General features: G+C 37.8%; 3 protein-coding genes and 1 long non-coding RNA gene across 4 annotated transcripts; 3 read left to right on the top strand and 1 right to left on the bottom strand.

The window, feature by feature from the left end:
• Window positions 1-21,983: 21,983 nt before the first annotated feature.
• LOC121413021 lies at window positions 21,984-24,384 on the bottom strand. The gene is made up of 3 exons (XM_041605786.1): window positions 24,080-24,384; window positions 23,383-23,563; window positions 21,984-22,057 (listed from the first exon to the last, which is right to left on the bottom strand). The coding sequence occupies exons 1-3, from the start codon at window positions 24,191-24,193 to the stop codon at window positions 21,984-21,986; spliced, it is 369 nt and encodes a 122-aa protein (XP_041461720.1). The 5' UTR covers window positions 24,194-24,384.
• Window positions 24,385-32,221: 7,837 nt separating this feature from the next.
• LOC121413020 lies at window positions 32,222-55,625 on the top strand (the record flags this gene model as incomplete). The annotated part of the gene is made up of 4 exons (XM_041605785.1): window positions 32,222-32,236; window positions 46,639-46,803; window positions 53,710-53,859; window positions 55,431-55,625. Coding segments are annotated over exons 1-4 (525 nt in total), but the record flags the coding sequence as incomplete, so codon positions are not given.
• Window positions 55,626-55,638: 13 nt separating this feature from the next.
• On the top strand, window positions 55,639-60,587 carry LOC121414166. The gene is made up of 3 exons (XR_005969810.1): window positions 55,639-55,816; window positions 57,489-57,590; window positions 60,365-60,587. It is a non-coding gene; the product is annotated as an uncharacterized LOC121414166 (long non-coding RNA).
• Window positions 60,588-66,023: 5,436 nt separating this feature from the next.
• LOC121413019 lies at window positions 66,024-71,494 on the top strand. Its single transcript, XM_041605784.1, has 2 exons — window positions 66,024-67,905; window positions 71,283-71,494. The coding sequence occupies exons 1-2, from the start codon at window positions 66,024-66,026 to the stop codon at window positions 71,492-71,494; spliced, it is 2,094 nt and encodes a 697-aa protein (XP_041461718.1).
• Window positions 71,495-72,089: the final 595 nt, after the last annotated feature.

The raw sequence follows: 72,089 nt of genomic DNA, 5'->3' as shown, positions 1-72,089 counted from the left end.
TCCTGAATTTTCCGGAATTGGGCATTAAAAATGCCGTAATGTGTAGCATCACTATGGAAACCAGCCTTGAACAAGCCACGCCCATTTTAGATACTTATTTAATATTTATCACGAATATTGAATTTTTACTTATTAATTTAAATTATCAGATATTTTTTCTTATTTTCAAAGGATAGATCTACTATATATTGTAAGAAGAATTACTGAAAAACAACTTAGCATGAATTTTATGAACATTTTCTCAGAAATTGTTGCCTAGCAACATAACTTTCCTTAGCAACCATTTAGCTCCTTAAGTTAACCACTTATTTTTCCATTTCAAACCAAACTTTTAATTTTTAACTAGGTTGAATTAAACCAAGTAAGTTACACCAATGAAATTACATAAATTATTATTTAAAAATAATACAAAGAACTGAAAACCCCCATTTAAGCTATTGAGAACCTCAAATTAATTTGCTATGCTCAACCGGACACACCCCTTCACATCGTACAAATCGCCATTTTATTGTTCATTTTGACTACATTGTTACATATACATGTACGTACAAGTCACATACTTTATACTATTTTGTGGTGAAAAAGTTGATTGAGTGAATAATTCCTGATCAATTATCTTGTCTTCAATAGAACAACAACAAAATGACCATTTCACATTATCCATGGATACCAATTTGTTGCCTAGCAACGACTATTTTCCATAGCAACGACTATATTAACACTCTTTTCCCTGGACAAATCTGTGGAAAATAGTCCATTATGAGCAATAATACTGAAACAATTATCATTATAGATGTCTACAAACTCGTTTTCAGTAATCATTCAACAAACTGTCTATTTTATAGCTTCCATGGAGTCAAATGTGTTGCCCAGAAACAATATTCCCTAGCAACGGCTATGTTACCACTCTTCATCTCGGCTAAATGTGTTGATGAAGTTGTGCCTTAGAGTAAAAATATTGAGAGAATTAACATGTCATAGTTTGTTATCGATAGGCAAAAAAATATTCCGGATTTTACCATTATGTACTGACACAATTTCATTGCCTAGCAACACTATTTACCTTAGCAACGATATGTTTCCCCCTAACGAATTTGGGGGAAAATAATCAACTTTTAAGTGTACAGTACCATTTGTACAATAATATACCTACATGCATACTGGCAATGGTAAATTGAAGGACACCCCTTCATTTCTCTTATTTCTAAAAAAAAAAATCATCTATCCTTGTATGTATATTGCTTGTCTACCTATTCTAAACATGAGCATGGTATTTAAACTTTATCGTTTAAAAAGAGCAGCTTCAAAGAGAAATTTCAATGTTTTTGCAGATAAAAATAGAATAATATGGTTTGGATGATTCATGAAACTGAAATAGTTGCTGGGTACATAGCATTTTTCTTTCTTTTTTAGTTTGCTACAGTAGGTATAGCATTGATGAAATGATAAAATGGACAACACTACTATTTAGGCACAGTCCCTGATTAAAACTTTGATCATAAAGTGGGCCTCCACCTAAGGCTTGTACAGATATTTTTTTTCAATTTCAGGGCCCTCCTATACTAGTACTCAATTAGGTCATTGGCAAAGGCTTTTGGCTGCATATTTACATGTAGATTACTTTCTTCGAGTGAATATGGAATGGTTAACAAATGGATCTCTCTTTCAAATAGTACCTAATCACCCATGCATATCCATCTTCCAAAGTTGTATCTGTGTTGAGGTTGTAGCCCAAAGATGCCAAAGCTGTGAGTTCGACAAGTTTCTGATGAAACTTTAATACCATTAATAGGTGTCAGAAGTTTAATCACAGGGAATTTATTATGTCACTTTCAATCTGATAACTGTCAAGAAATCAGAAGGATGAAAGTATGAAAACTTGGGATCTTAAGCCTTAATATGGTGTTTTTTACCCGATTGCTAAGAAAGCATGAATGCTTGTAAGCAAACAACCAGAGGACCGACGGCTTAATGTCCTCTCCCTCTCCAAGACCTGGTAATAAGGGTGTAATGAGGATGTGCCTTAAAAAAGAGCACTAATACACCAAGTGAGAATCAAATCCAGGTCACCAGAATCCGAAACCCCCGCTCTATCATGTCTATCGACTGAGCTATCCTTTCCGATCAGGCCAAGAAAAGGACAATAAAACCATTAAGGATAGAAAGGCTTACTAAAGTGGGAGATGTTTTCTATGTCTAACTGTCATTATGTAATATGTCATGAGGTTTGCACACATCTGCTGAATAGAGACAACCAGGGTGGGGCATACAACAAAAGTCCCAGAATATAGAGAGGAGGCATATCAGCTTATGTAATCTTTGATGTTGTCTTTCGGGTATTTTCTGCTACAGCGATAGTGTCAGTGACTGCGATGGTTAAAAACTGATGCCTTGAATACTCAGTTTAAAAAAGATGTCTGAAAGAATAGACAAGGATTCCTCTCAACATGCATACATGTAAAGGACGTTGACATGGGTAAAGCTTCAGAAAACAGGTGCAGATGCCTCTATTGTCATGATTGTTGGGCTTAAACTAACGCTACTGTTCGTTCCATGGAGATTTAGATCAATGTAAATCTTCAAACACATCCATGGTATAAGAAATATTTCTGAGAAAATATCTGAAACTGAAAATTGGGATGATACCCCTACAGTATTGGTAAAACATGCTGATACTAATAATACAAATGCATCTGCATTTGTAATGATGATTTGTTCAAATGATAAGGATGGAACATTTAAATTACAGCCATAATTCTGTATCACTACTTGAATGGAGTAGAAAAACATTGAATTGAACAATAATCTCTATAGTAATAATCACTCCTCAGTGTGCCAAAACGGACTCAGTGATGATCTGGCAAGTTTAATTCCTTACTGTGCTATAAATCATCTCTGTTCCGATCCAGAAAGACTCAAACTTGTGTATTCCACCTTAAGAACAGAGAGCAGATCAAAAACTGAGGGTCAGGTGGTAACAAGCCAACCTACCTTGGCGTCATTGTAGACCTTTCTTTTTTCATACAAAGAACATGCTGCCAAAACAAATGCAAAATTTCGAGCAAAGGAATAACATTCTGAAGAAGCTGGGAAACATATGGGGAATTGATAGATGCCAAATCTCTCTGTACCACAGCTCTGACTTTATGCTTCTGCACTGCTGAGTACGCAGTCCTTGGTGCTAAATATTGACCCCAAATCTTGAATGGAGCTTGCAGAGCCATCACTGACTGCCTGTGACTTACCTACTATGTATTATTGCCCCCACCGTACGTCAGAAGAGAAGTCATCAGCACAGATGAAAGAAAAAAAACAATCAAGAACATAGTTTTCCACTCGTCAATCATGAGCCTGCAACGAGACTCAAATCTAGACACAGTTTTCTCTGCTCAATAGAATCCCTTGATGACTCTGCTCGCATAAAAGCGTCACCCACTGGTCTAACAATCTCCAGTCTGTGATGCACAATCTCACCTATGGACTTAGTACGTTACTCTCCAGGTCCAAGTGAAGAATGGCCTACCTGATCTTGTTGAACCGCCTATGGGGCTACAATAGGATTGAAGAAACTTCCTGCAACTGTAAGGATGATCACAGGATACAACACTTTTTTGGCATACCCCTCCTACCAGAGCTTTGAACTGCCACTGCCTTTGCCACTGCACTCGATTCTTTCCACAGGAAAACTACATGTAGATCTTGTACCATTATCAGGACATGACATCTTTAATGAGCCAAGAAGTATGTCATTAATTATCTGACTGGTAGAATACACCTATTCATGGTAATCTGACATTTGGGGAAAAAATGATTATTTGGTCATGGGTTGTTGGATGGGGGAGGGGACAGGGACTTAATTGGTTCCTGATGGGGTTGTCGGTTAGGCCATGGACCTAGGTCCATGGTGAGGCTAAAACTTTGCTGAAAACGGTGCCTATATTCTGAATGTTAGTGTTTTAAGGGGAAATTTACAATTTGTCAGTGAAAGAGCAAAGATATTCGATGCTAACAATCTTACCCAATATCTACATACCCCCTAAAAAAGCCACCTATTGGAGAGACAAACTCCTGCACACCTTTGCTTTCATTTGGTCATAGTGTACTGAATGATTTTAAAGGGCAATATTTGCGCTGTGCCCATCTTCTCGGGTAACGACACAAGTCCTTTGTAGTAGAGGGTTCAAGCAAGATCTGGCTTTTGGGTTGAGTGACTCCAGATCTTTGGCAGCGCACGGCTCTGGTAGGAGGGGGGGGCAGACCAAAAGGTGATGCACTGTCTGATCCTCTCCTCAGTCGTAGATAGTGTCTGCATCCCTGCTGTAGCCCCGAACTGCATATTAAGGACTTTGCACCTTTTTGTTCCAGACCATATGTAAGACATAGCCATGTAAGACATAGCCAGGATGGCCAATTGTCATTTGAACCTGGGGCGTGATTCGTAGGTCACATGGAAAGCTTTTGCGTCACAGACTGGAGGTGGTTTGTCCCTAGGGCGATCCTTTGACTGTGTGCATAGCTATCAAGGGATTCAGTCAAGTGAAGGAAATTGTCTTGATTCCAGTCTCTTTGTGTCAGGTTCATAGTTAGAGAGTGGAAGAAGGACATCTTTTTTGCTCTTTTTTCCACCCGTGCTGATACCTCTATATCTGGGGGACTGTGCCACACAATAGGTAAAGATCATCTACTCTTTATGGTAGCATACAGACGGATTACTTGGTCGTCTGTGTAGATGTTAAAGAGGAGTTGGGCAAGGACACTTCTTTGTGGGAGACCTTTTTTCTGCCTCCACCATTTGCCACAACCGGTTTCAGCATTTTTTGAATTAGCCTTGTCAACTTGACTTCCTTTGTCACCACAATGACTTTCCTCGTAAGAAGGCCTACCCCACGATTAACTGTTTCATAAGCTGCAGTTAAGTTAACAAAGGCAGCTCTAGTTTTCAGACCTTCCTCAAACCATCTGATGTACCGAGTCAGATTCAGTACTTGATAAGTGAAGGACTTTACTGGCCTGAATCTACTGGAATGAAGAACTCAGTCACAAAGGGAACAATGCGGTTAAGCAGGAGCTTTTCAAAGGGCTTGTATGTGTGACAGAGTAGAGAGATTTTTCTGTAACCCTGATTGGGTCTTTGCCTGGCTCGACTTTGGCAACTATCCTAAATTTCCTCTTGCCATTGTTTTTTTTTCTTCATGCAAATAGTGGTTTAACATGTCAGCAGCCATTGGTCCAAGAAGGGTGATCTGCTCACAGAGGACATCATCTAATCCAGGTACCTTGTTGCTCTTAATTATTCCCTTTGATAGCCTAGCACAAGCAGACAAGACGTTCAGGCTGAATGGTCTTGTGAATTTAAATGACTCTTAGTTGGGAGACTGTCACTGCACTTTTATTTAAGGGAGGTTGGCCCTTCGTGGGCAATAAATAGGGTTACCTTGACTGTACACACGAAGGTAGTGGACCACTTGAACGGTGGTCACTATGGGTATATATTGAATCGTTTTTCAAGGATCCGAATCGTTTTCCCCGGCTTTTCTGCTGTTGTGAGTCATGTCCATTGATTTATCAAATTACTGTCACTTTCTTTTTTATTATCCATAATGGCAGTTGTCAATTTCCCCCACATTCAAGTGTATCGGCACCAAAGGGGCCATTCTCAAAGCTCCTGAAATATTTACTGTACAGCAGCCTCATCATTCGTCAAGCCCGGAGAATAGTTTGTACAGCATCCTCGTGGAATATTCTTCTCTGATGATTTCTTCAATAGCTTTCCAAATGTGTCGTAATGAGTAGGGAGTGCTGGAAGATCCTGTGGATGGTTACTGTGTCCATATCTAACTGCTCTCAGAGTGCTTTCTTCAGGGTGAAACATCTGTGAAAGGGAAGTGTGCGTAGAGTGATGGCTTCATTCACCTTCAGCCCAATAGGTTGATGTTGAGTGTGCGGGAGAGGGTCAAGCACAACTTTGTCACATTTTGTTGGGTGATGCAATCTCATTTGCATCTGACCAGTTCTCAACAAGTTCTCCATCTCGTTGGGTATGGTTCATCCATACCCCCAGATAATGCTGTGACTGTTGAAATCCCCAATAATTACATTATCTCGATCGGAGGTGGCTTCTCGAGAAATGGAGAGAGATTGGTTTGGAGTTATAGAAAGAACTTAAAAGGGAATACTCATAAGTTCTATGGTTAGGACTTTGCCATTTATCTTGATGAGACAATAACAGGGCTTACACCTAATTAATTCTACTTAAACAGATATTTGACCTGCTAATGAACTGCTGGAATCAGTAATGTAATGCCCACTAATGTACAGAGACTAATCGGTTCTAGTGAGCAACAGGCACAGATTAGAGTAATTTTTGTTGTCTAGTTGGTACATTCGACATACTGAGGATCTCTTGATCTGTGTTTAAATCATGGCAGGTGATCATTGAAAAGGTTTTTTTCATCAAGTTGTGCAGATAAACCAGCAATCATGTTTGAAGGTCTGCAAGTATACTACTGTGTTAAACTGCCCTATTGCCCATCCATTGGTATGATAACAAAAAAAAAAACTTCCAACAACACAGGAAAATTGCCAGAATTGCAGATAGAAACTTTGATAGTTCATTGTGATTTACATATTTTAGTAGGAACCTCATAAAGTAATTAGTTTTTGAGTTCACAATGTACAGAGTTGCCAGAATTGCAGATAGAAACTTTGATAGATCATTGTGATTTACATATTTTAGTAGAAACCTCATAAAGTACAAGTTTAGCTTTCGAGTTCACAATCACTATATTTCCACAAGATAGATAATTCCGTTTTCTCATGGCAGGCACTCTAAGACTTATTGGCTGGTCTTGGATACACTTTAAGACTTATTGGTTGGTCTTGGATATATATATTACTTTTCCTAAAATGTATAATAAAATGTTCCAAATAACAAACTAAATGATACTGTTAATAATACTCATTTCCTCTACCATGGCCGTACGCAGCGAAAAGATGCATTTTTAAACTGAAAATTTTCACAAAATTCACCAAAAGTGTGCATTATATCCTTCCATTTACTATGAATAAGCGTCCATTGCCAAACTCGGTCGCTGTGCTTCCTCGCTTTGTTAATCAGAGACTTTTAGTCGGCTTGCCACTCCAAAGAAAAGTTTTCTGTATACACCCATGACCTCTCTTAATATACTGACTGAAATTAATTGTCATCACCACAATCAATGCTAAGAATAGTATAAGATGCATTTTGAGGACCAAGAAAGGGAATTTGGGGAGGTTGCAGGCTTGAAATATCGCCAAAAAGTGATGGTTGCTAGGTAAAATGCTGTTGCTAGGCAACGTAATGGTTTCCATAGGTAACAGAAAATTATATGAATACTGAATTATTTAGATTATAATAGATAACTTGACACAGGGCATCTAACTGAAAATTTTCACAAAATTCACCAAAAGTGTGCATGATATCCTTCCATTTACTATGAAAAAGCATCCCTTGCCAAACTCAGTCGCTTTGCTTCCTCGCTTTGTTTCTTGGAGACTTTCTTGCCACCCCAAAGGAAAAGTTTTCTGTATACAGCCATGCCCTCTCTCAATATGCTGACTGCCTGGCCAGATGACTGAAATTAATTGTCATCACCACAATAAATGCTTAGAATAGTACAAGATGCATTTTGAGGACCAAAAACAGGAATTTTGTGGAGGTTACAGGCTTGAAATATCGCGAAAAAGTGATGGTTGCTAGGGAAAATACTGTTGCTAGGCAACGTAATGGTTTCCATAGGTAACAGAAAATTCTATTAATACTGAATTATTAAGATTGTACAAATAACTTGACACAGGGTATCTAACTGAAAATTTTCACAATTTTCACTAAGTGTGCATGATATCCTTCCATTTACTATGAAAAAGCATTTCTTGCCAAACTCAGTCGCTTTGCTTCCTCGCTTTGTTTCTTGGAGACTTTCTTGCCACCCCCAAGGAAAAGTTTTCTGTATACAGCCATGCCCTCTCTCAATATGCTGACTTCCTGGCCAGATGGCTGAAATTAATTGTCATCACCACAATAAATGCTTAGAATAGTATAAGATACATTTTGAGGCCCCAAAACAGGAATTTTGTGGAGGTTACAGGCTTGAAATATCGCCAAAAAGTGATGGTTGCTAGGGAAAATACTGTTGCTAGGCAACATAAAATGGTTTCCATAGGTAACAGAAAAATCTGTGAATACTCAAGTATTTAGATTAGGACAGATAACATGACACACTAGGGTATCTATTTGATTTATAACAATATTACAATATCCAATAAATGATTCATATAGTCGTAAATACACACAAACATATATATTTAGTGATATCCGTCACATGCAGGGGTTAATCAAACACGGCAATAAGGTAACTTTTCATGATCATATATGCATTATACATCCTAGTCTTCCTCTTTTATCACTTTTTCATCAAAATTTACCTTTTTCATTAGTTTTTACAAATTAAAAACTTAAAAAAATTATAAAATGAATTAATCTGGTAAAAAAATTTAAAAATATTGAAAAGTGAATATGGTTGCTAGGGAAAATAATGTTGCTAGGCAACGATTTTGAAATCAAATATGTATGAAATATATATTTGGTTGCTAGGCATTATCATATTATTCAATCTGTAGTGATTTTATCCTTGAAAATTCTATACTTATATATAAATTAGTATAATTAATTAACAAATCTAAATAATAAGTTGCTGCTTTGCATTTATCGCAAAAATGGGCGTGGCCTATTCAAGGCTGGTTTCCATGGTGAAGCTACACTCTGCGACACTTTTAACTCTCAGTTCTGAAAAATTCAGAAAATTTCCTTCAAAATGATGCATGTTTTTGCTTTGATCCAGTCGGGGGATTAAAGTCCCAAATTTTGGCCTCTCGCCGCTCGCCTAATACTGGACTCTTCTCCTCCAAAGTGTTTTTGTTGGAAAGGCTGCAAAAGTCTATTCTTCGCTCTCTGAAACGCAATCATGTGACTATGCTACAGTAAAAGAAACAATTCTCAATGCATATGAGTTAGTACCAGAAGCGTACAGACATAAATTTAGGAACATGCAAAGACAATCAGGCCAGACGTATGTTGAATTTGCTAGGGAACAAGAAATGATGTTCGATAAGTGGTACAGATCACTGAAAGTTGACAAAGACTTTGTTCACCTTAGGGAAGTTGTCCTCCTAGAAGAATTCAAAAAGAGTCTTCCTTTTGGCATTAAATCTCACTTAGATGACCATAGAGTTACTGAAGTCAGTAAAGCAGCCATAGGAGCTGATGAATTTGAGGTCACACATAAAGGTAGTGGAGATAGGCCTCCTTTCAAGAATTATTGGAAAAAGAAAGGTAAAGGGTCATTTGAATCCCACAATAAACCTAGTGAGGGAAAATATGCAAGCAAGGACAAAGACGCTAATAAGAATCAGGCTAGTGGGGGCACAGAATCAACCAAAAGGTCTGAGAGTCGTAGTTCCAAAATTTGTACTCATTGTCATAAATCGGGACATTTGAAAGAATCATGTTGGAAATTGGTTGGAATGCCAACCAAAACTAAGAAAGACATGGGTTTTGTCAAGCAAACAAGTGTTCCCTCGATGGAGTTTGTTCCATCAGAGCCCAATCAAGATGTTGAGAGTGTTTCTCTAGTATTTGCTGATAAAGTCAAGCAGGTTGATGAAACTTTTAGGAGTTTTTTGCATGATGGTGAAGTATCCCCTTGTTCGACTGGTGCTGCTGGTAGGTCAGTGGTGATCCTTAGGGATACAGGGGCTGCACAGTCCCTGATGGTGCCAGGGGATTCGGCTCTCCCTCCGGAGAGTTCAGAGAATGCCAACGTCTTAGTTCAAGGTATTGGCCCAAATTTCATGTCGGTTCCTTTGCATAAGGTCGACTTAAAGTGTGACCTAGTTAGTGGTCCTGTGACTGTTGGTGTCGTTCCAGAATTACCCATGAAAGGTGTTGATTTCTTGTTAGGTAACGACTTGGCTGGAGATAAAGTTGTTGCATCTCCAGTGGTTTCGGAAAAGCCCGTTGAGGTAGCTGAAACTGAATTGTTGCAGGAAGATTTTCCAGGGATTTTCCCGGATTGTGTTGTTACTAGGTCTCAGACTCGTAGAGCTGAAAAGGATGATGCGGAATCTGCTGATGTAGAGGAGAGTACTGATGTCTGGTTAGCTGAAACCTTTTTCAAGGATTTGAATGGGGATAGTGTTGAAGGCTCTGTTGCTAACAATGATAGTTTGTTTAGTAAATCCTCCCTTGTACAGGCACAACAGGCAGACCCAGAATTAAAAAGCTTGTCACAAAAAGCATGTTCTGAGGCTGAGGCTGATAAGGTTCCTGAGTGCTTTTATGTCAAAGATGACATTTTGATGAGGAAATGGAGACCTCCCCGGAGACCAGCTGATGAAGATTGGTGTATAATTCACCAGGTTGTAGTTCCTCCTTGTTACCGCACAGATATTCTGAAAATGGCTCATGAGTTACCTATGGCAGGTCATGTCGGTATTCGGAAGACAGAAGATAGAATTATGAGGCATTTCTATTGGCCTAAGATGCACAAAGATGTTGTGCATTTCTGTAAGACATGTCATACATGTCAGATTATTGGTAAGGCACAGCCTTCTATCAAGCCTGCTCCATTGATACCCATTCCTGCATTTGATGAACCTTTTACTAGGGTTCTTGTTGATTGTGTCGGACCCTTACCCAGAACGAGGTCGGGTCACAGATTTCTCCTGACGATTATGGACTTGTCTACACGGTTTCCAGAGGCGATACCTTTGAGGAGTATCACTGCGAAGACAGTGGTGCAGGCGTTAGTGCAGTTTTTCACTAGGTACGGTCTGCCGAAGGAAATTCAATCTGATCAAGGGTCAAATTTCATGTCAGGAATATTTCAGCAAGTTATGAAGGAGTTGGGAATAAAGCAGATCAAGTCCTCTGCTTATCACCCACAGTCCCAAGGAGCGTTAGAACGCTATCATCAGACTTTGAAGACCATGATTAGGGCTTATTGTGAAGACTATCCCGATGACTGGGATAAAGGGATCTCATTCCTACTGTTTGCAACTAGGGATTCCCCGAATGAGTCCACAGGTTTCAGTCCATTTGAATTGGTCTATGGTCATGAGGTTAGGGGTCCTCTAAAGCTTATCAAAGAGAGGTTTATGGTTCAGAATGATGATGTAAACCTTCTAGACTATGTGTCAAAGTTTAGAGAAAGGCTCTCAAAAGCTTGTGATGTGGCTAAGGAACACTTGAAAGAGTCGCAGGGAAAAATGAAAGCTCAAGCTGACAAAAATGCAAAAGAGCGAAGTTTCAAGCCTGGAGACAAAGTATTAGTGTTGTTGCCTTTGCAAGGTGAGCCCTTGAAAGCTAGGTTTAGTGGTCCCTACATAGTCAAAAAGAAATTGAATGATGTCAACTATGTGATCAGTACCCCTGATCGAAGAAAGTCTCAAAGAGTTTGTCATGTAAACATGTTAAAAGAATACTTTGAGCGAGAGGCTAGTCAGCCAATAGGTACAACACAGGTTAAAGAAGAAGAAAAACATGTAAATGTACATGAAGAAGAATGCTATGGAAGGACAGATAATGAATTGTCTTATACAGATGTATCTAAGAACGAACCATGTGGTATAAAGTTGTCTAACTCAGAGATGTTAGGAAACATGGATGAGGCATTAAACAACCTGCCTGAAGATCAAAGAAATGATATATCTGGCCTGTTAAGAGAATATGAGAATGTATGTAAAGACAAACCAGGTCGTACACCTTTAACTGTACATGATGTAGATGTAGGTGATGTAAGACCTATCAAACAGAATCCTTATAGGCTCAATCCAAGCAAGTTGGAAATGGTGAATAAGGAAATACAGTTTATGTTAGATAATGACATAATCGAACCGAGTCAGAGTAGTTGGAGTTCCCCCATTGTAATGGTTCCAAAGCCAGACGGCTCTCAGAGATTTTGCATTGATTACCGAAAGGTAAATGCAGTAACTAAGACTGACTCGTATCCAATTCCTAGGTTAGAAGATTGTATTGATAGGGTTGGAAATTCTGCCTATATCACAAAGATAGACTTGCTTAAAGGATATTGGCAAGTGCCACTGACTGACCGAGCCAAAGAGATATCAGCCTTTGTTACACCTGAAGGCTTGTTTCAATGCAAAGTCATGCCTTTTGGAATGAAAAATGCCCCAGCAACCTTCCAAAGGTTGACAAATCAAGTGATTGCCGGACTTGACAATTGTGTCGTATACATAGACGACATCCTAGTATACAGTGATACTTGGAATGATCATCTGAATCATTTGCGAGCACTGTTTGACAGGCTGGACAAAGCCAATCTAGTAGTGAATCTGATGAAAAGTGAATTTGCCAAGGCAAAGGTCACATATCTTGGTCATGTGGTTGGTCAAGGGCAAGTGCTACCAAGAGAAGCCAAGATATAAGCTATCTTAGACTTCCCAATTCCCACAACTAAGAAAGAATTGCTCAGATTCTTAGGTATGAGCGGCTTCTACAGGAAATTTGTTCCAAATTTCAGTACAGTGGTTAGTCCTCTGACAAACCTGCTGAAGGCAAAAGTGAAGTATGTTTGGTCTGACGAATGTCAAAGATCATTTGAGAAATTAAAGGCCATTTTGGTGAATGAGCCTATTTTGGCAGCTCCAAACTTCACAAAGCCATTCAAAGTAGCAATTGATGCATGTGATGTTGGAGTAGGAGCAGTATTGCTCCAAGAAGATGAAGAAGGCATCGAAAAACCAGTGTGCTACTTCTCTAAGAAACTCAATCGGTTTCAAAAGAAGTATTCAACTATTGAAAAAGAGGCCCTGAGTCTCGTACTAGCCCTTCAGCAGTTTGAGGTGTATCTAACCAATGGAGAGATTACAGTCTATACAGATCACAATCCTCTTGTGTTTTTGGAGAAATTCAAAACAAAGAACCAAAGACTGTACAGATGGAGCCTAATGCTCCAACCATTCCCTTTGAAAATTGTACACATAAAGGGAAAGAATAATGTAATTGCTGATGCTCTATCAAGAGTATAAAAAGTGGAATTATTCATGATTTTGACCAAGTGTGTCATTTGAAGAAAACATCTTTGATGTTCATTTATTTTAACATGTTCGTTAAGTACTATATCTTTGTACACGATAACTGTAAATGATTTATCAAGATGACTTTGAACAGTTAAAAGAAAAAATAATCATAAAGAAACCTTTACTACGGTAAAGCTTTCTTTTCCCCGGTGGGGGAGGTGTTACATATATGAATAATTGTAAAAGAATTTTAAAAGCAATTACATTTATCTATTAGTTATTTCCCTTTAAGGATAGCCAAGAATTGTAAAGAACATTCAAGAATGTCTTTTTATTATGCAGGCCTTGCCTATTTAAAAGGCCAAGGAGTTGTATTGTTATTTCTGAATAGAGATTAGGAACAATAGGCTTAGCTATGTTATTGACACTCTTGATTTCAATGAGGTCATTCAGGAGTGTTCTGGATTTTGACTGCTCCTGAAAGGAGAAAGTTCTTTTGGAAAGCAATGCTAGAACTTTCCATTATAGTGAATTCTAGAACACTTGTAATTAGTATAAAGCTGCGGATTCTTCAAGATTATCAACACATCATATTAGATCACACCATCACATCATATGAGAGCAGGAGATCACATCACATGAGATCACTTCACCAGATCAGATCAGAGCAGTTTATGCATCAATGAACTGTTTGCAGTTATAGAGAGAAATTATCAGTTCTCATCGAGATCATCAACCTGTTCAATGAACACGCTTCAACCCATGGATTGCTGAAATTGACTGTTAATCATCATCAACATCGTCTTCACGGACATTTCAACTCGTTGCAGTGACTCTTATTATTCATCGGACTTCAACATCAGTTTCATCATCGCCATCATTGTGAATTTTCGCCAGTCAACTGGGATTTTATCATTTGGACTATTACTTGGATATAGCATCATCACTTCGGGATTTTACATCGGACACTTCAAGAGATTTATGTAAGATCATTATTTGTTTTATTTATGTATAATTATTTCCTGTAATTATTTCCTGTAATAAAAAAAAAAGAGGAAATTAAAAATCAAATTACTTGTTATTTGTTGCAGTATCGTAACAATGGAATGAATTACGAGTACAAGAACTAATTTAGCAAGATCTATCGTTCTAACTCATAAAACGGTAGAATATAAAAAAAATATTCCAGGCCTTTATTTCGAAAGTATAGAGGAGATTATTCACCCTCGGTAATTGCTTTTTGCTAAAAATAGCAAACCTCGGAAAAAATAATTCCCACTATTCTTATTCAAAGCCTGGTATATTTGTATAATGGCTCATGCAGGCCCTTATTTGATGACATATTTTTTCTTTCTTCGTTATGTCATTATTATTCCAGATTGAGGATCTTCGTATAATACGTATTGATCTCAGTCAACATCTGTCTGCATCACGTGATCTCGCTCAGTTCATTTGTAAGATGCCTCATCTCAGGGAACTTTGTCTCGGTGATAAATATGGAATCACCCGTCCCTCACTTCATGAAGAGTTCTATTCAACGTTATCCTTAGCATCATCCGCAAAGGTATATTTTCACCTTCTCATTTTCGTTTTTTGAACGAAAATTAAATAACAACTTGCCCCAATTAGTATAGCCACAAGGATGATCATATTATTCTGATAATCATGATTTAATTTTACCTTCCATTTGTCCATAGTCACATCTGTTTAATGTGCAATTTGAAACATATACATTTATACTTAATACAAGTTTGATTATGCAGCTATGCAGCATGCATACATAATACGAAATGACCAGTCTTTCATTATGTATGTTGCATAATTTTAAGCCATGGTTATGTGACACATTGATAGATCCTTGTCATTTGATTGGTTGTTTGATATCAATCATTCAGCCCATTTTACAATGACGTCATCAACCGTGCAATGTTGGATCCATATGATTTTGTCCATTGCACGTGCGCATGTTGCATGTACGCGACAATCAACAAATCAATTTATTTTGCATCGAAATTTATGAATTTTATATAAATGAATATACATTTGTAGTGTCATATAAACCAAATAATGAACGTTATTATCATTCGTGCAATAGACAGAATACTTCATTCGGTGAAGGGTGAAATGAATGATCAATTCAACTCGGCTACGCCTTGTTGAATGGATCTTTTGATTTTTCACCTCATGAAATATTCTGTCCATTGCACTCATTAACATTCATGATTTGTATACTATCGATGTCAAATAAGAAGGGGGATGTCTTTCAACTCGAATCTATTCCTCTGAAGGTAGAATAGAGTGTAGTGGTTGATGACGTATTTATGTTTTTTCATCATCTGTTGCTACTATTATTCCAGATTGAGCGTCTTGATATCACACGTATTGATCTTAGTTAACCAAATCCAAATATCAAAATATTGGTGCCTTTGCAATATTATTACATGATAAACATGCAATTAGACCTGTGGGGGAGCGCATTAAGGAACATCGCCGTGATGTCCGGCTCAGACGCACCGATAGCTTTGCTGTTGCAGAACATGATTGGGACTCCGATCATCCGCCTAACTGGGATGAGGTCAGCTGCATCGCTAATGATAAGCATTGGTATACTATGGTGGCCCTGAAGGGACATCGCATGGCATTGCATAAAAGACAGATCAGTGGAATATTCACGACGAAATTGGTGACGAAATTCACGACGTCGCCAATTTCGTCGTGAATTTCGTCGTCAATTTGAATATTCACGACGAAATTGGCGACGAAATTCACGACATCGTGAATTTCGTCGCGAATCATTCACGACGTCGTGAATGATTCGCCAATTTCGTCGTGAATTTGTTTTGCTTACCTGGGCGGTATGCGCGGGTTGAAACCAATTCGCCTGCTGCTAATTCGTCCCCCCACAAAAGGGTCTACATTCATTTAGTCTAATGCAATTCTGTCTATTAACTTTTTGCCTAACAACCATGGTCCAATAACCATTTGGTCCAGTCATCACTTCGTCTTATCACCAGTTCGTCTATGACCATTTCGTCTCATATACATGTATAACTAGTTGGTCTAATATCAATTTTATTTTCCTTAATTTCGCCCAATTAACACTTATAATTCAATTAGACCAAATGGCATGTGGAATAAATGGCAATTGGACCAACTTGGTTATTAGACCAAATGGCAGTTCCATGTGGATAGTGGACGAACTGATGGTAGACCAAATGATAGCAGACGAGTTGGCATTAGACCACTTGAAAATAAATCATTTAAACGACAGAACGATGTCCACTGCTATCCATACGCATAGGCGGATCCAGGAGGGAGGGGGGGCGAGGGGCCCGCCCCCTCCCCCCCTATTGTCGGAGCAAAAAAAGGAAAAAGGGAAGAAAGAAATAAAAAAGAGGGAAAAGAGAAGAGAAAAAAAGAGGAGGAAGACAAGTGAAAAAAATAAGATGAGGGGAAGACATGGAAATAAAAAGAATCTTTCATATCAATATATCAAATTTTCGCTCGCGCTCGCATTGCCTATAGGTGTTCCAGGGGAGGATCCAGCCTATTGGGTTTGTATAGGCCTCCATGCATTGGCATATAATCATTCCATTCATTCCATGTCATCATTTCCAGTAGCAGACTTCCCAGGACCAAAATCCAGTTAAAACCAATTAGAGCAAAACCGATTGAAACCAGTTGGCCAACTGGTTTCAATAGGGAAATTGGAACAACTGGTTCCAATTGAAAACCAGTTGCCAATTGGTTTCAGTTAAAACCAATTGGGCAACTGGAACCAGTTGGCAATTGGTTTCAATTGGTTTTCAATTGGTTCCAATTTCCCTATTGAAACCAATTGAAGGCAACTGGTTTCAATTGGTTCCAGTTGAAACCAATTGGAGGCAACTGGTTTCAACTGGAACCAGTTGAAACCAATTGGTTTCCAACTGGATCCAATTGGAACTTCCAGTTGGAATGAACTTAATTAGTTACAAATTAATTAGCATTTGCACTAACTATTGCTCATGCCAACACAGAAGCAGTGTTATTTGTCTATTAATACCAATGTAAAGGGCATTGATAATTTACAGACTTTCATATGTGTATTATTGTTGGGGAGATCTTCAAATATATGTATTTTTATTTGATGTAATTTGGTAACAGTTAGTGGTGTACTAATTATCTTTTAATCTGTTTTAATTATAATCTATAATATTTATGAACATGGCTTTCACTGCTAAGTATTCTAAACACTTATCTGAAAAAAGTGTGGTACTTCAAATTGAAAAAAATTAAATAGATACATTGTAAATAATGATGAATCTCATAAAACATTAATCTGTGCACACTGGCAGAAATATGCAAATTAACTGGTTTCAATTGGATCCAGTTGGGTAACTGGAAAATTTCCAATTGGAAACCAATTGGAAATCATTTCCAGTTACCCAACTGGATCCAGTTAGGATTTCCAGTTACCCAACTGGTTCCAATTAGAATTCATTTCCAGTTACCCATCTTTCCAGTTAGAAATCATCTCCAGTTATACCCAATTGGTTCCATCTAGGATTTCCAGTTGCCCAACTGGTTCCAGTTAGGATTTCCAGTTGCCCAACTGGTTCCAGTTAGGATTTCCAGTTACCCAACTGGTTCCAGTTAGGATTTCCAGTTGCCCAACTGGTTCCAGTTAGGATTTCCAGTTGCCCAACTGGTTCCAGTTAGGATTTCCAGTTGCCCAACTGGTTCCAGTTAGGATTTCCAGTTACCCAACTGGATCCAGTTAAAAATCATTTCCAGTTGGAAGTCATATCCAGTTACCCAACTGGTTCCAGTTACGATTTCCAGTTGCCCAACTGGTTCCAGTTACGATTTCCAGTTGCCCAACTGGTTTCAATTGGTTTCAACTGGAAATTGTTAAATTCCAGTTAAAACCAATTGAAACCAGTTGAAACCAATTGAAACCAGTTGGAAATCCAACTGGTTTCAATTGGATTTTGGTCCTGGGTCCCTGTGTCAGCACATTCCATCCCCTACCCTATCTAATCTGTTCCCATGGTTACCCCTCACCACCGTGTAGAGAGTTATATAATACCCTGGACCCTGCGTGGTACCACATGTTTCATATGTATGAATAAAGCACTTGTTCCTTGACCATGCAGCAGATAGAGCAGTCATGATTGTGTGTATAGTGTGCTACAGTGTTATAGTAATGAACGCAAAACAGCCTTCGCCAATAGGGGGGGGGGGGGATTATTTTTCAGTCATATTTTCCCCGATCGGCCGCTCGAAGATGATTTTTGGTTTCTGTGAAGAGGGAGACTTCTTAGCTTTATTCTTATAAATCAACATAAATATATGATATCATAATCCTTATTTATATAATGTGAGCGCGATGCGCGAGCTGATTTTTTTTACATTTGTACCTAAAAATGACAATTCTAAGGACTTTGTAACTTAAACAGAATAGGTATATAATAAACAATTGATGTGAGCGCGAGGCGCGATCTAAACACTTTTGACATTTCCACATCAAGAATGGAAATTTTCAATCAATTTTTGTAATCGTAAACAGGATAGCTATGTAACTAAACAATTGATGCAAGCGCGAAGCGCGAGCGTAAAATTTATATAGTGACATGAAAGATTCTTTTTATTGCCATGTCTTCCTTCATATTATTTTATTCATTCGTCTCCTCTTCCTTTTCTCTATTCTCTTTTCCCTCTTTTTTTCTTTCTTTCCTTTTTTTCCTTTTTTGCTCCGCCAATGGAGGGGGGGGGGGCTCGTCCTTTTTGGCTTGCCCCCTCCCCCAGGAAAATATGTTCCGCCGCCACTGGTTGAAACACGCATCGTCTTCATGGCTAACTGCAAAAATTTCTTAAAATGTCCGCTTTAGATCAGGTCAGAGCTTATATATTTAAATTTCTGTTTGCGCTTCTTGCTCGCAGTTATTATCTAAATTTCGTTACATAGGCATCTCGTTTTGAAGATCACAAACATATTGTCCATCATATTAAAAAAAATATATAGCTCGCGCTCGCATTATTCAAAAAGGGTTTACATATTTACTTAATTTGATAAGTATAAAGCTAATTATTGACTGTTAGGACTACCCGTTCAAAGAAACAAACAAAAATCAAATTTAAGCTGCCGATCGAGGAAAATATGGCTGAAAAAATTTGCCCCCCCCCCCATTTGAGGAAAGTTGGATCCGCCGGGAGGGAGGCGGGGGCACTTGCACCCCAAAATGAAATAAAAAACAGGGAAATTAATATTTTCCAAAATGGGAAAGTTCCTTTTTCAAAAATAAATATGCTGTTTTTCGTGTTTTTCTAAATAAAATACTCTTTTTAAAGTATATATACAAGTTAAGTTTTCAAGCTGGAATATTGCAAATTTTCAGCTTGCGCTTCGCACTCTCATACGATTGGTGAATTTTTTTTAGTTAGATGCACATCTGTTTCATGACCGCAGAAATCTGCTCGGATTTTTAAAAACTTATTTTAATTTTTTTATTGAAATACCCTAAAGTTTTAGTTTGTGATTCATGCTCGCAACACCTCACAATAATGCCATTTTAAGAATAATTGATGCAGTCACTGAGATCCTCATTGTAATGAATCTCAATCTGAACAACCTTACAATGTACGGTCCTTATCATGATGACTTCTTCTTTATAATTTAGATTAAACAAGCACCGTGGACAATGCTATATGTAAATTATTACTACAAGAATCGAACAATGTAAAATTATAAAAGATAGGCAAAAGGAAAGTAAACACAATTTTGATGTTTTTGCGTATATTTCATCAATTTTTTATCATGAATAATGTCATACAACATTATTCTCTTATTGTGTTGTTGAAATAATGATTGATATATTTTTTTTTTTTTGCCAATTAGAGGATTTATTTACACCACGGCAACATAACACATTATAAAAATGAAACATACATGTGATGACATGACATTTAAAGAAATCATATCGATACAAAACAATTACATAGTTGTGCAATCATCCATAATCTTACATGGCATATTGAAGACATCAGTGAAAACAAAAGATTTACTGAGTTTCATACGTATTTTGTAATTTCTCTTGGTAAATAAACATATCCTTTTCTGTACCGAGCTTTCATTTCTACTCTACTTTCTATTTCTCTTAAGAATATAAATTTCAAATTGTCTCTCTTTTTTTCCGGATATGTTTCTTGAAACAATGACTTTGTGAATGCACCAAAGTCCAATGGTCAGAAGTAAAACCAAATTTTCGTCTACTTCATGTTTAAATAGAATTTTGTAATTTATTTCTAAATCTTTATGAAATAATTTTTTAGTCAGTTCTTTCAAATATTCAAAAAATTATTTATTCAAATCGCAAGAAATGAAAGCGTGGTGGATATCTTCCTCCGTTCCACAATGCAAACATAGATTGTCATTCACTAAACCCCATTTGTGTAGGTTTCTTCTCACAGGTAATAGGTTATAAAGAAGTTTAAAATTAAATTCGCGTAACTTGCACTCTTGAACTTGATTAAGATTACGTTTAAAAATAACTTCCCAATCGAAATAAGTTCCTATCTTATTTTCCCAGAAAATACTACAAGTATTGGTGTGTATGTGATCGGGACAAAGCAGTTTATATAAGAATTTGCTGCTACATTCACTGATATGTTTTTCTTTATCTCCAATGATCAAACGTGGTATTTGTAAATGTGGAGCTAATTGCTTTGGCTGAGTAAAGGGAGTCGAAATATTCCAGATTTTGGGTATCGATTTCCTTAATTTAGAGTAATCATACATTACATTACATCTTTCTTTTCTAGTTTTAAGCATTAAAGCAATGTTTTCTGTGGAGAGAAAATTTCCATCACAAATTACATGCTTTAGAAAGGTTAGACCACTTTCATGCCATCCTCTAAAAAATAGAGTGTTTTTGTTGAATGTAATATTTTCGTTATACCAAATAATTTGTTTCAGCTTGTTACTTCCCGTTGCATATATTTCCTTTAGAGTAGTACTTGACCTGATTCTCAACCAGGCTTGTAAAATTTGTCCGTAAATAGCGGTACACGATTCTTTCTAACATGTGATACGATATTGTCATTATAATTGCAATTCAATAAAAGAGTGATACTTCCCAGTTGATCAAACCAGTAATGAGTCATATCTTTCCACATTCCTGGGTTCTCATTGAACAATCGGCCAAACCATTTCAATCTAAAACTAAATTCTTGTCTTTGAATATTTACCATTCTTATTCCCCCATCTGAGTAATCATTTGCTAGAGTATCTCTTTTCACTTTTTCTACAACAGAATTCCAAATGAAGTTATACACAATTTTATTTAGTATTTTTAAAAACATCTTAGGGATGCAGTCTACAATGGTGGAATTAATCATTTGGCTGAGAGCCAGTGACTTCAGTACTGTAACTTTACCGAATATAGTTAAATTTCTTTTCTTCCAACTAGAAAGTGTTTTCTCCAATTTATTTAGTTTGTTATCCCATTCGGTGTTAAGCGCTAGATTATTGTCTGAATTAATAAAGTGCCCTAAATATTTTGCAGGTTTTTCGCTCCAATGCAGATTGTAAGGTTTAATATTCCAGCGTTTACTGGTGTCACCTATCCACATCATTACGGTTTTCTCTTTATTGAGTTTAGGGCCTGCAAGTTTACCAAAAGTATTCAATTCCTTTAGAATTTCTTTTAAGGACAACTCATCTTGCACGAAAAATAATGTGTCGTCCGCATATTGTAATAAATTTAATCTAACATTCTAATTATCGATTTGTATAGGTTTGATTGCATGGCTATTCATAATCTTATTTGCCATAAATTCGACTGATAAAACAAATAACAGTGCAGACAAGGGACATCCTTGTCTTATTCCCCTTTCTACTGGAAACCCTTCGGATATCCATCCGTTTACCAGAACTGAACTTGATACATCATGGTATAGTACTTTGATCCAACTTCGGAATGAATTTCCGAAATTATACCTTTTTAAGCACAAATTAAGAAAATCAGTATTAAGAACATCGAATGCTTTAGTAAAATCTACAAGCATTATTGAGCCTGTGGCATTGCAGTTCGATAAATACTGATAAACATCTTTAGTGAGCCGAACATTGCATGCGGCCAAACGGCCTTTAATGTACCCAGTTTGATTTTCATTGATTATGTTACTAATAACTCTCTGCAGACGTGTAGCCAAAACTGCTGCAATTATCTTGTAGTCATTGTTTAGAAGGGTAATTGGCCTCCAATTACTTAAATATTTAATATCTCCTTTTTCTGAATATAAGAGTGATTATACCTTTTCTTTGTGTATTTGACATTGAACCATTTTTGTAACAGTCGTTCAATGCTTTTACAAGTATAGGGCGATTCCACACTAGAACTTCAAAAATATCATAAATTTCAACATGCTTTCAATAAGTCATAAGTAGTGTAATATCTTACTATGATACCTAAATTTTATGAAAATTATGAGTTTTAACCAAAAGTGAAGACAGATATAGTTTTTTGGGGGGAGAACAATGGAATTTAAAATTTCAATAATTTTGCTCATTGAATAGTCAAGTACAAATTCCGCCTGAAACAATTATTTGCAAAGCAAGAGAAGATTGAAAATATTGTAGGTCAATATAATAATATATCATTGATGGTTCCAAATAAATTCTATAACATTTTCATGATCCATAATAGGGGCAGCCGTGATTTTTCCGAACCTATTTTTGGCAATGTCCCGTACGACACATGACAATGCAAAAGTTTTTCCTACTGTTTTATTTTTGATGATGCAATTTCATAAAATCAGTTTCTCTTTGTTTGACCCATGGGTGATCGATTTATCCCATAAGGATCTAATTACTGCCCTTCACTTTTCAATTATTGTCCTATTAAAAGTTGCCCCGTAAGACACACGCTGTGTCGTACGGGACATGTCCCGTACGACATCCCGTAATGCATTTAATTGCAGGATTTGGATTCAGAAACCATAAATAGTAGGCATATTTAAATTCATTTAATTGATTTAACATAAAGTGAACTGAAAAAGTACTTTGCTTATCTCCATAGAACATGAAATAGGTGATTCTAAACATTTCGAATTAGTGATATCACAAATTCTATTTCTTGATATCAAAAAAGGGATTTGTGTGAAAAACATATGTGAATTAGTGATATCACTAATTCGATTTGGTGATATCACTAAATCGAATTAGTGATATCACTAAATCGAATTAGTGATATCAGTAATTCGAATTAGTGATATCAGTAATTCGAATTCGTGATATCACAAAATCACAATATATATCAATACGGCTTGCCATACTACCGTTACTACTTGCCTCATGGTCATCATCAACATCATGTTCATCCCCTTCCTCGCGCTGGCAGATATCCAACAATTTGTTAACACATTCTTTGAGATAACCATGCATTTCGACAGCGAGACCAGCGGCTACTCTTTCGAGGTTTACTTTCACTGCGTCCAACTTTACCCCGGGGGGGGGGGGCACTCAGTATATAACGCATAGTGGGTATGTGCCGCGGAGGGGACCCCCATTTTTACACTCAAATTTCCGTTCCAAGGCATAGCATTTTTGCCTTGTTGAGAAAAAGAACAAAGAAAGCCGCTCCAAGGCATAGCATTTTCTTCTTATCGAGAAAAAAGAAGAGAGAAATCCGCTCCAAAGCTTCGCATATTTTTCGTTACGCCGCTCCGATCGCGTTGAATGAGCTGCAATTTTGGTGAAAAGCGGCCGCAGAGCTCCCCGGCGGAGGCCGCGCTAGCTGCATCATGCACGCATGACCGTTCCGTAGGGATGCATACGCGCTCACACGCTGGCGATCCGTTCCAAGGACCCCCGTTTTCACAAACATTTGTCGTTCCGAAGCCCGTTCCAAGGACCCTCCTTTTTACAATAAGCCCGCTCCAAGGCCCCCGTTTTTTGTCTCGCCCGCGGCACACCCCCACCACTTTTTTGGTCGAGTGCCCCCCCCCCCGGGAACTTTACCTTCGCCAATACACGTTCATCGTTCAAAATCAGTGTTTCCACTTCTCGCAGAGTTCTACTCATTCTTGAGAGTACGCTGTCTGGTACCACATCATCATTGACATTAGCCGCCATATTACTCAAATTTGGAATTGTCCATAAAACATGAAGAGATAATTAATGATGGATTGGCACATGAAGATTGTGGCAACGTGAGTGTAGTTTAGCGAGAGTGTGTAGTAGACGCGATGTCGAAAAAATAATAATAATATTTAAAAACAACAAATTGGCAACATATCACGAAATGAATTACTGATATGTTGCCAATTTTTGCACAATTAGCGTTCATTTTTTTTGTCTAATGTGCCACTCAAAACTAAATTTCAACCATAAAAATTCAAATAAAGTATAAGTTGTTCTTTTTTTTGTAATAAAAAAAACAAACCCCAAAATATCATACGTCAAAAGAGAATACTGAATGATTACATAGAAATTGGCAACATATCCTTAATTACATTCTTGATATGTTGCCAATCGATTTAAACGAATAAAGTGCCAAAAAAAAATCAGAACTGAATTATTGCACTAATGTAAAGGTTTAGATCACAGGTTATTTTTTGCATCAATGTAATAAATACCAAGTGAATTAAAACGCTAAACTAGCGATAGAAACATAGCTGAATTTGAGCACTAAAGTAAAGCTCAAATACCACGTGAATTCTAGCACTAAAGTAAAGCTCAAAATACCACGTGAATTCTAGCACTAAAGTAAAGCTCAAAATACCACGTGAATTCTAGCACTAAAGTAAAGCTCAAAATACCACGTGAATTCTAGCACTAAAGTAAAGCTCAAAATACCACGTGAATTCTAGCACTAAAGTAAAGCTCAAAATACCACGTGAATTCTAGCACTGAGGTAAAGCTCGAAATCAAAGCGATATCTTTCACATCATGAGTGCTAAATTTCTTTTGTCATTTTGTGATATCACTAATTCGAATTAGTGATATTATCACTAAATCAAATTAGTGATATCAATAATTCGAATTAGTGATATCACTAATTCGAATTTTTGATATCACAAATTCATTTAGTGATATCACAAATTCGAATTTGTGATATCACTAATTCGATTTAGTGATATCACTAATTCGATTTAATGATATCACAAATTCTATTTCTTGATATCAAAAAAGGGATTTGTGTAAAAAACATATGGGAATTAGTGATTTCACTAATTCGATTTGGTGATATCACTAAATCGATTTAGTGATATCACTAAATCGAATTAGTGATATTAGTAATTCGAATTAGTGATATCAGTAATTCGAATTCGTGATATCACAAAATCACAATATATATCAATACGGCTTGCCATACGTACGACACAAAAGTGTCCTGTACGACACACAATTGTCCCGTACGACACATTATTTTGTTTATGATATACTGACAGAAATATTCACCTATTCACCATAGCGGTTTCTAACCTAATGAATGTCTTAGTTTGATAGGATTATCATTACCATCAGCCAAATAATGTGATTGAAGAAGTCAAAGTGGCATAAAGTAAGAAAGTTTGGCTTCAATTTAGAGATGTCCCATACGACACATTTTGAATGTCCCGTACGCCACAATGTTCTCGAAAATTATAATTTGCTTGATTTATTCATGAATGTTTATTTTGCTTTCTTTTATAAATGTGTTTGTTCTTGGGTAATTGAGTGTCAAATTGAGTTCAGATTCTATGAAATTTATCTGCCCAACTCACTTTTGAGTACAAACTTGAGGTTTCTAAAAAAGCCACTTTTTCTGCGTCCGTACGACACATTACTATTTTTAATCTGTATTATACAGAATGTGAATTCAAGTCATGTTAAGTCTTGGTTTTTCTTACACTCTGGTAGTAGTTGATGACCACCTATAGTTACTGGAATATTTTTTGTTTTTTCTTGTCAAAAACTGTCAAATGTTCTCTAAATGTCCCGTAGGACACGTATGGAATCACCCTATATCTTTTACTTGTTCCCAGAACAACTGAAGTCTTTTGCCAAATAACAAAGAAATGTCGTTTATAATATACATTTGCCCTTTTCTCGGAATACTTATAATTCAGTAATTCTTGTGGCATTAACATTACACGTATAAAGATATTAACAGCAATAAGCAAAATTTCCATCAGATTTCCTTTTAAGCAGGTTTTTACATTCAGCTTCCATATATTATTTGTAATACTGTTTAGTTGCATAACACAATTCTCCATTGATTGACTAAACATAGTTACCAATGTAGTGTTAGGTTTATGATCATATTTCATTTCTTTTTTGGTTGTCTTTTCTGTGCTTTTTGTTTTCGCCTTGTGTTCACTTGATTTTTTGCTTCTCGGTTTGCTGGTGTTATTTCAGGCGATTCTGCTGAAAGCTCAGAATATTCTTGCAAGCTTTCGGAATTGTCGTCGTTTTCTGACTCTGCTGTCGAGTAGTCGTCATACGAATGACATTCATCGTGCTCGTTGCTGGTTGGTCGTTCCATATTGTGTTGTGATTGTGGCACTTTGGAAGAGTGAATTTGGTAATTTTCGATTGTGATTTCACTGCTTCTTTAGGTGAGTCGGCTCTCGGTAGTGTCGTGGATTTATCACGTGATTGCATCTTACCCCGCGATGTACGAGTGCGCATGTCCGTTGGGTTATTGTTATCCTCGGACTCATCTCTCGCACAGCGAATGAATTGAGCGATCTCCGATTGTTCTGTCGTCATGGTGGTTAGGGTCTCGTTGCTAGGACTCGGGACTCCCTGTGCGGGCATGGCACCTTGACTTCGCTTAAGCCCGGCTCACACCTCTGCGTTTTTAGCTGCGTATTGCTGCGATAGCCGAACGCAGCCTAAACGCAGCCTTAAGCAGCACGACGCATCAAAACTTTCGGCAGCCCTCACACTGTTGCGTATGGAGCTCGTTATAGCTCGTACATTTTTCGAAAAATGACCGCTTACGGTCGCTTTAGGTTGCGTTTTACCTCGCTCTAGCTCGCTTTTGCTCGTAGCAGTACGATGCAATACGAAGTTTGCTCGCCACGTTGCGTGTTTATCTCGTTAGCCACTCGTTTGTTGCTCGCTAGCCGCTCGCCCTACCTCGTCTCGCCTCGACTCACTGCTCATTCACTCGCTTTATCTCGACTGCTGCTCGTTCCGCGGCGTAACAGTTCGCTCTGCTGCGTACACGTGTGGTCGTATATTGCAGCGGTGATGATCATTTTGTGGTACTAGTCATAATCTTTTGACGAATCTACAGGCAAACATCGCTTTGTGAACTATGACTTCTCTGCAAAGCTCTTCTATACAAAAAATTAAGCTTTTGCTTCAGCTGGAAGAGGAAGAGACCACTGACGATTATGCGCAAGGGGAATTGCTGCTTGAGTTGCACTGACGAAGTCGTATCCGGCCTCGAAGTTGTTGGATTCGGTCTTGGATCTGCAGGAGGAATGAGCAGGGCCATTTCAACCAGCTGATGAGGGAACTAGAAGCTGAAGACCAAGAAGCATTCGCAAACTATTTGAGAATAAGTCCTGCAATGTTCAGTGAGTTAGAACAAAGACTCCATGGGAGACTGGAGAAGCAGGACACCTTCTTCAGGGAAGCTCTTTCACCTGCACTAAAGCTAGCCGTCACCCTTAGACACTTGGCCACTGGGGACAGTTACAAAACGCTCATGTATAGTTTCAGGGTAGCCGATAACACAATTTTACTCATAGTCCGTGCCATCATCGAGGAGTTCTCAGACGAGCTTGTTAGGTGCCCCACCAGTCCTCAAGAATGGAAAACGGATGCACAGGGCTTCGAAGATCGGTGGAACGCTCCTCACACCATTGGAGCCTTGGACGGCAAACATATTGCCATCCGATGTCCCGCTGATAGTGGCTCCATCTTTTACAACTACAAGGGCTTTTATTCGCTAGTTATGATGGCCTTAGTTGATGCCCAGTACCAGAGGCGTCGATTATGGGGGGGGGGGCGATCGCCCCACCAATGAAAATATTGGGGGGGGGGCAAACCTATCATTTTGCCCCCTAATAATTCCGCATGTGCTAAAAATAAAATAGGATTGTAATGTTACACAGAAATCAGCAAGCGAGATTGAGATACACAACTCGTTCTTTGTCTAAAATCGTGCTCAAAATGTCCACTTTTCAGATTGGAATATCAAAAAATTTCAGCTCGCGCTTCGCGCCTGCATCATTTTTGTAACAAAAACCCATACTTTCCATGATTGAATAGGTGAATATGGTCCCGTTTTCAGTTCTAAACATCAAAAGAAGTCCCACTTCGATTTGCAATAATTTTTTGTTGGATATATAATAATAATAATAACATTTGTAGGGCGCTTTATACTGGTGTTTCAAAGCGCACAGGTTGGCAGATTATAATAGTATACAGTCAATCGGTGAAAAAAAAATTACGAGAAAAGATGAGCTTTAAGAGACGATTTGAAATTTTCTACGGAGGGAGCATTTTGCATATGAATTGGGAGTTTATTCCATAGGGTGGGAGCAATAACAGAAAATGCACGATCACCATACCGGGTCTTAGTGCGAGGGCCATGAACTAAATTATTGGAATATGATGAACTTAAGGATCTGACAGAGGAGGAAGAACGAAGGGAAATAAGGTCTTGGAGATATTTGGGTGACATATTATGGGTAATTTTGTATACAATGAGTAGAATTTTGAACGTTATGCGAGAGTGAACCGGAAGCCAATGAAGTGATCGGAGAATAGGGGTGATGTGTTCGTGTTTCTTGCTCAAGGTTACCATTCTCGCTGCAGTGTTGGGATTCGCTGGAGGGGAGAGATGGAAGAAATTGGGAGGCCGGCAAAGAGGGAGTTGCAGTAGTCTAGATGGGATGAGACGAAGGCATGAATGAGTTTTTCAGTAGAGGCTTGGTCGAGTAGTCGCCTGACCTTACCAATCCTAAATAAACCCCATGATGCTGATTTGCAGATGTTCCTGATATGTGGCTGGAGGGTAAGGTGCTTGTCTAAAGTGACACCAAGGTCTTTGACAGAGTCAGACATCTTAAGTATGCCCTCTCCCATATTGAAGTCTGGCAGAGGCTCCGTAGCTCTAAATTGCGAAGATAGATGTACCAGTTCTGATTTGGCTTCGTTGAGACGGAGTCTGTTCTTCGCTGACCAGACCTTGATGTCCTTGAGGCAGTCACTCAGTAGATTAACAGCATATGTCTTCTGGTCGGATGCCATGGATACGTAGATTTGCGTGTCATCTGCATACATGGCATAACTCACACCCCGATGGTTAGTGATAATTTTTGCGAGAGGACCAGTGTACAGAAGAAATAGGAGAGGGCCCACAACAGAACCTTGGGGGACTCCGCAGCTCAAAGCGAAAGGTGCTGAGAAAGTTCCATTGATAATCACCCGCTGAGTACGATCTTGCAGGTATGACTCAATCCAATTTAGAGCCGTTCCGGTAATGGAGTAGTCATGTGCAAGACGCTGGAGCAACACTGAGTGGTCTAAAGTTTCAAACGCCGCAGAATAGTCCAGTAGAAGGAGTGCAGCTTCGTTACCCTTGTCGACGGTAAGCAGTAGATCGTTGAGTACTTTCAAGAGAGCCGTTTCTGTTGAATGAAAGTTGCGATATGCTGACTGCTTCTCAGGAAGCAAATGATGACTGTCCACATAGCACATGAGCTGGGATGCGACGATTCTCTCCAAAACCTTGCTAACAAATGGCAGGTTGGCAATAGGGCGATAATTGCCAAAGTCATTCGGATCAAGGTTGGGCTTTTTCAACAGAGGAAGAACTAGTGATGATTTGAATGATTCAGGGACAACACCTGTTGTGAGTGATGAATTGATAATGTTTATGAGAAGCGGAAGAAGTTCATCAATACAGTCTTTGAGCAACCACGTTGGAAGAGGATCAAGACTGCAGAACTTCGGTGGTAATGACTTGATGAGATGGCGAAGTTGAACTTCAGTCACTGGAGTAAACTCACTCAGTTTGCAATTCAAAGAGCACACAGGATGTTGTTGATCACTAGGAACGTCAGGTGCAAAAGAGGACACAATGTCACTGATCCTCTTGCTAAAGAATTCACTGAATTTGTTGGCGAGATCAGAAGCAGATGAGTGTTCAGGATAAATGGAGGACTGAGAGGGGGTGGAGAGTTTCTGTACAATACTGAATAGCTGTTTGGAGTCGGCGTTAGCGATTTCAGACCTAAAGTATTTTGATTTGGCATCAGTGATGAGATTGTAGTAAGTTTCGCATTCTTGACGATATAATGTCTTATCAACCTGCAGGCCAGACTTCATCATTCGACGTTCTGCGCGTCGCCTCAGTCGCCGTGCCTCCCTAATTTCAGCAGAGAACCAGGGAGCCTTTGGTCTAACTGTAACAGTCACAGTCTGCAGAGGGGCATGCTTGTCCATCAGTTTACCAAGACAGTCGTTAGACAGAGAAGCTGCCTCAGATGGGCAAGAGGGAAATTGAGAGGAATCTAAGACATCTTTAACATCCAGACTAAAAGATGTAGGGTCAATGTAAGAAAGTTTCCTGAAAGTCACTTTCTTCTTGGGGTTTTGGGGCCCTTTGAGATTAATAGTACATAAAATAGCAGAGTGATCAGATGGCAGAGATGGTAAAATGCTATGCTGGGAGATAATATCTTCGGAATTTCTACTAAGGACAAGGTCGAGTGTATGACCAGCCTTGTGTGTAGGCCCGTTGATGTGTTGTTTGAATCCAAGGGCTTCCACTCCATTAAGAAAAGATCTAGCAAAATTGTCTGAAGAATCATCCACGTGAATATTAAAGTCACTAAGAAGAATAGGAGGATGAGAATCCACAGCAGCATTTTCCAGAAGAGTGAGAAACTCTTCAAGAAAATCACCACTCGAAAAACTGTGCCGGGAGGATTGGGGTGGGCGGTAAATGCAACACAGTTTAACAGGAGATGATGGGGTAAGATGGACGGTTAGATCCAAAAATTCAAATGAGGAACAATTGAAGGTTTCATTTACAACACAGCGTGCTGTGGACCTGATACATATTTCTTGTTCTTTATTAAAAAACGTCCATTAAATTTAATTTTTTTTTTCAGATCGAAATATCAAAATTTTCAGCTCGCGCTTCGCGCTCGCATTAATCTGCTGGTGAGATATATATGTATATATATGTGTGTGTGTGTTTGTGTGTATATGTACACATATATATGCATATGTGTGTGTTTGTGTGATCGAGCGCCTTTGGAAAATTGATTCATGATTTTGCCCTCCCCCCCAATCTGAAAAATGGATCGACGCCCCTGCCCAGTACAGGTTCCTGTGGATCGATGTGGGAGCTGAGGGATCTACGTCAGATGCGCAGCTTTTTAACTCTTGCGAACTAAGGCAACGCCTAGAATCGGACACCCTTGGAGTACCCCCTCCAGAGCCCCTGCCAAATGACGACGAGAACACCCCTTACTACATCGTGGCAGACGAGGCATTCCCGTTGAGAACATGGCTGATGAAGCCACATGCTAGAACAGCTATGGCTAGAGAAGAGAGAGTTTTTAACTACAGGCTCTCTCGGGCTAGGAGAGTGGTCGAGAATGCTTTCGGAATTCTCGCCAATCGATTCCAGTGCCTGCTTTCCACTCTCCGCAAAACCCCTGCGACTGTCAGATTAATCGTTCAAGCATGTGTATGCCTCCACAACCTGATGAGATCTCGATACCCATCCATTCAAAATCCAACCCTTGACATGGAGGATGCCGAGCACAACCTAGTGCCCGGTTCATGGAGAGGAGAGCAAACACTGGCTGACATAAGACAACCAACTAGAGGTCGCCCGATCACCCAGGCAGCTCAGGCCCAAAGGAATTACATCAAGGCCTACTACAACAGCCCTGCTGGTTCTGTTCCCTGGCAGGAGTCAAAGATTTGAATGAGTCAGCTATTGCCACTCCTGGTGACTCCGGAGCAGGAATGGGGGACAGGCCTCGGGTTGCTGAAGCCTTTGTCATGGATTTTCTAATTTTCGGCATCTTTCTCTCCTGGCCTACGAACTAACTGAATAATAATTCATGAGTGAGGGTTCTCTGTCAAAGGCAGATATCCGCAGTGCTGGTTAGCCAAAGCGAGCAGGAACGAGCTAAAATGAGCAGGAACGAGGTAAAACGAGCGAAAGACGAGCTAGACTCGCAGTTAAGATCCAAGACGAACGCAGTGCACCGAGCTACATCCGTAACGGTCCTTGTTGTTGCGAACAGCGTGCGAGGTATAGCGCAACGAGATACGCGTTGATGCGAGCTAAAGCGAGGTAAGTCGAGGTAAATCGAGCCGGTAACGCAGCTTTAGGCAGTGAAACGCAGCTCAAAGTAGCGCTGCGTTGGCCTGCGTTAAGCTGCTCGCTGTTGCTCGTCCTTGCTCGCATCAGCTGGTTGCCACTCGTCTTTGCTTGTATGGATTTTTCTCTTGCGTTCAGTTGCGGAAGTTTGAAAAAAATTCAAACAAGCGAGCTAGAACGCAATGCCTCTACGTTGGTCTGCGTATTGACCTCGTATTAGCTCGTTTAATCGCGTTGTGTTGCGTTTATCTGCGTTCGGGCAATACGCAGCTGAACGCAAACTAAAAACGCAAAGGTGTGAGCCGGGCTTTAGTCGCGTCGCGTCGCTGTATTGACGGGTCTCGTTTGGCTTCTCATCGTGCCTCTGGGGACCGTTTCATCAACATTTTTGTCCGACAAGTTGTCAGATCTGACATCTTTCCTTGATTCTGATTGGTTGAGAGGCATTGTTACTACAGTAACTGTCGGAGAAAATGGGACTTGTCGGATAAAACGTCCGACAAGTCCTTTCATGAAACGTTCCCCTGGTGTCGGGGTAGAGGGGCATCACTGGTGCCGCATGCATTCGTAATTCCGAAGCTTCGTAATTCCGAAGGTTCGGTTATTCCGAAGGTTCGTATTTCCGAAGGTACGTAATTCCGAAGGTTCGTAATTCCGAAGGTTCGTCAATCCGAAAACGAAATAAGGTTCGTAATTCCGAAGGTTCGTTAATCCGAAAACGAAATAAGGTTCGTAATTCCGAAGGTTCGTTAATCCGAAAACAAAATAAGGTTCGTAATTCCGAAGGTTCGTTAATCCGAAAACGAAATAAGGTTCGTTAATCCGAAAATTAAATAAGGTACGTATTTCCGAAAATGAAAATAATTCATTTTGGTAACAAAAACGATGTTGTCATTACAAGATTACACGATATTATGCAATGATAGTAATAACGATCGATGATACATGCGTGTGTTGGGGCCAAAGCATGTATTTCATTAAGAATATAGGCGCCCTGATCAAGCATAGGCTAATTTCGATTTTATCTGAGCAATTGCTGCCTATAAGCAAATGGTTTAATTAAAGATGCAGGGGATCAAGTGTGTTGGAAGCGTGCGAGCAACCTCTAGATAATAGGATTTGTATTGGAGGGGATGTCATTTTTAATAACAGCTTCTGCTGGTAATAAAAATGAAAATAATACTAATAATGATCCTTGTGAGATGTTGAAAGCGAATCGCAAGCTCAAACTAGTAGACATTTCATGTAACAAGACGTGAAGTGAGCATTCGGAGCATTTTTTGTAATCGTCAGAAAGATGTGTATCTTTCTAAAGAATTAATGCGAGGGCGAGCTGTAATTTGTTTATATACTGACCTGGGGCCCGTTGCATGAAACTTCTTACCTGAGAAAACTCAGGTTGTTTTTACAGGAGTTTTTGCCCTGTGCTAAAGTCAATGGCGGAAATCAGACTAACCTTAGTTTTCATTTTTTACCAGAGTTTTCTCAGGTAAAAAGTTTTATGCAACAGGCTTCAGAAAGTAATCTTTTAAGGACTGCATTTAGTGACTCATGAATAGAATATATATCTCACGAACTAAATAATGAGAGCGCGAACCGCAAGCTTAAAATTTGTGATATTCCAACCTGAAAAGTGGACATTTTATACTTCTTTTTTCTAACCAGGAATAGAATAAGTTCCTTAATACTTGATGCGAGCGAGAAACGTGAGCCAAATTTTTCTGATTTTCCAACCTGAAAACTGGAAATTCTAAGCATTCTTGTAAAAAAATAATAATAGCTGGGAGAATAGTTTTCAGAACTGAAGTGGCTTCCCTGGGTAAATAATATCTATATCAATATCATTCTAGGCCCACATGAAATTTCCAAAAGTTTGAGCACGTGATTCGCTCGCAACATCTCACAAAGATGCCCTTTTAACAGTAATTGACCAAAAAGGTGAATTTTACAACTTCAGATTTGACTTTTTCCCCCAAACCGCTTGCTCTCTACGCTCGCAGAAATGAAACGTAAATATATAACTTTAGTGATCACTTAAAAATTGTGCTCAATTTAGTTACTACAAAACACACAACCTCTTTACACAGATGATAATCTAATGGTGAAAATATCCGTTTGCACCAAATTGCCCCTATTGGCCCCCTTTTTTGCTTTGCCCCCCCCAAAAAAAAATACGTTCCGCCGCCATTGGTTAAAACACGCATCGTCTTCATGGCTAACTGCAAAAATTTCTTAAAATGTCCCCTTTAGATCAGGTCAGAGCTTATATATTTAAAAATTCTGTTCGCGCTTCTTACTAGCAGTTATTGTCTAAATTTAGTTACATAGGCATCTCGCTTTGAAGATCACAAACATATTACCCATCATATTAACAAAAATGTATAGCTCGCGCTCGCATTATTTAAAAAGGGTTTATCATCTTATTACATATTTACTTGATTTTATAAGGATAAAGCTAATTATTGACTGTTAGGACTACCCTTTCAAAGAAACAAACAAAAATCAACTTTAAACTGCTGATCAAGGAAAATATGGCTAAAAAAAAATTGCCCCCTGTTACACCCACAAATGTAATAATCGCCCACAAATGTAATAACGCCCACAAATGTAATAACACTTTACCCACAAATGTAATAACGCCCACAAATGTAATAACACTTTACCCACAAATGTAATAATTTTTGATCGCCCACAAATGTAGTAACACTTTACCCACAAATGTAATAACGCCCACAAATGTAATAACACTTTACCCACAAATGTAATAATGCACTTTACCCACAAATGTAGTAATGACTTTACCTAAAAATGTAATAAATTTGAAGTGATTTTTGGCGAATTCGTTCTAAACTAATATCCTATAGTAATGCGTTCATATAGCACAAAAGTTCAAAGTCTTTTTTCCAGACCCGGTTAATGAAATATTACAGTACAAGTCCAAGTCTTTTTCCAGACCCGGTTTTTCAAAATTATAATATACGTCCAAAGTCTTTTTACCAGACCCGGTTGTTTCAAAATTATAATATACGTCCAAAGTCTTTTTTCCAGACCCGGTTAATTCAAAAATTATAATGCAAGTCCAAAGTCTTTTTTCAGACCCGGTCGTTAGTTATAGTTATAATATACGTCGGTGAGGGGTAAAGACAACACTCTAATCCCAAGCATTTTAAGTGGGTTTAATTTTGAAGATTGGTCTCAGCTGTCATTTTTTTTTCAATATTTTTTTATCTTTTAAATAACCGGGTCCAGACGAAAGACTAAGCATAATACTCGTGTTATTCCACAAGAATAAGAATATGAGTCTTTTGTTTTTAGGATTGTTTAAATCATTTTTAAATCACCGGGTCTGGAATAAAGACAACGCTCTAAACGTGTGCTTTTCTACATGCATGGTCTTAATTTGGAGGATTGTTGGTTCTTAGATTCGTTGTTGGGGGTTGAGTTTTATTGATTTTTTTATTCCTGAAATGATTGTTTCTGGAGGAAAGTCGATCTTCGACAATCGGTCTTCATGTTGTTCCACAGTAATTAGATTATTGGGTATTCGTTTTAGAATATTTGTAAAAACTATTTTATTTTTCAAATAGTAACCAAGTCTGGAGAAAGGATGTCTGCTTTAACCACGCGTTATTACAATGTTTTGTAGGGGTAGTAGTATTATTTAAAAAAAGACATATTTTTACTGGGTGAAACTTTGGAAATTTGGTCTTAGATTCGAAGTTTTTCAGTTACTTTTTTTTTAATAGCCGGGTCTGGAGGAAAGAGTATGTTTTAAAACTCATGTTATTCCACGAGAATAAGAATATAAGGTCTTATGTTACAAGATTTTTTTTCCTGACTGTTTTAGGTCTGGAATAAAGACAACACTCTAAAGCTCTTTTAAAACAGGTTCTTAGGTTGAAGGTTTGTTTGGTCTTAAACTTTGATTTTTTTTCTAATTCTTACTATTAGCGTTCTTTAAAGAAAAAAATGGTCGGGCTGAAAGACTACGCTATATATCCAGAATTAATAAGATTATGGGGTCTTTATACTGTTTTTAAACTGTTATTCATAGTGTTTAAATAACAGGTAACCGGGTCTGGAGAAAAGACTACGCTTGATTCTCAATTTACTCTTAGTGCATATATTCACAATATACACCGTATAAGTTGAAACAACAACAAAAACATTAATTCTACCAGTTTTTAATTAACTGGGTATGGAGAAAAGACTAAGCTCGATTCCCATTTTTTCCACAGGAATATTATTATCGTATCTTAGTTTGAACTTATATTATAAATTTTGAAATAACTGGGTCAGGAAAAAGACTTTGGACTTATTAAAATTCTTGAAACAACCGGGTCTGGAAAAAAGACTTTGGATTTATATTATAATTTTTGAAACAACCGGGTCTGGAAAAAAGACTGGACTTATATCACAATTTTTTTAAACAACCGGGTCTGGAAAAAAAGACTTTATATTTTATATTAAAATTTTTGAAACAACCGGGTCTGGAAGAAAGACTTTGGACTTGTACTTTGATGTTTTATTAACCCGGTCTTAAAAAAGACTGCACTTTTGTGCTATATGAACGCTTTACTATAGGATTTCAGTTTAGAACGGATTCGCCAAAAATCCCTTCAAATTTATTACATTTGTGGGTAAAGTCATTATTACATTTGTGGGTAAAGTCATTATTACATTTGTGGGCGATCAAAAATTATTACATTTGTGGGTAAAGTGTTATTACATTTGTGGGCGTTATTACATTTGTGGGTAAAGTGTTATTACATTTGTGGGCGTTATTACATTTGTGGGCGTTATTACATTTGTGGGTGCAACACCCACCCCCCCCCTCTATTTGACGAAAGTTGGATCCGCCGGGAGGGAGGCAGGAGGCATCAAAAATGAAATAAAAAACAGGGGAATTAATATTTTCCAAAATGGGAAAGTTCCTTTTTCAAAAATAAATATGCCGTTTTTCATGTTTTTTTCGAAATAAAATACTCTTTTTAAATATACAAGTTAAATTAAGTTTTCAGGCTGGAATATTGAAAATTTTCAGCTTGCGCTTCGCACTCTCATTCGATTGGTGAAATATGCATCCTAAAAAGGTCACTAAATGCTTTCTTTAACAGGTTCCTTTTCTGGTCAGTATGTTTAAGCTCGCGTTTTGCGCTCGTGTTAATTCTTTAGTTAGATGCACATCTTTTTAATGACAGCAGAAATCTGCTCGGATTTTTAAAAACTAATTTTCATTTTTTATTGAAATAACCTTAAGTTTTAGCTTGTGATTCACGCTCGCAACACCTCGCAATAATGCCATTTAAAGAATAATTGACCAAAAAAAACGTTATACAACTTGAATTTGTTTTACCAAGCCGCTCGCTCATTATACTCTCTCCCGAAAAATAAAGCCTAAATATACATTTTGCCATAATAAGAAGTCACTTCAAAAAAGTTTTTCTCTACTTAAATCAAACACACAATGACTTCAAGCAGATGATAATCTTAAGGTGAAAATATCACCAAAGTGCCCATTTTGACGTATGAGTTTCATTTTTTGGCTTTACCCCCAACGAAAATTCGTTCGGCCGCCCTTGCCTTCCCATCCTCATAATAATTGAACGGCAAAAGTGTCCCCCGCCCCCCTCCCCTTGCCTCTGCTTTCCCGGTTTTCATTTTTCGGATTAACGAACCTTATTTTGTTTTCGGATTAACGAACCTTATTTTGTTTTCGGATTAACGAACCTTATTTAGTTTTCGGATTAACGAACCTTCGGAAAAACGAACCTTATTTCGTTTTCGGATTAACGAACCTTCGGAAAAACGAACCTTATTTCGTTTTCGGATCAACGAACCTTCGGAACAACGAACCTTTTTTCGTTTTCGGATTAACGAACCTTCGGAACAACGAACCTTATTTCGTTTTCGGATTATCGAACCTTCGGAATAACGAATCGTCGGAATTACGCCACAAATGTTCGGATTAACGAACCCTTTTTCGTTTTCGGATTAACGAACATCGAGGTATAGGCAATTTACGTGTTTCGGAATTACGAACCTTCGGAATGAAGAACCTTCGGAATTACGAAGCTTCGGAATTACGAAGTGTAACCCACTGGTGCTCTGGAGTGGAGGAAAATCCTCCCTGCATTCACGAGCAATGTGACCTGATTTGTTGCATTGTTTGCAGGTCACATCCTTGGTACAATGGGATCGGTGATGTCCGGCTTCGAGACAGTTCGAGCAGGTCACTGTTGAGGCATTGATCGAATCTTGTCCAGAGTGATACACTCTTCCTCTTAAGAGGCCAAACATGATGTGTCTAGGTAAGGAGTGTGTAGGTTTCTCGATGTAGACTACACGATCTCCTGTCAAACAGTCCGTCAGTCTGCCATGAATTCGTAGTCGCTGTAGCGAGACTTTTCCTACAACTTTGCACTACACTTTCTCTAGTTCATCTGTTATTAAGGTACCACTTGCTGATAGCGGTACGTCTTTCCCGAGAAGGCGAAGTGTATCTTCACCTTGGCTAACGAAAGGGTTAGTGTCAAATACAGCCACAATTGCATTATTCAAGTTCAGACCATTGGTAATGAGATTGATTCGAGAGTTTTGACCTAACAGGTAAATTCGCCACAATTCTCCGATTTTCTGAATTCCTGTGATTTCGTTTCTCGAAACTACTCGCGAGAGTGCTTTGTACATAAGTTCATTACCAAAGTTTTTATCATTTTCTTGTGGGTTGTCGCGATGCCTTATGAAGACAGGCTTGCATGACGATCTGCTCCGTTCCCAGTGGCGTAACTACGGGGGGGGCATGGGGGGCACTTGCGCCCCCCCCCCCTCCCCAATCGGCTGGCCAAAAAAACGGGGAAAAGGAGAAAAAGAGGGAAAAGGAAAAAAAACGTAGTGGGGAAAAGAAGAAATTGTTGTTTATTATAGTGTTATGTTATACAGTGCGTCCCAGAAAAAACGAAACCGAGATTTAGCGATCATTTATCATAACTTAATCATAAATAAAATAGACAAATGACCTACCAATTTAAAGCTTAGAATCTCTTTCATCTGATATTACTTAAATTATTTCTCATTCACACATGAGTGAGCAAATACAATTTGAAGAAAGGATATCAAAAACTCATTTAGCGGGAGTTATATGGGTTTCAAAAAGAAAACCACAATTTTGAAGAGTTCAATATCTCTTCTTTAATTTGATACCTAAATTACAGAAAATGGTCAAAAAATAACAAAGTTCCGGTCATTTAAAATAAGGCTTGAATTTCAATAATTTCATAAAAAGAAGAGGTTCTCCAGGCTGGCTTTCAAATTCACTCGACACTCTGTTTTGTTGACGATCAGCCAAGCATTAGATCTTTTGTTCACCATGCGAAAGCTTCTGTGGGAAACCGGTAAAAACACGTTTATCTCATGAAATTATGGAAATACAAGCCTTATTTCAAATGACCAGAACTTTTTTTATTTCTTGACCATTTTCTGTAATTCAGGTACCAAATTAAAGAGCAGATATTGAAAATTTCGGAAATGTGGTTTTCTTTTGAAACCCAGATACCCCCGCCAAATGAGTTTTTGGTATCCTTTCTTCAAATTGTTTTTTCACTCATGCGTAAATAAGAAATAACCTAAGTAATATCAGATGAAAGAGAAGATTCTAAGCTTTAAATTGGTAGGTTATTTGTCTATTATTATTATGACTAAGTTATGATAAATGATCGCTAAATCTCGGTTTCGTTTATTCTGGGACGCACTTATAACACAAGAAGCATTTTTTCATAACTTTAAGAAACATTTGCTTAATTGTGTCTTCATTGTTCCTGGTGCTCGCATAGACTGTTTAACGAGATATATAAACCTGCTGTTCTAAAGCCTCCCGTTTTCAAATCAATATACAACAAAATAATATATTTCCTCCCAATTAGAGTTATTATTGTTTTAAGTAGTGATATATTCTTTTTCATGACTACTGAAAGCTGTTGCCCTATTTTAAGGTCTTAAAATAAAACATTTCCTTCCGTGCTAACGGTGGTATTAGTGGATTGGTGAGATTTCTGCTCTTCATGAACTCCTAAAATCAGTCCTTAAAATGTCAATTTTTCTGATCTGAATATAAAAAAAAATTAGCTCGTGCTTCGCGCTCGCATCATTTGGTTAGTGAAATACGTGGGTTCTTAGTGAATTCCTACTAAGAATCATTAGAATGCTCCTCCTCGTGTCTAAATTTCCTAGATTTTCAGCTCGCGCTTCGCGCTCGCAGTATTTCATTAGTGAGATGCGTATGATAATCATGATTACAATGACCTCAAAAAGTGCTCCATGTGTTTAAATGTAATTCTAACAAACTCAGCAAGCGCTTGGCACTCGCATTAGATGACTATGGTGAGATATATACTCTGACTTAATGAATTCCTAACTATAGTCCTTAAAATATCCATGTTTGGGGTCAATATATAAAAAAATTTCAGCTAGCGCTTCGCGCTCGCATCATTTGGTTAGTCAAATACGTAGGGTCTTAGAGAATTCCTACAAACAACCCTTAGAATGCCCCTCTTCAGGTCTATATTTCCTAAATTTTCAGCTCGCATTTTTGCGCTTGCAGTATTTGATTGATAAGATGCGTATGATAATCATGATTACATGACTACAAAAGGTACTTCATGGCTGTATTTACATGTAATTCTAACAAAATCAGCAAAGGATGGCGCTAGCATTAGATGAATATGGTGAGATATTTATACTATTAATGGATTCTAAAATATAATCCTTAATATTTCCTGGTTTAGGGTCAGTATATACACAGATTTTAGCTCGCGCTTCGCTCTCGCATTGTTTGTTTAGCGAGACAGTTAAGTATCATGATTACAAAACAATTTGCTTATGATGTCCATTTTTAGCCCTCAATATCAAAAATTTTCATCTCGCGCTTCGCGCTCGCATTATTTAATAAGTGAGATACATATCCGTTTAATGGCACTGCATGTCGTTAAGATATCTCTATTAGGTCAGAATACATGACAACTGAGCGCACTTCGCGCGCTCCCTAAGTGACCCGAAATTTTTGCTGGTGCCCCCCCCCCCAATGCCGTGACCCACGGTACGCCACTGTCCGTTCCTGTGCTGTGACGTAATCAGTTTTCTCAGAATACGTGTCACGTACGGCGTCTCTAGCCGCCATATTCAAAGTACAAATGAGCAAAAGTTATAAATGTTACTGACGAGTTAATCTTCGATAATATTTCTAAAATCTTTCACATACCTCGACTATAGTTGTCCAAAAATCATATATTCCAAAATTAATCAAGTTCCAGAATATATCCAAAAGGACGGTTTTTCCTTGCTGCTATGTTGGTCGTGACCGAACAAGACAAGAAGAAAATAGTGCCCCCCTGGAATTCAAATACCCTCGGTATTATGTTTTTCATTACAGATCGAGCATACTGATCTTAAACAAATAGGAGTAATGCCGAAAATTTGTTAAACAAATTATAATTTCCTCCTATAAAAGCCTCCTAATTTACTATCTATTGTCCACGGCGGACGGCATTTGAATAGTAATGAGTCAGAAAGAAGAGGACCGAGGGTATTTGAATTCCAGTTCATCGTAGCTTAGCCGTGAACCAGAATAGCCTGGTGGTTGAGTCGCTGCCCGGAAAGCAGTAGATGGCAGGTTCGAATCAGTGGCGTAGCTACGGGGGGGGGCCGGGGGGGCACGTGCCCCCTGAGATTTGGTGTGCCCCCCCAGAAAAAATTGGCAGAGCAAAACAAAAAGAAAAGAAAAAAAGGGAGAAAGAAGAAAGAAAAAAGAAAAGAAGAAAAAAAGACAGAACAAAAAAGAAGAGGAGGAAGACGAGTGAATGGAATAATGTGAGGGGAAGACTTGCAATTAAAAAAATATTTTCATGTTACTATATAGAATTTTTGCTGGCACTTCGCGCCATAATTGCCTGTTCAAGGGATTCATATTTTGCTCAATAGGCTGATGTGGAGCAAGTTTTGAAGTCAATATGCAAAACATATTTTAACTCGGACATCGAGCTTTCATTATTTTTTTTCATTTACAAATTAAGGTGCTCTGTAAAATGTCCGTTTTATGGTCTACATATCAGCATTTTAAGCTCACGCTGCGTGGTCACATTGTTTGATTTGCCAAGTTTATATTGTCTACGTGTATTCCATAATGTTCCATTAAACAAATGTGTTCAGAAAGCCCAGATTTTAGGTCTAAATATAAAACATGCGCGATAGCCTGCATGTTCTTTATATATCCAGTTTTACATCAGAATATCAATAATTGTCTGCTCACGCTTCACGATCGCATTATTAATGATACCCAATTGACTATATCCTATTTATGACTTACAAAATATTAATAGAGTTTCCCGCTTTTAGGTCTAAAATCTCAATTTTCTTCCTCTTGCGCTTCGCGCTCGCATCAATTGTTTAGTTACATACCTATCCCATTAATTAATACAAAAAGTGCTTAGAATTACCTTTTTTAGGTCGGAATGTCAAAAAAAAATTTGCTCGCACTTCGCGCTCGCATTATTGAACTGTAAGCAGTCCTTAGCAGGTTCCTTTTCGCTAGAACAGTTGATTAAGATTTCTGTTCGCGCTTGCGGGTACATACGAATCTTGTTCAGGATCACACATAACATTGCCCAGAAAATTAAATTTTCAGGAAAAATGCATTAAAGTAAAAAAAAATTCGCTCGCGCTTCGCGCTCACACTTTTTATAAGGCTTATGAGATTATTTTATGTTTATGTTGTTTTATAAGAATAAAACTAAGAAGTGACTGATATATATATTTATATATATATATATATATTTCTGGCCTGGTCCCCTATTGGCGAAAGTCGGATCCGGATCTATGTGTCCTTGTGGACACATAGTCACACACCGGAAAATGGCCGGTGCAACCCCCCCCCCTGAAAAAGCAAGGACCCCCCCCCCCGGGAAAAAAATCCTAGCTACGCCACTGGTTCCAATTTTTTCTGGCTTATGATTTTCGATTTTCATACAGATCGAGCATACTGATCTTATGATTTTCATTACAGATCGAGCATATTAATCTCTAACAAATAGGAGTAACGCCAAAAATTTGTTAAACAAATTTTGAATTAATTTTCATGTTACTATTTTATCAGATTGAGACTCTTGTTCTCAAAGAGGATCTCAGTGAACGTCCGTCTGCATCACGTGATTTCCCTCAGTTCATCTGTAAGATGAATCATCTGAAGAATGATGATTGTTTGTTTTTGATGAATGTTTTTGTCTCACCTGCATAGCAGAGTGAGACTATAGGCGCCGCTTTTCCGACGGCGGCGGCGTCAACATCAAATCTTAACCTGAGGTTAAGTTTTTGAAATGACATCCTAACTTAAAAAGTATATGGACCTAGTTCATAAAACTTGGCCATAGGGTTAATCAGGTATTACTTAAATTCCTATCAGAGTTTCATGTCACATGACTAAGGTCAAAGGTCATTTAGGGTCAATGAACTCAAACCATGTTGGGGGAATCAACATCAAAATCTGAACCTGAGGTTAAGTTTTTGAAATGTCATCAAAACTTAGAAAATATATCGACCTAGTTCATTAAACTTGGACATAAGGTCAATCATGTATCACTAAATATCCTGCGTGAGTTTCATGTCACATAACCAAGGTCAAAGGTCATTTAGGGTCAATGAACTTTGGCCGATTTGGGGGTATCTGTTGAATTACAATCAAAACTTTAAAGGTTTTGGGATCTGATTCATATGTTGGTCTAGTTCATAAATCTTGGACGTAAGAGTAATCAAGTATCACATGGTATCTCTCAGATATACCATTATACCGTATATGGTATATAATTTTAAAAAGGTCAATGACCTTTGAAAGGCTTTGACCTTTAATTTTTTTTTGTTTAATGTGCATTCTGGGGACTTAATTTCATTTTATTTGATCTTCCTGTAAGAACCTCTGCATTTTGACACCAAGATCACCAACCTGTGCCTTTTCATCTCAGAGATACCATTATATCGTATATGGTATATAATGTAAAAAAGGGTCACTGACCTTTGAAAGGCTTTGACCTTGAATTTCATCAGTGAATGAGCATTGTACGTACTTGATTTGATTTTATTTGATCTTCTTGTAAGAATCTGCATTTTGACACCATGATCACCAACCTGTAATATTTTATCTGGGAGATACCATGATACAGTATATTTAAAAAGGTCATTGACCTTTGACCTTGAAAAAAAGCACTTTCCCCAACCCGTATTCTTCCTAACTTTTTTTTTGGTAAATGTTGACACCCATACCTACTCAAATCAATCAAAAAACCATTTCCAATAATTTTATTCCAGATGGTTACTAATTATGGGATACTAAATGTTTCATTTTCTTATTTATTATAATGCAATATGAACATTTTATGTAACGGTTAAGACATAAAAGCATATTGATTATATTTTGTATGATAAACCGCTTGCAATTTGCAATTCTCTATTGTTTTAAATTCAATAGTGAGAAATATCTGTCAAAAGATATAAACATGGCAAAAGATATTTTAAAAGTTTCTTTTTTAACTCTGGGGACGGTTTGCTTTTTGTACACAGCAATTGCATGATGCTGCAATGCGAAATGAGCCGTGTGCAACAGCTTTTAACAATTTTTTTTTATTTCTACTTCTATTTTCAGTTAATAAACGGGATGATAATTTCCCAAATGAGGGGTATGATGTTGTAGGAAACACGCATAAAGGAATCTATTTTTTTTCATTTTTGTTGATTTTGTCGTTTTTGTCTCACCTGCGAAGCAAAGTGAGACTATAGGCGCCGCTTTTCCGACGGCGGCGACGACGGCGGCGGCGGCGTCAACATCAAATCTTAACCTGAGGTTAAGTTTTTGAAATGACATCATAACTTAGAAAGTATATGGACCTAGTTAATAAAACTTGGCCATAAGGTTAATCAAGTATTACTGATTATCCTATTAGAGTTTCATGTCACATGACCAAGGTCAAAGGTCATTTAGGGTCAATGATCTTAGACCATGTTGGAGGAATCAACATCGAAATCTTAACCTGAGGTTAAGTTTTTGAAATGTCATCATAACTTAGAAAATATATGGACCTAGTTCATGAAACTTGGACATAAGGTTAATCAAGTATCACTGAACATCCTGCATGAGTTTCACGTCACATGACCAAGGTCAAAGGTCATTTAGGGTCAATGAACTTTGGCCGAATTGGGGATATCTGTTGAATTCCCATCATAGCTTTGAAAGTTTATGGATCATATTCATGAAACTTGGACATAATAGTAATCAAGCATCACTGAACATTTTGTGCAAGTTTCAGGTCACATGATCAAGGTCAAAGGTCATTTAGGGTCAATGAACTTTGGCCGAATTGGGGATATCTGTTGAATTCCCATCATAACTTTGAAAGTTTATGGATCTGATTCATGAAACTTGGACATAATAGTAATCAAGCATCACTGATTATTTTGTGCAAGTTTCAGGTCTCATGATTAAGGTCAAAGGTCATTTAGGGTCAATGAACTTTGGCCGAATCGGGGGTATCTGTTGAATTACCATCATAACTTTGAAAGTTTATTGGTCTAGTTCATTAAACTTGGACATTAGAGTAATCAAGTATCACTGAACATCCTGTGCGTGTTTCAGGTCACATGTCCAAGGTCAAAGGTCAATGAACTTTAGCCGAATTGGGTGTATCTGTTGAATTACCATCATAACTTTGAAAGTTTATGGATCTGATTCATGAAACTTGTACATAAGAGTAATCAAGTATCACTGAACATCCTATTCCAGTTTCAGGTCACATGATCAAGGTCAAAGGTCATGTAAGGTCAATGAACTTTGGCCATGTTGGGGTTTTTTGTTGAATAACCATCATATCTCTGTAAGTTTATTGGTCTAGTTCATAAAAAGAGGACATAAGAGTAACCATGTATCACTGAACATCTTGTGCGAGTTAGAGTAGTTTTCAAAGTCAGCACTGCTGCTATCTTGAACCGCGTGATGCAGGTGAGACGGCCAGAGGCATTCCACTTGTTTGTATATTCCATAGCTGTTTTACCATGAATACTGTCATACAACTTAGTGTCTTATTGTGCTGTTCAAATTAATGATTTATAAGGTTAATATGATTTCAATACACACTGAAGTGTAGGATTGTAAAGTAATTTTGAATTCATTTTCATGTTACTATCTTATCAGATTGAGACTCTTTTTCTCAATGAGGATCTCAGTGAACGTCCGTTTGCATCGCGTGATCTCGCTCAGTTCATCTGTAAGATGAATCATCTAGAGAAGCTCACACTCTACGGTCAGTATCATGATGACTTCTACTCAACAGCATCATCGATGGCAACAACTACAAAGGTAATATATAGTAAGAGGTCATTATATGTAAATAGTCAGCAATGAAACCATAATGCTCTTAAAATTGTCTCTTGATGATGCGATGCCTCATACAAACTAAAATTGCCAGTTTCACTTTGCAATTAATCTTTTCTTGAATTGTTATTAAAATCAATTGTCATTTAATAGTCAATAGTCAACAGGTCCTTACCAAAGAAAATTCAGGAATCATTCCATAATTGTTTCTCTTTTCATTTTTGTCTCACCTGCGAAGCAAAGTGAGACTATAGGCGCCGCTTTTCCGACGGCGGCGGCGGCGTCAACATCAAATCTTAACCTGAGGTTAAGTTTTTGAAATGACGTCATAACTTAAAAAGTATATAGACCTAGTTAATAAAACTTTGCCAAAAGGTTGATCAAGTATTACTAAACATCCTATAAGAGTTTCATGTCACATGACCAAGGTCAAAGGTCATTTAGGGCCAATGAACTTATACCATGTTGGAGGATTCAACATCGAAATCTTAACCTGAGGTTAAGTTTTTGAAATGTCATCATAACTTAGAAAATATATGGACCTAGTTCATGAAACTTGAACATAAGGTTAACCAAGTATCACTGAACATCCTGCATGAGTTTCACGTCACATAACCAAGGTCAAAGGTCATTTAGGGTCAATGAACTTTGGCCGAATTGGGGGTATATGTTGAATTCCCATCATACTTTGAAATTTTATGGAACTGATTTATGAAACTTGGACATAATAGTAATCAAGCATCACTTAAAATTTTGTGCAAGTTTTAGGTCTCATGATTAAGGTCAAGGGTCATTTAGGGTCAATGAACTTTGGCTGAATAAGGGGTATCTGTTGAATTACCGTCATAACTTTGAAAGTTTATTGGTCTAGTACATTAAAAATGGACATTAGAGTAATCAAGTATCACTGAACATCCTGTGCGCGTTTCAGGTCACATGACCAAGGTCAAAGGTCAATGAACTTTGGCCGAATTGGGTGTATCTGTTGAATTACCATCATAACTTTGAAAGTTTATGGATCTGATTCATGAAACTTGTACATAGGAGTAATCAAGTGTCACTAAACATCCTGTTCAAGTTTCAGGTCACATGATCAAGGTTAAAGGTCATGTAAGGTCAATGAACTTTGGCCATGTTGGGGTTTTTTGTTGAATAACCATCATATCTCTGTAAGTTTATTGGTCTTGTTCATAAAAAGTTTTACATAAGAGTAACCATGTATCACTGAACATCTTGTGCGAGTTAGAGTAGTAATCAAAGTCAGCACTGCTGCTATATTGAACCGCGTGATGCAGGTGAGACGGCCAGAGGCATTCCACTTGTTATTTCTTTGAATCTGCAAAAAACTGATTTATCAATAATGCCTCCATGAAATACTTTATGTGGCCAAAGTCGCTCAATGAATTAACGTAGCTTCTAAATTGTGCTTGATATTTAAATCTGTTTTAAATGTTTAGAATTATTTTCTTTTTCTGTTTTATTTATGAAATTGATTCTTCACTCGCGTAAATGAGGTCCAAGTAGTGGGGGATGATAAAAAAATATAAATTTTAGTGACATCCCACACCAAGGGTTATGTATAAGGATACATATGTACATAATACTACCATTTTCATATAACGATGTCTTCATGGCTATCATGGCTATAATGTAATGATTTACAATTAATATCAATATGCGAGCGAGCGAAACGATTGATCAAATTTTCAGTAGTTGTAAATGATTCCCAAAACCCTTTTCAAGTGGTGTGTCCGATTTAGCACATCACGGGCAATGTATACGTGTTTATATACTTTGTGTACATTACATACTTCTATCTTTCAGTTACATGCCTATCATGACTTTGTTCAATGGCTATATTGTAGTGAAGGTGTTAGTATATAACTATATGAATATCAAAGTGCGAGCGAGCAAATTTTAAATAGTTGGAGAATAGAATGATGACCAAAAACCGTATTCCAAGTGGTGTGTAATTATGGGAGAAATCCAGCGAGGGAACGTAGTGGGCGAGCCTTGGAAAGTTGTTTTAGTCATTTAAAATGTTGTGAATATTACAGAGGATGATAAAGGTAAATTATCAATAAATTAAACTACAGAAGAAAGGGGAAAACATATGAAGACTAAATAAGTATGACAGTCAATATTTTGTGTAATGAAAACTCATTTCCTCACTGGTCAGAGGTGACATGAGAATGAAAAGGAGAATCATTATTATGGGACTAAGGGTGATAATGAATGAAATGATTATTGGTCATTACAGCCACAATATAAACATCCAAGAACGAATAAATATCACAATGGTGAAAATTAAAAGAAGAATATTGCAGAAAGGAAAAAAATTTGAATTATCTTAAAGATTGTATTGGGAGGTGATGCAACATTCATATTTGAAATATTTATTAGATTGTTATGGAATTATTAAGTGTCTCCTACAAATAGGTGAAATTGTAAAGTGTGTGGTAAGTATTGCTGTCCTAACTTCCCTAGCTGTGTTTGCTTTAATATTTGCATTGATTTGGTCAGTAACTCATCGTACTGTTAACCTGAAGAAGAGAGTATACCTGTATCTTTGTACAAATTATCCCCGCTTCCACAAAGACGCCAAGATAGTATGACCCCCTCCCATCACGTCGGTGTATTCAAAGAATGTTTTGATTGGTTTATGCTCAAAGTTATCAACATATTCATAAGACATTTGTAGCAACTAGCATAAAATTCACAAAGGTATTATAACCAGTCTTATCATGCAGGCTTATAACGTTTTTAATAAGCTAACGGATTTGTCATGGCCAAAATCTTGTAAGATTAGATTGAGCGCTGGAGAAATTTTGCATTTTGAGAATGCAAAATCATGAAAAAGGGGCAAATAAAAAAACTCACTGCACTTAAAGATGAATCCACGCATTAACAGTAAAGAAGTATTGATCATTAATCGTTTCTGTTCCAAAGTGTGCTCCTGCTCCCCCCCCCCCCCCCCCCGACTGAAAGTGATAACTTCATTTTTGCTTTTCAAATTTATTTTGTACGAAGTAACCTTACATTTGGGGTGATAATTTTTTTGGGTTAAATTTCCCGGGTGAAATGTCCCCCCCCCCCTTGGAAAGTCGTGGATAAGCCCCTGGTCCCCCTACTTTTGGGGAGAGATTTCCGGTTAAACTTCGTAAGTCCGAAGCTTCGTAATTCCGAAGGTTCGTAATTCCGAAACACGTAAATTGCCTATACCTCGATGTTCGTTAATCCGAAAACGAAAAAGGGTTCGTTAATCCGAACATTTGTGGCGTTATTCCGACGGTTCGTTATTCCGAAGGTTCGATAATCCGAAAACGAAATAAGGTTCGTTGTTCCGAAGGTTCGATAATCCGAAAACGAAATAAGGTTCGTTGTTCCGAAGGTTCGTTAATCCGAAAACGAAATAAGGTTCGTTGTTCCGAAGGTTCATTGATCTGAAAACGAAATAAGGTTCGTTTTTCCGAAGGTTCGTTAATCCGAAAACGAAATAAGGTTCGTTAATCCGAAAACGAAATAAGGTTCGTTAATCCGAAAACGAAATAAGGTTCGTTAATCCGAAAACGAAGTAAGGTTCGTTAATCCGAAAACAAAATAAGGTTCGTTAATCCGAAAAATGAAAACCGGGAAAGCAGGGGCAGAGGCAAGGGGAGGGGGGCGGGGGACACTGTTGCCGTTCAATTGTTATGAGGATGGGAAGGCAAGGGCGGCCGAACGAATTTTCGTTTGGGGGGTAAAGCCAAAAAATGAAACTCATACGTCAAAATGGACACTTTGGTGATATTTTCCCCTTAAGATTATCATCTGCTTGAAGTCATTGTGTGTTTGATAGTGATTAAGTAGAGAAAAACCTTTTTTGAAGTGATTTCTTATGGCAAAACGTATAGGCCTATTTAGGCTTTATTTTTCGGGAGAGAGTGTAATGATTTAAAGGTGAAGTTGTAAAACATTTTGGGGGGTCAATTATTCATAAAATGGCATAATGGCGAGGTGTTGCGAGCGTGAATCACAAGCTAAAACTTTAGGGTATTTCAATAAAAAATGAAAATAAGTTTTTAAAAATCCGAGCAGATTTCTGCTGTCATTAAATAGATGTGCATCTAACTAAAAAATTAACACGAGCGCAAAACGCAGCTTAAACTTACTGACCAGAAAAGGAACCTGTTAAAGAAAGCATTTAGTGACTTCTTTAGGATGCATATTTCACCAATCGAATGAGAGTGCGAAGCGCAAGCTGAAAATTTGCAATATTCCAGCCTGAAAACTTAACTTGTATACTTTAAAAAGAGTATTTTATTTCGAAAAACACGAAAAACGGTATATTTATTTTTGAAAAAGGAACTTTCCCATTTTGGAAAATATTCATTTTCCTGTTTTTTATTTCATTTTTGGGGTACAAGTGCCCCCTGCCTCCCTCCCGGCGGATCCAATTTTCGTCAAATGGGGGGGGGGCAATATTTTTTTCAGCCACATTTTCCTCGATCGGCAGCTTAAAGTTGATTTTTGATTGTTTCTTTGAAAGGGTAGTCCTAACAGTCAATAATTAGCTTTATACTTATAAAATAAAGTAAATATGTAATAACATAATCAGTGGCGGACCGTGACTCCGAGGAGACAAAGCATGGGGGGGGCACGGCATTGTTCACAAACAATGCAGTGCCCTCCCCCAATGCTTTGTCTCCTCCGGGTCACGGTCCGCTACTGAACATAATAAACCCTTTATAAATAATGTGAGCGCGAGCTATATATTTTTTTTATATGATGGGCAATATGTTTGTGATCTTCAAAACGAGATGCCTATGTAACTAAATTTAGATAATAACTGCGAGCAAGATCGCAAACAGAAATTTTAAATATATAAGCTCTGACCTGATCTAAAGGGGACATTTAAAGAACTTTTTGCAGTTAGCCATGAAGACGATGCGTGTTTTAAACAGTGTCGGCGGAATATATTTTCCTAGGGAGGGGGGCAAAGCCAAAAAAAGGGGCCAATAGGGGCAATTTGGTGCAAAAGTATATTTTCACCATGAGATTATCATCTGTGTAAAGAGGTTGTGTGTTTTGTAGTAATTGAATTGAGCAAAAAAATTAAGTGATCACTGATTGATAAATTATATATTTACGTTTCATTTCTGCGAGCGTAGCGAGCAAGCGGTTTGGGGGGAAGAAATCAAATCTGAAGATGTAAAATTCGCCTTTTTGGTCAATTACTGTTAAAAGGGCATCCTTGTGAGATGTTGCGAGCGAATCACGAGCTCAAACTTTTGGAAATTTCATGTAGGCCTAGAATGATAATAATGATATAGATATTATTTACCCAGGGAAGCCACTTCAGTTCTGAAAACTGTTCTCCCAGCTATTTTTTTTAAAAGAATGCTTAGAATGTCCAGTTTTCAGGTTGGAAAATCGGAAAATTTTCGCTCACGTTTCTCGCTCGCATCAAGTATTGTTTATTGAGGAACTCATTCTATTTCTGGTTACAAAAAATATAAAATGTCCAGTTTTCAGGTGGAATATCACAAATTTTAAGCTTGTGGTTCGCGCTCTCATTATTTAGTTCGTGAGATATATATTCTATTAGGTAAAAAGTTTTATGCAACGGGGCCCAGGTCAGTATATAAACAAATTACAGCTCGCCCTCGAGTTAATTCTTTAGAAAGATACACATCTTTCTCACGATTAAAAAAACTGCTCAGAATGTTTAAGTTCACGTCTTGTTACATGAAATGTCTACTCGTTTGAGCTTGCGATTCGCGCTTTCAACGTCTCACAAGGATCATTATTATAGTATTATTTTTATTACCAGCAGAAGCTGTTATTAAAAATGGCATCCCCTCCAATACAAATCCTATTATCTAGAGGTTACTCGCATGCGACCAACACACTTGACCCCCTGCATCTTTAAACCATTTGCTTAGGCAGCAATTGCTCAGATAAAATCGACATTAGCCTATGCTTGATCAGGGCGCCTATTCTTAATGAAATACATGCTTTTGGCCACAACACATGCATGTATCATCGATCGTCATTGCATAATATCGTGTAATCTTGTAATGACAACACCGTTTTTGTTACCAAAATGAATAATTTTTCATTTTCGGAAATACGAACCTTATTTAATTTTCGGATTAACGAACCTTATTTCGTTTTCGGATTAACGAACCTTATTTCGTTTTCGGATTGACGAACCTTCGGAATTACGAACCTCATTTTGTTTTCGGATTAACGAACCTTCGGAATTACGAACCTTATTTCGTTTTCGGATTAACGAACCTTCGGAATTACGAACCTTATTTTGTTTTCGGATTGACGAACCTTCGGAATTACAAACCTTATTTCGTTTTCGGATTAACGAACCTTCGGAATTACGAAACTTATTTTGTTTTCGGATTGACGACCCTTCGGAATTACAAACCTTATTTCGTTTTCGGATTAACGAACCTTCGGAATTACGAACCTTCGGAAATACGAACCTTCGGAATAACCGAACCTTCGGAATTATGAAGCTTCGGAATTACGAATGTATGCGGAGATTTCCACCCATGGCTGGAGTTATTCGTTCCTCTTTCTTTATTTCTATTCATTCTGATATTGTACTTTGAATATTCTATGATGATTATTTTCAGTGTACATATATTTAACATTGTTAGAGTATCATGTTCCTGAAAACGGAATGGAAAAATATGTAAAATAATTTTTCCGGTAACCTGAAAATGCAATGTTAAACATATACCCTGAACAATTATGTAAATAATACTAATTCTTTTACCATGATTAATCAAATATCAGATCTGTGTATTATTGCGTGAATACAATCAAAGATAGGTAATTACAATGCTCATAGTTACAAGTGATTTTAACTTTCATTTGATATTACTGTTATAGCAAATAGACACTCTTGATCTCTATGCTGATCTCAGTGAACGTCCGTCTGCATTACGTCACCTCGCTCAGTTCCTTTGTACATGTTGTAAGATGAAACAGCATCATGATGACATCTACTCTTCATCATCATCGATGGCCTTGACTGCAAAGGTAATATCTAGAAGGAGGTACTTACATGTAGATGTAGCAGTACTTGAAATCAAATCATAGATTTGTTTTTCCCCTTTTTTCTGTGCTAACACCAACTTTAAAAGGTGTGGTAATGTTGCGGTCCTATTGAAAATCATTTTTTTTTGTATACATATATTACGATTTGAGGTTTTTCAATTCTTTGTTTAAATCCTGATTTTGGTTGACTGTGTAGTTGGTCGTTTAAGAATATCATTATTTCACCTTTTGATAGTCAAACTACAGTTTTGGCACAGGGGCATGTCCGTCTGAAAACAGAGCAAAGATGTACGTCAAAATCGTTTTGAAGTGCGGTTATAGTAGAAAGTGAACATCAGGCCTACAGATAAAATGATACAGCCAAATCATTTTTTTTATATAAAAAAATTAAAATAAGGGCAAAAAAGAAAGAAATGGTTGTCTTCTTTCTCGCATTTTTTTTGAGGGGGGGGGGGATTTTGCCTCTCGTGCCATGCCCGCTCCCTTAAAGTATTTGGTTCATTCCTCCACTGAATTTGATTGCACTGATATATGTACTAGGGAGTGAAGTAGAAATGCCTTTATCTTCTTCAGCCACGAATGTCTAGCCCGTTTTGCACATAATAATGATTATTATAATGATAATAATTATAATAACAATAATAATATAGATATATTTACCCAAGGACGCCATTCCATTTTACTGCTCTTCGAATAGTTGCAATGCATACAAAATGAAAACAAAACAAGCTTCTTTCCTTACCGTTTTCCCCCAAATCAATCAATTTTACAAAGATATTTATGTATGATTGGCATGTATTTGAGGAAACTGATGAAGCAATCCCTTACATTATTTGATTTTGCATGATATATATATTTTTTTCTCTCATTACAATGTTGATTGTTGAATAATGTTTGATTTCTTCCTGATCAAGGTGAATTTCCATTATTGTGAACTATTTTGATTTAATGAAGTGTTACTGTACTGTGAAAATGAAATATTGCATAATTCGACCAAAATATACAAAATAGCCTCGCGAGTTAAAAATCGACTATCCCGTTTGTTTATCGCTATGCCATGCATAGAAATGTTTTGTGGGAAAAACATATGTGAACTTTTAGTGCATGACTTTCTAATGTTACATCCAGTTTAGATTAAACTACAGATTCGACTCTAAATGTTGTTTCATTTCATTTTGTTATGCAATTACTGATCTTCTGTTTATATTCATAAAATGAAGTATGTGTATGCAAGAACATGTTGATTAATGTGAATTTATCATAAAAATAACATGGAGGGATGCAGGAACGGGAATACAGAATCAACCTTGGTGTTTCTTGAAATAATGATTAACATGATAACAAATACAATCTTAGTAAAGAAAATGTATCATTGAAATATATTTTTCTTGTGATATTTTTTTTCTTTAGCTTGTTATAATGTTTCTCTCCTGTTCTATTTTGATAATTGTCAGCTGATGGGGTGGTAGTTAATGAATATCATGTTTCTACTGGCATGATTTTTCTCTTGTTATTTTTTTATTATTTATTTATTTATTTTGCATCTATCGTAGGATCAATGCAACACGAGCTCAACTGTGACTGATCTGACCGTTACCGATTGGACACTAAAAGAATGGCAGGATTGTGGTTCGATGTTTGACAATGTGAAGAGTTTCACCATACAGGTACGGGTCAAGATCGGATGTGACGTAATTAAGAAGATCCATCTACCATGTCTACCAGCAGCGACAGAACTTACCATTGAAACACGGAAGTATGCTATACAGCCGGCTTTTCTCTACGGTAATCCCACCTCACTACCCAATGCACTCCACAATGTCTCATCTCAGCTTGTCAAGGTCACATTCACAGATCTCGGCCTCGGTAACGATCAGGCCGAACACATCATTCAAGCTTTCAAATCAACACACGATCTCAAAAATCTGAGGATCCTGGGGTGAGCTATCTTTCCTTTATTTCTATCATCTTTTGATTAGCGATGATCATTTATTGATTTGATTAAGGTACATCCTTTCCAAATGTCCATTGTTCGCTTCTTTATTGTGAAGGATACACACATACTGCCAAAAACATAGTAAGAAAAGCTTATGGAACTCGATGGACAATGTTATACATAAAAATGATATTTATGTATGACGTTAAATAAATACTCATATTTCGTTGTCTAGTATGATGTCATGTTGTGATTAAGCATGACATTAAAGATATGGCAGTTATTAAGATTGAGTTAATTCCCCCTTTGATGTGTACAATCGACCGCACGTATTGACGTAGTTAAACATACTTTTTGTCTCTCCTGCATAGCAGAGTGAGACTATAGACGCCGCTTTCCGACGGCGGCGGAGACGCCGGCGGTCATGTGGGGTCAATGAACTTAGACCATGCTGGGGGAATGTTGGGGAATCAACTAAGTTTTTGAAATGTCACCATAACTTAGAAAATATATGGACCAAGTTCATTAAACTTAAACATAAGGCTAATCAAGTATCACCAAACATCCTGCATGAGTTTCACGTCTCATGACCAAGGTCAAAGGTCATTTAGGGTCAATGAACTTTGGCCGATTTGGGGGTATCCGTTGAATTACAATCAAAACTTTAAAAGTTTTTTAATCTGATTCATGAAATTTCGACATAATAGTAATCAAGTATCACTGAACATGCTGTGCAAGTTTCAGGTCACATGATCAAGGTCAAAGGTCATTTAGGGTCAATGAACTGGCCGAATTGGGGGTATTTGTTAAATTACCATCATAACTTTAAAAGTATGTTGGTTAAGTTCATAAAAGATTATTCAAGTATAACTGAACATCCTGTGCGCATTTTAGGTCACATGACCAAGGTCAAAGGTCAATGAACTTTGGCAATAATTGGGGTATCTCTGAATTACCATCATATCTTTGCAAGTTCATTGATATGACTTTTGAAACTTGGACATAAGAGTAATCAAGTATCACCGAATATCCTGTGCAAGTTTCAGGTCACATGATCAAGGTCAAAGGTCATGTGAGGTCAATGAACTTTGGCCACATTCGGGGTATTTGTTGAATTACCACCCTATCTCTGTAAAGTGTATTGGTCTAGTTCATAAAACGTGGAAATAAGAGTAACCAAGTATCACTGAACATCTTGTGCGAGTTATAGTAGTTTTCAAAGTCAGCACTGCTGCTATGTTGAATCGCGTGATGCAGGTGAGACGGCCAGAGGCATTCCACTTGTATAATACTGGTACTGCTTAAAATATTCGAACGAGAATTACCGGAATGATTTATTGTCTTGCGTTTATTTTGGGGGTCAGTTTGTTTTGCTGGGCCATGCTGGAAATGGATGGGTAGATGCTCTTCTGCTAAAAATGACAACACCTTGTCTTTGCATTTTATTTTCTTTTTAATTTTATGCACATCTTATGTTCTATATACTTACATTTTAACCTATCAAATGGGTATTCATGTCTTGTAGGTCCATTATTTAACCTTATTTTGTCCCCGCCTTTGCAGGTGATTTTACTTCACTTTCCCTAGAGCCAAACCAAAAAATATCAGCCTCCCCATAACACGTAAAACAATTAAATCCAACGAATGCGTCTTCTCTCCATGTTAATACTACTAGATTCATAAGATGTGGGACTGATGAGAGCTTAGATCCTTCTAGCATTGATTCTAATGATGAACATAGGATACAGGTGGAGATAGTACATGGCAAACCAAAGTGGTAAGTCATCAGACCTCATTTTATCAAATATTTTCTTTTCTTTCTAATTGTGCAATTAGATCCCCAGATCCCCTTTCCAACGGAATTATCTAGGTGTTTGGTAACTACACAATTATATAATATAAAACTAATTTTACACTTCTACACTTTCCACGTAAAGCTGGCTAGAGACCATTATATTTTCCAATAAATTTTGTGAAATATAAAACCGATCGTCGACATGTCCTTATCATTCTAATCTCATCATAATTCATAATAAATATTTTGACAGAAAGTATGTTTTCAAATACTTGTAGCGGAATAAGAAGCTAAAGTTTTTGTTCGATTAGTCTGGCCAAAAGGCAAGAAAAAACATTTTAAAAATGCATTCAGGGATGTGTGTGATCACTAATAGAAAAAGCAGATGAGAGAAATAAAGATTGTTGCCAAAGTTGAATTTAAATGACTATTAAAGAGAGAGCATAACCACGTTACCCTAATGATAAGAGCTTCTAATTATGTAAAGTTTACTTCGTTAGCTTACAATGCATACCCAAAAATGTAACGTTATCTTAACAATTAATTGTAGTAAGATGTGCGTAAAGAATATATTCATCTAATCGCGTTCGAAACTTTAATATTAAAGTCGAAATTAATGAGTGCGTTTTCATCATGGTACACGCTTACTTACTACACTCCCTAGGCTTACTGACGGATGGTCTATTATCATTTTTGGTCTAATCATCAGATGGGCTAACAACATTCGGGCTAAACCCTCTTACTCCAATTCTCTTTTGGTCTAATGACTACTTGGTCTTATAGCCACTTGGTCTAATGACCACTTGGTCTAAAAGCCACTTGGTCTAATGAACACTTGGTCTAATAGCCACTTGGTCTTATGCTCAGTTGTCACTTGGTCTAAATTTTGGTCTAATTGCAATTTCGTCTAATAGTCGCATGGTCTAATACTAGTTGGTCTAATACCAGTTGGTTTAATCCTCACTTGGTCCATTATTCAGTTAGTCTAATGTGCAATTGGTCTAAATTCCAGATAGTCTAACATTCATTTCGTCTACATGCTTCTTATTTGTAAAGTCTGCATGGTGACTTGTTTTCAATTTTCTAATGAAAATTTTAAAGTTGCTTTCCGCGCGCCGGCGTCAAATCTTCACACGCGCGCCCCGGGGAGTACAATTAGAGCGACGTATATTTCATCCCCAACTGAATTTTGAAAATTAATGGGGGTTTTCCAAAGTCTGTGCATTGGGCACGAAAAATATTTGGGGACTAAACAAACTTTAGGGATTTTTTGTCTGTTTCAGGGGATTTTCGAAGTTTTTTGTGAATAACAAATAAATTTGCTATTTTTCGGTAAAATAACGCTAATATACATGTAGAGGTGTAAAAAATATGATGTTTATTTATCCACCTCTATGTATACGATCTACTGTAGAAATTTAACGGCTGGCTTAATCCAATCACGGTTCCCAACTTTTCAAGAAAACAAAACTCCCTGATTTTTCTCTGATGAAGTTCAAAAATTTCCGAATTATTTCAACCCATTCCTAGTTTCTCATGTTTCTAAGTGTTATTTCAGTGAATTAAATGTATTATTATTTATTTTAGTTATGCCAGTGGCCTAGCTAGGATTTTTTCCCGGGTGGCACGGGGGGGTCCTTGCTTTTTCAGGGGGGGGGGGGCACCGGCCATTTTTCCGGTGTGTGTGTATGTGTCCACAAGGGCGGATCCGACTTATGCCAATAGGGGACGGGGCCCAAAGGTATCTTCACCTATATCAGTCGCTTCTTAGTTTTATTCTTATAAAACAACATAAACATAAAATAATCTCATAAGCCTTATAAAAAGTGCGAGCGCGAAGCGCGAGCGAATTTTTTTTTTACTTTAATGATTTTGTCCTGAAAATTTAATTTTCTGGGCAATGTTAAGTGTGATCCTGAACAAGATTCAAATGTACCCCCAAGCGCGAACAGAAACTTTTATCAACTGTTCTAGCATTATCGAAAAGGGACCTGTTAAGGACTGCTTACAGTTACCCACGAAAACGGTACATATTTCAATAATGCGAGCGCAAAGCGCGAGCAAATTTTTTGATATTTCGACTTTAAACAAATGGTCATTCTAACCATTTTTTTATTAATTAATGAGATATGTATGTAACTAAACAATTGATGTGAGCGCGAAGCGCGAGAGGAAGAAATTTGAGATTTTAGATCTAAAAGCGGGACACTCTATTCATATTTGTAAGTCATAAATATGATATAGTCAATTGGGTATCATTAATAATGCGATCGTTAAGCGTGAGCAGACAATTATTGATATTCTGATGTAAAACTGGATAATTCAAGTACATTTTAAATAAAGAACATGCAGGCTATCGCGCATGTTTTATATTTAGACCTAAAATCTGGGCATTCTGAATACATTTGTTTAAAGGAACATTATGGAATACACGTAGACAACATGAACTTGGCAAATCAAACAATGGGACCGAGATCAGAAGGGGGTGGGGGCATGATGCCCCCTCCCCAACCAGTCCTCAATTGATCTTTAGGGTTAACGATTGCATGCGCAGTCCGCGTTCAAGACTTTAAAAGACACCTCCTTTTTTCACGCGTTTTTTTTGTCACGCGTGTGTAGATCAATATATTTGCCCCCCCCCCACTCCCGGCTTCTGTTTCGCCATTTCCTCATACCGTTCTTAGTTTTTTTCCCCTCCATTTCGCAAAAATCTTATATGTAAATATCTCTCTCTTCACTCATATACCAACAAACAGGTAGTACTTTCGAAGATGAAGTTGCGGCATCAAGGCCATGACGACTCAGATGATCCTAACATAGCAGCCAACATGAAACACAGGGGTTGTTTTTATTTCGGTTTATCGTACAGTATTCGGAATAGTTATAGAGGTAGATATGCTCCCGCTGTCGATCAGTTGGCAACGTCATGAACGTCATGACTTGTACTATGACAGTTAAATGACCGACCTGGGCGTTATACCAGGGGGTATTAAAATGCATCTGATGTTATAGGGCGTTAAGTATTTTATTGTTTGAAAATGATTAAATCTATACAAACATGACAAATGAGACCACTCCATGGTGTCAGTACACTTTGTCAAAAAAGGACAACATATGTTTGGAGCCGAATGCATTAACATTTTTCAATTTTATGTGGTTCAATCAAGTTTTATATTATTGTAAATTCATTAAACATTACAAAATTGTATAATTTAAAAAGTAAAAAAAAGAAAAAAAAAGAGTAATGGACAACATCGACTCTCTCAATTGCATATTATTGCTTATAGCTATTTTGAGTAAAAAACGAAACTTTGTCAAATCTTTTTTATTTCACTTCCGATAATTTTCAGCGTAATGCTCAGTCGTTAGATTTTTCTTTACTAATTCAAATCAACTTTTTTCTAAGGTGGATGTGACCTTTTTTCCCCGATCAGATATAAACTTTTGTTAAGAATTCATTGAATTTTCGTCCACAATCGATTTTTTGATGCAAGATACGGTATGCTAATTTTCTTGTTTATTTATTTTACATTTATTTTTCACATTGCTGTGATCTTGGTTAGAAACAAGTGATCGTTTTAATGTCTGATATGAGGATGAATGTTGTATCTACATATCCTTTGTAAATATGGTAGCTACATGATTTGTCTAAAAACTAGTTTTCGGTGAGAAATGCAAGCTACCTAATACTATATGTGTTTATTAAAGTAACAAACTATTATTTATATTGCCGATTGCATCATTGGTTCGATGACTTGTATATGTAGCATTTCATGTAGAGATTGATCGGCTAAAATTACTCCGATGACTATGTCATCTCATAATTTCATTTAATTTTTAAATTGTTCATTTCCCGCGATTACACTGTGCAGGGGGCACGGAACTGTTTTCAAAGTGTGTGGGTGTGGGGGCTGACCATGCACAAAATCACAATCATATGGTCATTTTAACGTTTTAGCGGCCCCTGCTATGTTTTGTTTGTACATCTTCCCATAATAAGCAGTACAACAAAGACAATCAATCATACAAACTGGTATGAATGGAGCATGATGCATGAAGAGCGTATCCTCTTTTTTAAATAATCATGTAAAGATTTTAAATAATTAAAAAAATAAAGGAAAAAAGAAAAGCTTTGTTGCCTACAAAAGGTATGAAATTAATAAGTAATGACACAAAAGAGATCAAGATAACCATTTCTGTCAGAACAGGGCAGGAAAATGAATGTGAAGTACATGGCATGCCTTAAACAGGCGTGCTGGAAACCATGGGTTATCAGTCGCAAATGGTTCGCTGTTAAAGTTGAAGTAAAAAAGAATGATGTTCAACATGTTTAACAATCTTTACAAACCTCACAATGTTACTGGTTGCTGTAAAATAGTATCAAATCTTACAGTATCGGGTGTAAATGGTAAACAAGCGGTACATGTATATACTCATGAGCACTATAGTGCATGAACGTAAATACATGTGTATATTTTTTTACATTGCTGTAGTTATTGTGCTTAGAAACATTTGTATTAAGCGCTATATAAGAAATTGCATATTATTATTATTATTGTTGTTGTTGTTATGTTAGGAGTACGCCTACAATGGCACGTGATATGGATTTGTGTATATTCATGGCAAGACAAACAATAGATAACGTTATCACTATAACCTTATATTGTACTTTCATAAAGTTTGTATATAGGATAAAATCAGACTGTTGCACTGTTGTAAATGTTACCATTCATGCATTTTTTTTTTATAATTATGTTTGATTGTTATGCCTAGAGTATAGGTCCATATAAACTCATGTACAATGTGATGTATGCGTTTATATAATTATGTATGTTTACCGCAATAAAGGGACATTATGTAATCTATGAAATATTGCATTGTAATTTCACAAAGTTTGTACATGTATACAGTTTCTCATAACGTTTTATAATATTCTCGTTACTCATTTATTATCATAATATTGATCATCGGCAAGTTACGTAATCATTGAAGGTCATGCATTGGAGAAATAATATCAGATTGTTTCACTATTCTAAATTTACTATTCCGAGGCCAGTTTTGAGGTTTAGTTTAGTTGAATACACGAGTTCTAACCAAGAAACAAATTCTATCGCTGTTGAGGCAACATGCTGCATATAAATGCCATCAATAGATATATGTAATTAAGGTCAAATATACACATACTGTATTTTCCATCAGTTATACATGTATTTTCTTTCAGGGTAAAGGACAAGCCTAGAAAGAAATGAATAAAAAAATAAATAAAATAAATGAAATAATGAGTTCATGTTATTATCCTGCTTGGAATATAACTGTTTTGTTGAAAAAGCGAAACTTGATAAACCATTATATTTTTCCTATTTTTCATCCGATTTTGACAAAATTTCCAGCATTGCACTTTTTCGAATCTACCTATTTTATCTAAATGAAGTATTCGCTGGGATGGACGTGCCTTTTAACTTGTTTCTGACCAACCGATTTTAAAATAGTAGAAGATAGAGAACAAACATGGACAGGGCGATTGTAACACATCACTTCCAACATCGTGGTCTGTATTTGATCGATTGTCATTGCGATAACTGGTTTTTCCGATAGTTAATTTCTACTGATCAAATACTGTATAATCTTTCTTTACAGAAATGAATGCATTTTTGGTCACCTATTTTGATGCCTGACACGATAAGCTAACTTCTTGTCTGAACAGGCACTTTTCATTGTACTTTTGCATTTTTATGATCTTGATTAGAAATAAACAATCAGTTTTTAAACATACATTTATCATGTTTATACCACATATGAGGTTGAATGTGGTACGTACGCGCATATCGTTTGTAAATAGGGTAAGTAAATGATGTGTACAAAACGTAATCTAAGCAGAGAAAAGCAATTAGAGTAACAAAATATAACTTTATATTGCCGATTACATCATTGTTTCGTTGCCTTGTTTTTGTAGCATTTTATATGTAGAGATTGATGGGCTGACATTTAGTTAAATGGAACACAACCCGATGACTTTATTTGATCTCATAATTTCATTTTATATTTCATATCGTTCATTCCCATTTCCCGCGATTTTATTATAATGCTTTGTTTGTACATCTTGACATAATAATTAATGCAACATACACTGCAAAAACTCTGGTGTTGATTTAACATGTTTAAAACCAGCCCGGAATCTTTATATGTCCACACCAGTGAAGTGTTAAACATCACCAGGGGCCCGTTGCAGAAAGAGTTGCAATCAATCGCAACTCTAAAAATCACGCGCAACTTGATTTTCAACCAATCAACAGCGCGCATTTGGGACTTGCGATTGATTTTTTGGCTTGCATTTAAACGCAACTCTTTCTGCAACGGGCCCCAGTATAGTTTTGGTCTAACACCAGATAGGTGTTTATACAACACCAATTCGCATTAAAACAGCATCGGTTTGATTTTAAAGTGGTGTTGTTTCATTACTTCTCTGGTGTGGACATATATAGATTCCGGGCCTGTGTCAAATCAACACCGGAGTTTTTGCAATGTAATGACAAAACAATGGAGAGCAACCATACTAACTGGTTATGAATGGAGGATGTTGCTAAAGAGCAGAGTTTGGAGAGTGGGGCATCCTCTTTTTGAAATATCCTTGTAAATTGTATAAATTATGAAAATAAACACATACAATCCGAAAGAAGGAAAAACCCTTATTGCCTACGAATTGCATGGAATTAACAAGAAATAGCACAAGAGAGATCAAGATAACATTTTCTTGTCAATACAAGACAGTATTAAAAATGGATGTAAATGTGCCTGACAAACGCAACAAACCTTAAACGGGCGTGCTGGAAAAGATATGTAATCAGTCAAAAATCGCTAAAGTTGAAGAAAAAAAAAACGGATGACGTTAAACAATCCTTGCAACCTCACAATATTGCTGGTTGTTGTCTTAGTATCAAACGCACAGTATTGGATGTAATTGGTAAAAAGCTGATATCTTGTATTTTTCATTGCTTTTTGTGAATAATTCCACATTACCGAAATCATTTGTTATTATGATTGGAGTACGCCTACTTCATGTACATGGGCAGGTGAAATTTTGTAGTATGTACATTTGTATGTTGACGGCAAGAAAAAAAATACTATAACCCGATAACCTTACATTTTAGTTTCATAAAGTTTGTATATAAGATAAGATCAGGCTAGTGCACTGTTGTAAATTTTACTATTCACGCATTGTTTTGGGTATTGCTTTAATGATTACGTTTGATTGTTATGCTTATGTGGTGTATGCAATCATATACATGTATGTTTACAGTAAGAAAAGGGACTGAGAAATCCCTATAACCTAACATCATGTACATTGCAATTTTCTAAAATTTGTATATACACTCTAAAAAATGAAGTGCTAATTCAGCTCTTAAAGAGCGTGTATAGTGACTGCACTTCAGAGTGCTGAATTGTCTAGTTCAAATTTGAACGAGAAAAATCAGCACTCCGAAGTGCAGTCACTATACACGCTTATTAAGAGCTGAATTAGCACTTCATTTTTTAGAGTGTAGTTTTTCATAAATTTGCGTAAGATTCTGGCCGCTCCAAGTATTATGATATATTGACCATCCGCATGTTACATAATAGTTTTATTGAAGGTCATTCCGAAGTTCAGTTTTGTTGAATACACAGGTTCTAGCCAACAGAAACAAAACAACTTCTGTTGATGCAACGTGCTGCATAGAAACCCGATATAAAGAAATTTGGATTCTTAATATGTTTTTAAAGAAAAGGCCCAGCACAACAACAAAATTTGATATGGTCTCATCTGTATGTACGTTATTTCTTAAGAGTTTAAAGGGCAAAGAAAAAGACGGAGATGAATATTCTACGTCATTGTTCGATGATACAATATTATAGTGTGTGATGTGGGTTACATGCTGGTTACCAGTGCTTATGGATGCTAACCACAATCATGGTAGCTTTTAATAAACTTGTTGTTGAATGAAAATAATGCCTGGAGTAGGATTTTAACATAAGACCCACTATTTGTAGAGGAAGAATCAGAGCCACTTTTATTGTCCATTATCATCCATGTTATTGTTATATAGATTATAATGATTATAATCGTTATTATATGGATTTGCGTTCCAGCTCAGAATAATTAACCTCGTGGACGCATTTTATTGTAAATACTTTGAAAAACATCGCCCTATCACTGAAAGTGCCACAGACGGCTTTTTGCCAGAACTCTTCGTTTTGAATTGTTAATTTCTACTATGTATCGTAAATTATTTGATTTCCGATGTGCTATATACATTCTTTGTATCTTCTTCTTTTTCGTAGTATAGAATAAAAATTGAGAAGAATCAATATATTAATTCATATCTTGTGCGTTGCATTAAAGCGTCAGTGGTTCCCAAAGACCTGCGGGTCAAACCTCCTATGAACACCAAAGGAGCAAGAAAGATAGCAGAAACGGCCGCCCTCCGTTTTCTGAAAGAACGCATCTTTCTTACTAGATGCACGATTGATTCGGCAAAGACGGAATACGAAACTTTGAAAGCCGATATCAAAGAGACTATGCAAGCCCAACATAGTACAGACATTCTGAAGGTTAATGAAAATATCTACGCAGATGTTTTCGCTAAATACAAGAAAAGGCAACAGGCTAAATTTGAAAAGTTGATACAACCCAAATCGAAGAAGGTAACCGCCTCATTAGCGAATGAGGATAAATGGGTTGTTAACCTATCCTCGAGACAGATCACCTCCACCGAGGAGCAATTGCTTAAGAAAGGCCTCGCCTTTGCCGTGTCACCCCAAAAATTGCCCATTACCGAGATAGTAGCTAAGGTCGAAACCGCGGTCAAGTTTATTGACCCAGTTTCGGCCGATGCCGCACGTAAAGATGTAGATTCTATTCTACAGAGAGCACGTCTTCCAAAACCGAATACCACAAGAGAGATGCGTGATGCTCTTAAGACACTCAAGAATGATGATAGCATCACAATCCTTCCTGCGGATAAGGGTAGTGCCACAATCATTCTAGATAGTACCTCCTACGAAGACAAAATGACCGAGCTTCTAAGCTCTGGTCCGTATAAAATGCTAAAGAAAGACCCCACAGATCGAATGTGTCGCAAACTGACCAGTACGTTACTGGCACTAAAGAAAGACAAAGTTCTAGATGAGGCTACATACAAAAAGATAAAGCCCACACAGAAACAGCCACCTAGAATATACGGGTTGCCCAAAATACACAAACCCGGGATACCTCTCAGACCAATAGTTTCATGCATAGGTTCTTTTGCCTATAACCTATCAAAGTACCTGGCGGACATCCTGTCCCCTCTCACTAACTGCTCAGAACACACGGTTACCAACTCCAGTGAATTCGCTGAATTCACATCGGAGCAGACAATTAACGAACAAGAATCCATGATCTCTTTTGATGTAGTCTCCCTCTTCACTAACGTACCGATAGAGGGCGCATGCAGTACGGCCCTGCAACGCATGCAATCCGACCCCACATTATCAGAACGTACCACACTTATGCCTGAACAAATAGTCGAACTCCTCGAGTTCGTCCTCAGATCCACATATTTTCTGTACAGAGGCTCTTTCTATGAGCAAACAGAAGGAGCAGCAATGGGTAGCCCAGTCTCAGCGGTTGTGGCTAACCTATATATGGAAGGATTTGAACAGAACGCTTTGCCCAAGTGTCCTTCCACATGCCGCCCGCGGGTGTGGAAGAGATACGTCGATGACACTTTCATAATTGTAAATAATTCCGAAGCAGACGGCCTACTCGCATACATGAATAGCCAGCAACCGTCCATCCAGTTCACTCTGGAGACTGAACAAGGAGGGAAATTAGCATTCCTTGATACGCTAGTCCAAAGACACGAGGGCGGGAAACTTTCCACCTCTGTCTACCGCAAGCCCACTCATACAGACCAATACATACCATATGATTCTCATCACGACAAATCGGTCAAGAAGGGTCTTATTAAATGTCTGTTCGACAGAGCAGCACGTATTATAACTCACCCGCCTGAACTCCCGAAAGAAAGAGCACACATACGTGGCGCCTTATACAGCAACGGCTACCCACGCCGTTTTATCAAGAATACTTTCAAGAAAAAACAACCACCAAGGGATCAGAAGGTTTTCAAGACTTGTACAGTCTTGCCCTACATAGATGGCCTTTCACAACAACTTAAACGCCGATTAGAAGGTCACGGTATCCGAACGGTTTTCCGCTCGGACACCACCTTACGCAAACAGCTTGTACGCCCCAAAGACCCTATCCCTGATCACAGACGTGATGGCGTTGTATACAACATTCCTTGCCAGGGATGTGACGGGTCTTACATCGGAGAGACAGCCCGACCGATAGTTGAACGCATTTCTGAACACAAGCGCGATGTTCGGTTACAGCGAACCGACACATCCGCGGTGGCAGAACATGCTTGGGAGAAGCAACACCACCCAGATTGGGAGGGTGTACATTGCATTGCCAAAGAAAGACATTGGTATACACGCAGGATTAAGGAGGCTATTAGTATACGTCTTTGTCCTAACAATTTCAACAGAGACAGCGGGATCGACATCCCCGATTTCTGGATGCGAACCATCCGACAGCACAATACCCCCTTATGCTAGGTTCCCACTGCCGATCAAACCAACCCAACCAAGCCCGATCACCCATTTTTCCCCGACCAATCCCGACCACATGCCTAAACACGAGCTCTTCCCGACCGCTATTTGACCATTCACGACCCATATTCGACCATTCACGACTCCTTCACGACGTACAGTCGACCACTACTTAGATCTCTTCTCGATCATTCCGATCTACATACGATCCCAACGCGATCCCTACTAGACTAGCTGGACGTCCATCCGATCTCTACACAATCTAGACCCGAGCAGATCAACTTGTTCGAAAAGAGATCCAAGATCAGTGGTGAATTGACTGTGGTTGCACAAACATTATCGTCAGCTGATGGTACAGTACTCATTTTTTTACCAGGGTTCAGTTCATCTCAAACTTGAAAGAGATGGAAATCGAACAGTTACAGTTGTGGGCTAGGTGGTTAGAGCTCCAGAGAAACAGGGTAATGGCTGTGGTTCAGCTCGAAAAAGAAGAAGTTGATGAACGTAGATGCAGGAGGACGCGTAGGCAGCAACGGCACAGGGAAATCTGCAGAGGCGTCGATCCTGGGGGGGGGGGGGGGGGGGGCAGGGGGGCGATCGCCCCACCAATGAAAATATTGGGGGGGGGCAAACATATCATTTTGCCCCCCCCAATAATTCTGGATATGCATAAAAACAACAAGATTGTAATGTTCAGCAAGCGAGAATGAGATACACATCTCGTTCTTTATTTAAAATCGTGCTCAAAATGTCCGCTTTTCAGATTGGAATATAAAAATTTTCAGCTTGCGCTTCGCGCTCGCATCATTTCTGTAGCAAAAACCCATACTTTTCATGATTAAATAGGTGAATGTAAATGTCCTGTTTTCAGTTCTAATCCTCAAAAGAACTCCTGCTTCGATTTGCAATCATCTTTTCTTGGATATATATTTTGTTCTTTATCAAAAACGTCCATTAAAGTGTCATTTTTCAGATCGAAATATCAAAATTTTCAGCTCGCGCTTTGCGCTCGCATCTATTCTTCTTTTAGATACAAATCTTAATCCTTGTTACCATAAATGCTTAGAATATCAAGTTTTCAGGTCAGAATATAAAGAAATTTCAGCTCACTCTCGGCACTCGTACTATCTGTGTAGTGAGATATGTATCCTTCTCATGAGTTACTACAAACGGTCCTAAACAGGCACGCTTTTCCTGTCAGTATTCTAAAAAAAAATCGCGCTCGCATTAAATTGTTGGTGAGAAATTGAGAAATTGTTGTGTGTGTGTGTGAGGGTGTATGTGTATGTGGGCGGGTGTTTTGTACGATCGAGCGCCTTTGGAACGTTAATGATTTTGCCCCCCCCCCCCCCAATCTGAAAAATGGAAATCTGTGTGGGGCAGTGGTTGACTCGGAGACCGCTCTTTGGACAATATGAACAACTGCTGAATGAGCTCAATAGAGAGGACCCAAAAGGGTTTAAAAATTTCCTGAGAGTGGTCGCCGACATATTTGGGGAGCTTCTTGACCGCAAATCGCCTCGAATAAAGAAGCAGGACACTAACTTCAGGTAATTACATCATTTTAAAAGCATGACGAAATAGTCGTTTCAAATATAAATCTATTGATACTCATTTCGTAATTTTCTGGGAGTTACCACAGGAAAGTTTCTACAATACTTCTGCAAGATCACTCTGCTTGTTTACGATACAGGTCGTCATTTAGTGCAGCAAAAAACTTCGAAATAGGTCAAGGTATGATATTTTCATCTTCAAATTTTGCTCTGGTGTGAAAATTCATTTTTCAAGGAATGTTGGGGCGTGTTCTCATAGTGAAGAGGTGATCGGTAAAAGTACTTCAAATAGGAAGTTTTGTAAGTAGGCTAGCCACACAAACACTAAAAACGGCCACTGTGTGTTGTGTATGGGTGATACTGTGGCCACAATGAACTGGTCAGTCCAATAATGAGTGTAGGTAATGGGGGACACCAACATGGCGACTGTTTGTTATGAATGGCAGGTGTCACAGGAAAGTCCTTGACAAAGCATCTTTTCTTTTATGTAATGAATCTAAAAAAAAGACTGCAGAAATGAGAATAAATATCGGCCTACTTTCCTTTCTTTTTTTTCAGAAAAGTTATTTTTAAAGCACTTCAGAACATTTATGATTTAAAGCATCATTCATTGTTGCAAACAAAAAGACATGTTTTCAACCACATCTGGTTCATATTGTTTTAAAATGATGTTAAAATCATTGGCTACATGTATTTCTGTAAGAAAAGTGTTTGAACTTAGCATGACAATCCCATTTTTACTAAAGTTTTCTTGCAAATAACATGATTTGTAACTGTCCCTCATTACCTACACATTTAGGTAATGAGAGACCTTTGATGATGACGTCATTAATCCTCATTATCTTATTAATCAATTAATTTGTGTTCACCATTTTGTTACCAAATATAGAGTAGAAGTTGCTGAAGAGGAAAAAAAAACTTTTAAGAGTGTGTCATTTTCCATGTTCATGTAAATTATGCAAATGAGCTTAACGGTCTCCAATTACCTACACTTACCCTATGTGAAGAGCTGCAAGTAGTCACCTGTTATCACTCCCAATTCCAGAACTGATTAATTTTAATATCAATAATAGGCCTATTGGTACGAAGAAAATGTGATAAGATCAGCACGTAAGTGTATCTTTGCCCTTGGTTTAGTTGCGATCCGAAAGATCGAGTGCGGTCGAGAAGTGATTGGGATGTGATCGTAAAGCAGTCGAGAAGTGAGCGAGTTCGGTCGAGTAAGTGTTCAGGGCAGACATGTATCGGTCGTGAAGCAGTTGAGTTGTTGATCGAGTTGATCGGGAACCAATCGTGTAGAAGTTGTGTGTGAATCGAGATGATCGGGTAGTGATCGGCGGAAAAAATCCACCCCGACCAAACTAGACCTCTACACGATCGATTTTCGATCAACTCGATCTCTACTCGATCAGTACACGATCGCTGTACGATGGCTTGCCTTCACGACTCCTACACGATATTTTTTGGCATGCCAAAAAATGTCGTGTAGGAAGCCAGATCGATACCGATCAAGGTAGACCGACCCCGATCGCCCTTGCCGACCGAGCCCGACCAGGCCAAAATAGCTTGATCGGGCTTGGTCGGGCTGGTTTGATCGGCAGTGGGAACCTAGCATTACCTGGCACTGCACGCCGACCCGATCGTTCCCGGCCACCATCGAGGGACCGCTCAGCCAGTCAACTCCCGCCCACGGGTAACTAGCGATCGAGCCCGCCAATTTTGGTCTCATTTGCATATTGCCGACCCACGGCATATTTGCATATACCCCTGGTTTATTTGCATACCTCCTGACCAATCACACAACGGATCAGTGCCCACCTATTGTTCTCGCGTTTGTGCGTACGGTCTTGGAGGTTAGTATAAATTCAGTACGATATCGGACAATCCGTGTCACTTGATAAAGAGTTGCAGCGGCACTCGAAAGCTCGTGAACTTGTAAGCTAGTGAACACTTTTTGCGAGAGTGATCACGAATTTCCTAGAAAGCCAGTGAACACTTTTTGCGAGAGTGATCACGAATTTCCTTGTTGACCATAGTAGATTGCGAGACAAATGAATACCCTCTAGCGATTATTTCAATCCGCAATAATGAACCTATTTAGTATATTAATTCATGTCGAAAAATGTTTCTTTATTGAGTTCATATTTCTATTTAATGAGTTTGAGGCTCGGACGCACATTCCTTGTACGAAGAAAACACCTTTAATTTGAAAAGCCGTAGGAATTACGTTTCTTAAATGTGTGATGAAGATCTTGATTAAGTTATATGGATAGAAGCTGTTTCGTCTACGTCAGAT

Source organism: Lytechinus variegatus, chromosome 4, assembly GCF_018143015.1.
Source record: "Lytechinus variegatus isolate NC3 chromosome 4, Lvar_3.0, whole genome shotgun sequence".
NCBI lineage: Eukaryota > Metazoa > Echinodermata > Echinoidea > Temnopleuroida > Toxopneustidae > Lytechinus > Lytechinus variegatus.
The sequence above is the reverse complement of the archived record's forward strand: the minus strand, read 5'-3'. Positions and strand labels throughout refer to the sequence as shown.

Coding starts and splice junctions, on each gene's coding strand:
- LOC121413021 (XM_041605786.1), bottom strand. CDS start 24,193: ATGGCGGCTAATGTCAATGATGATGTGGTACCAGACAGCGTACTCTCA. Junction 23,564..24,079: donor ATGAACGTGTATTGGCGAAG/GTAAAGTTCCCG, acceptor CCCCCCCCCGGG/GTAAAGTTGGACGCAGTGAA. Junction 22,058..23,382: donor TAACGGTAGTATGGCAAGCC/GTATTGATATAT, acceptor GTGCTTAAAAAG/GTATAATTTCGGAAATTCAT.
- LOC121413019 (XM_041605784.1), top strand. CDS start 66,024: ATGAACACCAAAGGAGCAAGAAAGATAGCAGAAACGGCCGCCCTCCGT. Junction 67,906..71,282: donor CCCTATCCCTGATCACAGAC/GTGATGGCGTTG, acceptor AATGTCGTGTAG/GAAGCCAGATCGATACCGAT.